This window comes from Ochlerotatus camptorhynchus, unplaced genomic scaffold, assembly GCF_037179485.1.
Source record: "Ochlerotatus camptorhynchus isolate MF236.1 unplaced genomic scaffold, CSIRO-AGI_Acam_v1.1 ptg000044l, whole genome shotgun sequence".
NCBI lineage: Eukaryota > Metazoa > Arthropoda > Insecta > Diptera > Culicidae > Ochlerotatus > Ochlerotatus camptorhynchus.
In genome coordinates this window covers 95078-167166 of record NW_027040535.1, presented here as the reverse complement: position 1 = coordinate 167166, position 72089 = coordinate 95078, and the positions used below count along the sequence as shown (strand labels likewise).

At 39.3% G+C, this 72089-nt stretch overlaps 3 protein-coding genes and 1 pseudogene across 3 annotated transcripts in view; all 4 read right to left on the bottom strand.

The window, feature by feature from the left end:
- LOC135714417 (aldehyde oxidase 1-like) overlaps window positions 1-1581 on the bottom strand; it is a 4867-nt gene extending 3286 nt beyond the window's left edge. Inside the window, exons 1-4 of the mRNA XM_065237771.1 lie at window positions 1437-1581; window positions 690-862; window positions 96-627; window positions 1-36 (exon numbers count right to left, since the gene is read on the bottom strand). The exon at window positions 1-36 is cut by the window's left edge and continues 291 nt beyond it. Coding sequence (XP_065093843.1) covers window positions 1-36; window positions 96-627; window positions 690-862; window positions 1437-1476 — 781 coding nt within the window. The 5' untranslated portion in view covers window positions 1477-1581. The remainder of the gene's footprint in view (window positions 37-95; window positions 628-689; window positions 863-1436) is intronic.
- Window positions 1582-16553: 14972 nt separating this feature from the next.
- Window positions 16554-18790, bottom strand: LOC135714339 (glutamine synthetase 2 cytoplasmic-like). The gene is made up of 5 exons (XM_065237681.1): window positions 18553-18790; window positions 18243-18424; window positions 17165-17697; window positions 16863-17106; window positions 16554-16791 (listed from the first exon to the last, which is right to left on the bottom strand). Exons 1-5 carry the CDS (start codon window positions 18567-18569, stop codon window positions 16643-16645), a joined length of 1125 nt encoding a protein of 374 aa, XP_065093753.1. The 5' UTR covers window positions 18570-18790; the 3' UTR covers window positions 16554-16642.
- Window positions 18791-36216: 17426 nt separating this feature from the next.
- Window positions 36217-41220, bottom strand: LOC135714426 (xanthine dehydrogenase/oxidase-like; annotated as a pseudogene).
- A 2421-nt stretch (window positions 41221-43641) lies between these two features.
- On the bottom strand, window positions 43642-64417 carry LOC135714431 (uncharacterized). The gene is made up of 9 exons (XM_065237797.1): window positions 64144-64417; window positions 48352-48398; window positions 47977-48149; window positions 47383-47917; window positions 47002-47328; window positions 46687-46937; window positions 46165-46626; window positions 44746-46110; window positions 43642-44688 (listed from the first exon to the last, which is right to left on the bottom strand). Exons 1-9 carry the CDS (start codon window positions 64191-64193, stop codon window positions 44029-44031), a joined length of 3870 nt encoding a protein of 1289 aa, XP_065093869.1. The 5' UTR covers window positions 64194-64417; the 3' UTR covers window positions 43642-44028.
- Between the last annotated feature and the right edge of the window lie 7672 nt (window positions 64418-72089).

The following is a 72089-nucleotide window of genomic DNA, read 5'->3' as shown; positions in this document are numbered from 1 at the left end:
TGAATACCTGTAGTTTGTCGCATCTACGGTAGACTCCTGCGAATGATAGTTAAGATTGATGACAAGAAAATTTAAGTTATTTTCGTTCTACGTACCATGAGCAGTGTTGCCAGCTACCAACATGTAAGGCTTCGTTCCGATCTTTTCAAAAATGGCGAACACATCGCTGATGTTGTATACCTTGTGCCATTCCTTGTCTTCAGCGAAACTCATATGAACGCCCTTCTTTTCGTTAACCTTTCCAGCGGCAGAGCATTTGCCGCCGCAAGCACTTCCGGTTTTGGGACAAATCTTGGTCAAATCTTCAATGTCCATGCAAACCTGTTTCAACCTAGGTTCCGCATCATATGCCAGTGACTTGAAGGCGTCCAGAATTGGTCTATAGCCGGTGCATCGGCAAATGTTGCCTCCGAAGGCATTCTCGACCTCGGCCATCGATACCTGACCTTTTTTCGACTCCAACAGGCTGTACATGTTCATGACCATTCCCGGCGAGCAGTATCCGCATTGCGTACCATTGAAGTGTGCCAAGACCTTCTGAGTTGCATGGTAGCCATCTTGTTTGTCACCGATTCCTTCAACGGTTACGATGTCTAGCCCATGGCAGGAAAATACCGGGAACAAGCACTGAAAGCATGTTGGAACGACTAATTGAATTGGACCGATCATAGGTTACGAGGAAATTTTACCGAATTTACAGCCCACGAAGCCTTTTCCTTGGTCACCGGGTGAATTCCGTTTACATTTACAATACAAGCTCCGCATCCTCCCTCCAAGCACATGAACTTCGTGCCGCTCAGGTGGGCATGGTTGCGGATGAACGTGTTGAGTGATGTATCGATGGGTACGGTCTTGGGATCGGCTGTAATTATTTGCGCATCATTATAGGTAGACAGATCATAGTCGGTTTTTTTTTCACAGATTCCGCAATTACTCATCAAAGCTGTATTTTGTCTAGTCACGTTGTCATGTAGGTATATACAATTGAAATGTATGCTATCCACTTCTACTGTTTTGATTGCAATGGACACGCTACTGTCGGAAATTACTTAATCGTCGTTTTTGCTCAACGATATTTGTTGGAATAAACTTCTGCTGATGTGTTTGTTAGTTCCCAGATAAGATAGCGCATTTTTGTAAAGGAAACAATTTACTTACGGGACGCAAACACACCATGCTTGTTCTGTGTAATTACACTATTTTTCAATGATAAACATTCATCAAATGACGATTTCTCACTAAATGTAATGACGTTTCGTATCATTTGATTTCAACTATATAATGATTCGTGTGAAACCGTCACATTTTTATACGAATTTGAAAATAACATTCACAATTTCTAAACTTACTAAGTCTGACTAATTATAAAAAATGACACTGCACTTTTTCAAAATAGGTAATAATTGATTACGTATTTCGCGTATTTCACAACTCACCTGCAAAGCTCTTTCCATTGATGGTAAAAATGGCTTCCATTATTTGCAAATTTCGGCTAGGTACTATCCTTGATTGGAATAGATTAGATTGATAAAATGCTGGTTCAGAGTCGAAACCGTTAACTACTTGATGTTCTCACTACGACTTATCGCGAGCGAGTGTGCAAATTCTAGCCAGTGCCCGCTAATTTAACCGCCGAAATCACGCGTCTACGCGCGGAGCTCAAGTGTCTCATTTGTATTGTTCAGAGCACGGGTGGTGTAAGTGAAGTTTTGAAGGGGAGAGCAACATTTATAAATGACTTGGATGAAGTTTTTGAATTTTGAGATTTCAACAATTGAATAACTTTCTACATATCTAGACCAACAATTGAAATAGGTGGAACAACCAAACGTAAATAGTGGCTTTAAACGCAAATTTCTAGAGAATCAAAACACACCCACGCAAAACTAACAGTGCCAATAAATAAAGGAAGTTTGCACTATCAGATGCTGGTGTTATATAGCGTGGATGTGGTTTGATTCTCGAGAAATTTGCATTTAAAGCCATTGTTTACGTTTGGTTGTTCCTCATATTTCAATTGTTGGTCTTGGTATATCGTTGTATTAAGGCAGTGAGTTTGATATCATTGCTCAGCAGAAGTGTTGATGGACTTATTTCCCTCATGGAATGAGCGCCTCATTTGATAAAGTGATTTTAGATTGATTCACATACTACACTAGTATCTATGTACCTAGCGGTGCAGGCAGAACAGTGTTTGCGATAGCAAATGTAGACAATTCCTAATGTGCGAACAGTATCTGAATGAGTATCTGATTTTTTGTATTGTCATTCTGTAATCGTAATATTATCGATATCATTTAAAGGGTGAAACGAGCAGAAAGTAGTCAACTCAAATTTAGAGAGATTCTGTTCAGCGTGAATTAAAAAAGTATGAAAGTTAGCATGTATGGATTTCATAAAACTGCACGGTTAAAAAAAACATCATGTTCATGTAAAGTGATTTGCTGTTGAATTTGCACTGCTTGCCAAACATTGCAATTCGATGTGCAAATCCTTTGAAAGAGATCATATCGAAGCACGATGAAATCAACAGCAAATCACTTCATTTTAGATTGTACTGCACATCGTTGTTGATGTGCTGTGCTTTGAACTCGAAATGTCAACCATACTCATTTTAACAAACTGTCACTTTAAGTTTAACTAATTTATCTTTGGATTTCATGTTTGCTGAAAATGGGTTTAACCTGCAAGCCGTGTTAGATGTTATTCAGAATATGGTCAAAGATTATGTATCATATTACTACCCAGATCACATGTTACCAAGTGACATTGAACAAAATTTCAAAGCTTATAGTAGAAGCAAGACGACACATTGAGCAATAAATTTGATAAGTTTAACAATAGATAATAATAGATGTAATAGAAATTCTATTATTCACTATTATTGAATACATAATCAATTTCATAAAACTTAGGAGTAAGAGGGGCACAGTGAGCATCCCATACCTCAGCTTGGTCTTCCGGCCGTTCGGAACAAATTGGTTGGTGGTAGGATCAATATCATAATGATATTGAACCTACTACCAGTTGATTTGTTTCATGCAGCTGGAGATCCAGAGCCAAAGTGCGGAATGCTCACTAAGCCCCTCCTGTTCACTATGCCCCTCCTGCCCCTACGCTCTAGAATGCAAATTATTTCGTCTCTTCTTCCTTCCTAAAAGTCAAAAGGGGATAGGGGGAATTGTTGCTGTTATCACTGTTGCTGCTTGATCTGGTTCCTGGTTGCTGCGGATACTGCTGCTGATGCTGTGCTGTTATTGTTGTTGCTGCTGTTGCTACTGATGTTTCCGTGGTTTATACTTTTCTTCACTTGAACCACTTCATAGTAATCAATGGATTGAGATGTTGAAGATATCAATGAAATGTTATTCGAATGCTTACTCATTACTCTATTTAATTGTTGATTCCTGTGGGTTGGGCTGTATGACGCATTCGTGCTGGATTTCACTTCCTTTGGTTTCTCTTGATGTTGGGTAGTGATTCCAACAATGCTCCTGCAAATAGTTGTATTCCTCGTGTTGTGATGAACTGTGCTCTCAGGTCAAATAATTTAAATGTGTGTCATATTAATATCCAAAGTCTTTGTGCGCGTCAATTAAGTAAGTTTAATGAATTCAAAGAGTGCTTTTATAACAGCAAAATTGATATTATTTGTTTGAGCGAAACTTGGCTTACGGCAGATATACCTGATTCCCTTATAGCAATTGATGGTTACAACATTGTTAGAAATTATCGCAATTACAGCCGTGGTGGAGGCGTATGTGTATATTATAGAAGTTTCTTGAAAAGTAAATTACTCTCTGCTTCTGAGATATTCGTAGGAACTGGTAATATGTCTCGCACTGAATTCATGTTTTTAGAGATAATGCATAATACTGCCAAGTTTCAACTGGGAGTTTGTTATAACCCTCCTAGGACAGACTGCTCTGAAATCCTATTTGATAAATTATCTGATCTATCATTGCAGTATCAAAATGTATTACTATTGGGCGATTTCAACACTAACTTTAAAACAACTGATAGCCGATCTGAAAGATTTAAAAGTTGTCTAGATTTTTATGGCTTTAAGTGCATGAATACAATGAACACTCACTTTTTTCAGGAGGCAGTTCGTTAATTGATTTGTTTTTAACAAATAACCAAGAATTTGTTGAAAATTTGAACCAAGTCTCTGCACCTGGATTTTCGAAACATGATATCTTATTTTCATCTATAAAAATTAGCCGAACTGATGATGAATCAATCCGTACATTCCGTTTTCTTTTTTCCTTTATTTAACGTCGGTCTCTGTTCCGCAATCTAGTGCCAATCACCGACGGACATCGATTGCCATCCATTGACGGCAATCGAATGTGTAGGAAGGCAGCTTCCACACCTGCGTAGGATATCGTAGCCATTCACAACACACATGGGGACCAACGGCTTTACTTCCCTTCCGAAGGAAGACGTGACCAGAGATTTTTATGCCACAGAAAAATCCCACCGACCTCGGCTGGGATTGAACCTAGACCCATTGGGGTGTTAGAAAGCAGTCACGCTTACCACTACACCACCGGCGCCGGCTTCCGTACATTCCGTGACTATCGTAATTTGAACGTGTCGTCTCTTATGGCAGCTTTTGATAGGATCAACTGGAATCTTATTTTCAGTATAACTGATGCTGATTTGGCTGTTAAACGAACATTTACTTAACCTGTTCAATAATTTTGTTCCAGTTCGTGTTTCAAAGCCTTTAAAAAACCCTTGGCTTAGCGATGAAATTGCTCGTACAATTCTAGAGAGAAACATTGCTTATCGAATATGGATTTCTAATAGAACTCCTTCTAATCACCACCAATTTAAGCGTGTTCGGAACAGAGTTACTCATTTAATTAATACAGCAAAAGTTGAGTACATATCTGTTAATCTTACTTCCACGAATTCCAGCAAAGACTTATGGAAAAAACTGAAATATATTAACGTGGGTAAACATCCACAACAAATCGAACAGTTTGATAATAGTCACGATGAAATCAATGAATATTTCAGTTCTAATTTTACTATTGACCATGAATTACCCCCTATTCCATTTCTCCTCTTGTAGGGGAACAGTTTAAAGAGACGTTAATAGACGTATCCCTATTCCATTAGAAAATGAACATGGTTTTCAGTTCTCACCAATTTCTGATAATGACATTATTATAGCCGTAAATTCGATAAAATCTAACGCAGTTGGGTTAGATGAAATTCCATTAAAATTTATAAAGATGTTATTTCCCAATATTTGTTCAATTTTATGTCATATATTTAACCTGATTATATCCTCTTTCAAATTCCCACAAGCTTTGAAATCGTCCAAAGTAATTCTGATCAAAAAGAAAGAAAGAAATGTTAATTTGTCTAATTTAAGGCCGATAAGTATTTTATGTGCCTTATCGAAGGTATTTGAAAGAATATTAAAAAACCAAATCCAAAGCCATATTGAAAGATACAATGCACCAGTTTCAATCTGGTTTTCGCCGTGGGCACAGTACAACTTCTGCCTTTCTGAAAGTGCACGATGATTTTCATTCGGTCATTGATAAGAAAGGTGTAGTTTTTTTTATTACTTATCGATTTCTCAAAAGCATTCGATAGAGTGTCACACACAAAGCTTTCAAAAAAGTTATCTTCTCAATTCTCGTTTGCTCGTTCAGCTGTTAGTTTGATTCATTCATACCGTCCAAAGCGAACGCAAGCTCTTTTTGTGAATGGGACGTACTCCAAACAGATTCCTATTATATCTGGCGTACCTACCTCAAGGTTCAATTTAGGGTCCTCTGTTGTTTTCTTGTTTCATCAATGATCTACCATCCGTTTTAAAGCACTGTAAGATTCATATGTTCGCTGATGATGGACAACTTTACTTAGCCTTGGAAGGCGTACCTATGTCAGTTATGTCTGAATTTATAAATTCTGATTTGTACCATATTTATCAATGGTCGAACCCTATTTTTTTGCCAGTGAATGCTTCCAAAACTAAAGTTATGTACCAGGGTGACGTGTAGGGACCAGAAATTGATGTCTGGCGCCATTTTGAATTCCAAGATGGCGGCTTCCGGTTACAAAAAAACTTGGAAATTCTGTCAAATACCCCACAATATGGGTATTTTTGGAATCGGAGTGACGTGTACGGACCGGAAATCGACGTCTGACGCCATTTCGAAATCCAAGATGGCGGCTTCCGGTTACAGGAAAACATCGAAAATCTGTCAAATATCCCACAATATGGGTATTTTTGGAATCGGAGTGTCGTGTAGGGACTGGAAATCAATGTGTGACGCCATTTCGAAATCCAAGATGGCGGCTTCCGGTTACATAAAAACAGAAATATAATGTTAAATATGGGTATCTTAAGAATCGGTGTGACGTGTAAGGACCGGAAATCGATGTCCGACGCCAATTTTGAAATCCAAAATGGCGGCTTCTGGTTACAGGAAAACAAAAAAATACCGTTAAATACACAACAATATGGATATTTTTGGAATCGGGGTGACCTGTGAGAACCGGGAATCCATGTCTGACGCCATTTCGAAATCCAAGATGGTGACATCCGGTTACAGAAACACTGGAAATTACTGTCAAATACTCCACAATATGTGTTTTTTTTTTAATCGGGGTGACTTATTAGGACTGAAAACTCATGTCTGACGCCATTTTATAATTCAATATGGCGACTTCCGGTTACATAAAAACATAAAAATTATGTTATATAACCTACAATATGGGTATCTTAAGAATCGGGGTGATGTGGTAGTATTTGCCAATTTTTCTGCAACCGGAAGCCACCATCTTGGATTTCGAAATGGCGTCAGACATAAATTTCCGGTTCTTACACGTCACTTCAATTCCAAAAATACCCATATTGTTAGGTATATGTCAGAATTTCCAAGCTTTTCTGGTATCGAAAGCCGCCATCTTGGATTTCAAAATGGTGTCAGACATCGATTTCCGGTCCCTAAACGTCACTCTGATTCCAAAAACACCCATATTGTGGGGTATTTGGCAGGATTTCCAAGTTTTTAGGTAACCGGATGTCGCCATCTTGGATTTAAAAATGGCGTCAGACATTGAGTTCTGGTCACACGTTACTCCGATTCCAACAATACCCATATTGTGGGGTATTTGGCAGAATTTCCAAGTTTTTATGTAACCGGAAGTCGCCATCTTGGATTTAAAAATGGTATCAGACATTGATTTCCGATCTCTACACGTCAATGCGATTCCAAAAATACCCATATTGTGGGGTATTAAGCAGAATTTCCATGTTTTTATGTAACCGGAAGTTGCCATCTTGGATTTCTAAATGGTGTCAGACACCGATTTCCGGTCCCCATACGTCACTCCGATTCCAAAAATACCCATATTGTGGGGTATTTGACAGAATTTCCATGTTTCCCAAAATCACAAAAAAAAACTCGTTATTTGGAATTTACTTCGTAAAAAGAAAACTCGTTATTTGGGATTTACTTCGTAAAAAAAAACCTCGTTATTTGGGATTTACTTCGTAAACAGAGGGACGTGAATTGAATACTGCGTAAAAAAAGACTTCGTAAACGGAGGTTTCAGTGTATATTGAAAAGGCGCCCAATCTAGGATTTATCATCCAAAATAACCTTGAATGGGACAGTCACCAGCCAGTGCAGTAATATTTTTGCTGGCTTACAACTTTTAAGGCTTTCATCCAGCATGCTATCTACTCCTGCAAAACTGCAACTATTTAAGTCATTGCTCCTCCCTCATTTCATGTATGGTGATGTATTTCTATTAAATGCATCTGTGCGAGCAATTGATAGACTTAGAATTGCGTTAAATTGTTGTGTTCGATATGTTTACAATTTATCAAGATTTTCTCGAGTTTCACATCTGCAGCATACACTAATAGGCTGTCCTTTCTATGAATTTATAAAATTGCGATCATGCTTAACATTGTTTAATATCATAAATTTCCGTTCCCCTTCATATTTGTTTCAAAAACTTACTTTCCAGAGTAATCGTAATAGAAACTTTGTGATACCGCGATACAATTCTTCACATTACGCCAATACTTTGTTTGTCAGGGTTTTGGGATCAATTGCCTAACGAAATCAAGAATATCAATAGTGTGGGTGAATTTCAGCGGGTGTGTGTTGGATGGTTTAACAGGAGGAATCAACAAAATTAATAGGACTTTGAATCAGGTTAAGAATTGCAAGTAGTATAAGCAAACTGATGAATTCGATGAACTATAACTAAGTGTAGCACCTAAAAAGAAGAATTCCTTACGCTACAATGATTTGTTTCAATAAATAAATAAGTAAATAAATAAATGAAGAATAATCGCTTCTCTCATTTGACTTTATTTGTTGTTGACTTGCCACCTTCGCGAATAATGTTTGGCACGAGCGTTTTTGACATTTGCTTCCAAAAGCAAAACTAATCAAATTCAATGGATGCCAATTCAAATGATAATCATTTTGATTTAAAGGTGTTATACAGCAAATATTTTTCAACGACAAATCACTTTATCTCTAAACGCAAATCACTTGAAAATCAATGATAAATCGCTTCGATTCGTAGTGCTGCATGACAGACTAAGTCAAGTGCAAGAGCATTTGGATTAGATATGACAACTTTTTTTACCGTGTGCCTTTCGTGCGCTTTTTTAAACTCTTTTTGGTTCCAAATTAAAACAATTTGCATTCATGCTATAACCTCAGTAAACTTACCAACCTACTTGTTATGATAAATTTAAGCGTGTTGGTTTACATTGTTTTCATTTTAGCAGTTCAGTATGTTTTATACATATGAGTAATTTTCTGTCAAATGAGCAAACGACTTTGCTCTAGCCCCTTCAATTGATGAAACTTTCAACATGTCTTCAATATGACTCAAGACTAAATTTTTGAAAATGGATTTATGTGTTTTCAAATATTAATTTTTCAAAACATTCTAACTTTAAAACCGTTTATTGTATTGTAAAATTGTATCTGAGAAAAAGTTATAATTGATTAGAATTTAAAGAAAAAAAAAATTACACTTAAAAAGAAATTGTTAAGTTTTTGAAAAAAAAAATTAAAATATAAAATGTGAGTTTCTCTTTCCAAGCATGAGTAGTTCGTTGAAGTTTTAATGTTCTTATTATTTTTTGCACAGTAAACGCATCTTGTCATGAAATTAAAACAAATCAGAATTTTAGAAAATAGTAAATTTTTTCTTCTTTCAAACATCAGCAGTTCTTTGGAGTTTTGTTGTTCGGCGTTCGGCCAAACGGCATTCGGCCAAACAGAATTCGGTAAAACGGCATTCGGCCAAACGGCATTCGAACAAGCGACCCATTCGGAACCCAATTCGGAGAACCCAATGGCATTCGGTCAAACGGCTTTTGACCAAAAGGCATTCGGCCAAATTACAAGGAACAATTTTTTTAACTCTTTATTTGTTCCAAACTCAAAATAAATTACATTTCATTTTAACCTAGGTGCTCCAGTTACTATAGTTACTACAGTAACTTACCAGCCTTAATTGTCATGGTATATATCTAAGTGTTTTTACATTGTTCCTACCTTGGCAATTCAGTATTTTAAACAGGTTTTTTAAACCTGCCTGTCAGTATAACAAACTCAAACGAAATCCTAAAACTAAAAACTAAAACTAAATCTTTTTCCTGGTAGTGCAACAACTAGACCATATTGGCACAGCGTAAAGTATGGCCGATCTAAAAATTTGTTTAAATATTAGAAGTTTATTCGTCAGGCAAAGTTTTGATTTCCTGTTTATAAGAGGATACAAGCATTATATATATTTGTTACATTTGGCTTTAATGCCCCCAATGAGATCTTTAAAGGTTAATTTTTGGTCAAGTACTAATCCAAGATATTTCACTTGGTTTGACCAGAAAATTTGAACTCCGTTCATAGTGACTATGTGACTACTACTAGGTTTCAAAAAGGAAGCTCTAGGCTTATATGGAAATATTATAAGTTGAGTTTTGGAAGCTTTGGGAGAAATCTTACATTTTTGTAAATAAGAAGAGAAAATATCTTAACTTTTCTGCAGTCTGCTGCAAATAACACGAAGACTTCTTCCTTTAGCGGAAATGCCTGTGTCATAAGCGAACAAATATTTGTGGCAACTCTGAGGCAAATCAGGGAGCTCCGAACTGAAAATGTTATGCAAGGCCCAATAATGCTACCCTGAAGAACTTCTGCTCTAACAGGTAGTCGATTAGATTTGGAATTTTGATAATTTACCTGCAGAGTTCTGTCAGTTAAATAATTTTGAACTAATTTCATAATATAGAGTGGAAAATTATTCTTTTCAATTTAGCAATCAAACCTTCATGCCAAACACTGTCGAATGCTTTTTCTATGTCTAGAAGAGCAAATCCAGTTGAGCAGCCTTCAGATTTGTTTGAACGAATTAAATTGGTAACCCGTAAGAGTTGATTAGTAGTTGAATGCCCATGGTGAAATCCAAACTACTCATCTGCAAAAATTGAGTTCGTATTGATTTCAAAAAGTTTACTTATTGACGAAAGCAAACTTATTGGACGGTAGCTAGAAGCTTCAGCTGGATTTTTATCCGGCTTCAAAATTGGAACAACTTTTGCATTTTTCCATTTATCAGGAAAGTATGCCAAATGGATACATCTGTTAAATAATTTTACCAAGAAAGACAAGGTACTCTCGGGAAGATTTTTTGATGAGGATATAGAAAATTCCATCATCAGAGCTTTCATATTATGAAACTGTTTTAGTTATAGACCTTACTTCGTCCAAATCAGTCCCCCAGGAATCATCAAAAATATTTTCTCGTGAGAAAATATTCAGATAATCCCGAGCTACCTGATTCTCAATAGGACTAGTAAAACCCAAACTGAAATTATGGGAACTCTCGAATTGCTTAGCAAGTTTCTGAGCTTTTTCCAAATTTGTGATCAAAATTTTACCACCTTGTTTAAGCGCTGGAATAGGCTTTTGAGGTGTTTTTTTTTCAAAATTTTTGTGGGTTTCCAAAAGGATTTAGAAGTCGGGTCTAATTTAGATACGTTATATTCAAAAGTTTTGTTCCTCAGGGCAGAGAATCGCTTTTTAATTTGTTCTTGCAAATCCCGCCAGATAATTTTCATGGCAGGATCGCGTGTTCTTTGATATTGTCTCCTACGGACATTTTTCAGACGGATCAAGAGCTGAAGATCACTGTCTTTTACAATTGAATCGAATTTAACTTCTCATTTTCGTACTTAGGCAGCTCTTTCTTCGGCTATAGAAGTAGCCAGAGATTCAAGACCATAATCAACATCTTTGGTTTTTTTTTCCTCTGTTCGGGACATAAAACCACTGCGACCAGTAATTTGATCTATTGTAGTATATCCCGTGTCCTTAGTTTAGTGCATGTCGTATTACTCCATCACTATTGAGAAATGATGAAGTATTCGGTTTTGATACAGTTGTCATTCTTGCCTTTATCGCAAGGAATCGATTCTAATTGAAAGGTCCCGCTATTTATACCCTTCGGAGTGTTGAAACACCCTCCAAAGGCACGCCCCTTTGTCAGTCAAAATTGGATTCCTTAGCAAAAAAAACAAGACATGACACCGATAATGACCATGCATCAGAACCCTAGTCTTAACCACTTCAAACTAGGAAACAACGAATAGAAGATTAGGAATCACATAGGTGAAGACTAACTAACTCATTTTTTCCTTGTTTCAAGATCATCCTCGGTCCACGCAACCCGAGGACTTATCACTATCAACAAGGCATAAAAAGTAACAAGGACTAAGATGTGTTCCTTTGATTACTGTAAAATCCTGTTCCCCTAGTTTGAAGTAGTCAGGACTAGGAATCGGTGGTAGATCTTACATCCCGTAACGTACCACGAAAAGGTGATCTACCCACGTTACGGGGCACATCTTTGGTTTAGTTGAAGATGCTAATTTCAAATAACAGACTAGAGTGGTAATTTTTATTTATTTGTATTTATTTGTATTCATTTTTATTTATTTGCCGTCAATCAGTGTAGACCATTTTACAAAAGTTCTGTAGCCTTACATGCTATTTTAATTCATACGTTTTATTTGAAATTGTCAATGAATGTAAATTACTTCAGTGTTCACTCGGCTGTCGACAAAAGCAGGCTACTCTCGATGTGTGCTACGCGATCGTCTGTTTTCTCGGCAGCAACCATTGTGTGGTCCTCCTCATTGTTCTTCATCAGCAGTTCTTTCGGTCGATGCGTCGTCGACTTTGGAAAGCAACCGTTTCGTGATTAGTGTGTGAGTGCTGACCACGTTTTGCGTCCATTGCTGCAATGGACGCGCTCTGACCCTCGTTGGCGTACAACAATTTGCCATACAATGAAACCATTGGAAGCGGCTCCAGTTCTGATGGAGGAGGCTTTTTGGATAGCGGAAGATAAAGTGTTTATTGTGTTGTACCTTTTGACTATAGTTTTAAGATGTATTGTATAGTGACCAAGAATCCTCGGCTCTGTAAAGTTAATTCGGTTGAGCCTTATCAAATAAATTAATAAACAAACAAAAAAGTAAATTACTTATACAAATATCTAAGAAATAAAAATTGTTTTAAACTTAACGAGATGAAATACTAGCAGTTAGTGTTTTCCTTACTGTATCTTTAGACATCGTTAGATCTATACGCTCACAATAATTATTATAAACTCTCATCATTCTATTGATTGGTCCATTTTTACCATAATTCGTTCTGTGAGGTGACAGTTAAAATACATTTCGAGTTCTTAACATGTGTGATGGTACGTACAAATTTAAGCTTGCTAATATTTTTTCTGAATTTACGCGTTGTGAGATAATCTCATTAACAAAGGAAATCATGGAAATTTCTCTTCGTTTCTTAAGTGTTTCAATGTTTATCAACATGCACCGGGCTCATAAGAGAGAAGGGGAAAAGAGGTCCAGCCGAGCAAATAACAAAAACTGTTTTTGAACTGATTCTATACGGTTTATATAAGTTTCATGGTATGGAGCCCAAACCACACTGCAATATTCGAGAATTGATCTCACGTAAGCTATATAAAGTGTTTTGATGGTATATGGGTCTTTAAAATAATAACTTAATATTTTTATGAATCCCAACATATTATTTGCTTTGTGAATTGTGGTATTCACATGATCTACAAATGTCAACTTCGAGTCAAGAATTACTCCTAAGTCCCTAATTTTATCGCACCTTACAACCAGCTGGTTTCCTAGAGTACATGTAAAATCTAGAGTAGTGTGTTTTCTGGAATAAGATATAATATTGCATCTTTTAACATTAATGTCCAGCAGACTTTTAACGCACCAATTGTAGAAAACATCAATTTCATTTTGAAAATGTAGCAAATCAGAATTGTTAAAGATTTCCATGTATAGTTTCATATCGTCAGCATATATGAGCACATTTAAACGATTTAACACAAACTTAACGTCATCCACAAATAAAATAAATTATAAAGGACCTAAATGAGATCCCTGTGGAACTCCCGAGGTAACATTAACTGGCGAAGATATTTTTCCTTTAAAGCGGACCATCTGTGTTCTTTCTGTCAAGTATGATCCAATCCATTTTAAAAGTGTACTTGTGATACCTAAACGTTTTAATTTAAAAAGAAGTAAGGGAATGTCTACTCTGTCAAAGGCCTTACTAAAGTCAGTGTATAAGGTTTCAACGGTATTACCTCTATCCATTGCTTCAATAGAAAAGTTTACAAATTCCAACAGATTAGTAGACGTTGACCGACCTTTAAAAAACCATGTTGATTATTTGAAATGCGATGCTTAACCTGGTTAAATATTTTCTGGTTAACAATTGCTTCAAACATTTTAGGAATGCATGACATAATTGCAATACCTCTATAGTTTTTAATATCTGACCGTTTGCCAGATTTAAATATTGGAACTTATGTTATTCAGTATGCTGTGAAATTCAGGAACATTTGCATTTTTAAAATCATAAACTAATTCAAAATCAACAACGCTTGGGCGTGACCGATGCGAGTCTGTGAACACTGAGTATTCAATAGGAATTGAGCTGGTTACGAACATGGTTAATTTGATGAAGTCCTAAGTGGCTGCTTTTATCAAAGATGAATTGCAAAGTATCGTTTTCACCTACAATCTCTCTTTACCAAACTCCCCCTTTGGAGAGGGATGGTGAGGGATGAATATTATTACAGCATTTAATATTTCCAAAATTCCGAAAATCATTTTTTTATAGCAAGTGAGTGGAAGCAAGCCTGTTGAAGATCTTTGGAAACTTATCTAGATTGTGAGATTAACAGAATGTTTCTAGTGGAAAATGGAGAGAGCTAAAAAAGTAAGAAAACATTAAGTTTTGAAAAATTTCGAAAAATCTTGACATCCGACAAAAGTTTTGAAAAATCAGGTTAAAATTTATTTTTTTCTGGTTTTTCAGATACTGGATTTCGAATGTCATGAGAAAAGAAAATAATAAAGCATTTATGCCGAACCATTTTTTAATAAACCCTAAACTTGAATGATTGTGTCCCTGTTTGTAAATAGATAATAATTGAATTTATTTTTCCAAAAGCATTGGGATTTTTATTTTAAAAGAGTAAGTTTTAGTTTAACCCATTCGATACTTATTTTTCATTTACACGTACTTTATACCGGAAAGAGATTTTTCAATGTTTTAATTTAATCAAAAAATACACATGTTTTTTACTATGCTAAGCCATTAAAACTATCCAACAGCTAAATTCCGGGCATAAATTTCTTCGAAAAGAAAGAAATTTATGCAGAACAATTAGGTATATGTAGTAATTTCTCTCTCTTCGCTGAGATTTATGACCGGTGTCTAGCTGCTGGAGTGCTAATTCTTGACAGTATTGCTATGAGAATGTTCAAACATATCCATAAAATCTATATTCAAGATTCCATCAGATTCAATTAGCTGGAAAACTTTGGAATACTTCCTGAACAACTTACAGTCTTGAAAGAATATTTGAATTTTTAAACATTTGGAGATCCTCAGAAATTGATCTACCTGAAGTCTTGTAAAAATATCCAGAGAACTTTTCTAATATCTTCGTCTATATGGAGATTTTTTTTAAAATATTTCCTGCTGTCTAGGAAGGAAGTCTTAAAGAATATCTGTGACTTATACAACGTTTCCTGAACATCTACAAAACTCTCTTAAGTTTTACAAAATTTCCTCAACTTCTACGAAGTTCCCGGAATTTACTCCATACTTTTTTTCCATTTCTCTTAATTCTACGAAGATCTTTGAACATCTTTGCACTGCTGGAAAAAAAAGAAAGTTCATTGAAATTTAACGTAGTTCCCAAAACCTCCAAGGGAGCTGTTTTGAAGGAAGATCTCAGACAAACTGCAACGAAGTTCCCTAAACTGAGGCGAGGATCTTTGAATTTTTTAGAAGTTTATTGAACTATTTTTAGATCTTCAACAAAATTCCCTGTCCTTTTTCAAAATTTCTTAAAATTATATGACGTTTTACACAGCTCCTCAAAATGCTGCGAAATTTGCAAAACTTCTACAAAGTTTGCTGCATTTCTACGTTTTTCGTTGATTTTCTGCAAAGTTCCACGAATGAAATTTCTCCATGAGGCTTAAAAAATGTGCCCTGAACTTGACGCCTATTTTGCGCCACGAGTGAGGCGATGTGACTCGTTGTCACAAGTGAGGTGACAGTAGTCACTGTGAGTGACGTGACTCTCCATTTGATTTACACGGAGAGTAAATTTTGTCACCTCACTAGTGACAGCGAGTCACCTCACTTCACTCGCGACGCAGAACAAGGGGAATTATATAGAGGTTCCCGATCAATAATGAGCTTCCCTGAAATAAAATATGGTTGCCTTAGTTTCTACGAAGCTCCTCAAACTTCAATAAATTTTCCACTTCTACGCAGTTTTCGGAACTTTTCCAAGCTCCTTGTTCTATGAAGATCTATGAAGTTCCCAGAATTTTTACGATGTTCTCTGAACTTCTTAAAAGTCCTTGAAGTTTTACGAAGTTCCCAGAAATTAAAGGAGAATTCCTGGGCTTATGGCCTGAAGACGTTGATCGTTGATAAATAGTAACATCGAACTTTACAAGCTTGACAAAATACCGGTGAGTCAAAAAATCTAGATAATTCTAGAGAGGGCCACACCCCCATTAGCTACACCAATGATGATAGGAATGGCAACTAACATTCAATGTAATAGTTTTTTGGCTTTCGTGCACCCAACATAAGATCATTACTACCTCGGACTCCACTTTCTTGAGCTAGATTATCTTTCTCACAAACCTTTTTCGATTTCATTCTTCCACTTTATTCTGCCAGAATGTATCGTGAAATTCTAAATTATGGGGTCGAAAAAATGTAACTGTCAGACAAGTGGAAACGGGATCTAAATAGAGGATAAGAAAACTCGACGATGAGATATGTATATGTAAACATCAGGGATTGTGCTCATGTAAAGGAGTGCTGGTATAATAATATTTTAATCATATATTCTCGTAATGCTAAAGTACAAAAAATCACATTTTAAAACTAATAAAAAATAATAATAAACCTTTAATTTAATAACACTTGACAATTTTCTTTACGTTAGCCTTATGAATACATTTACCAATGTTAACGTCAAAATAGTTCCATTATTCGTCCAAGCAAATTGTTCTGAGAATGGCTTCGACAACGCTGTACGGATCACAGTTGGAACTTGGTCGTCGGTCTTCGAAGTAGCCTCTGCCTTCGTCGGCTACGCCACGTGGGATACGAATCGAAGCTCCACGGTTGGCCACTCCTGTTGACCGGGGAGAAAAAGTCGTTCAAAACTCTATATAAAGAAAACAACATTCAACAATTGTAGCATACCGGCATTAAAGTCGTGGATCGAGCTGGTTTCGTGCTTTCCCGTCAGGCGACGCTCGTTGTCCTTGCCCTCGCGTGGATCATAAGCCCGGATATGGCGCTCATGGCATTTGGACAGCTTGACAATGGCCCTTTCGATTTCGACAATTCCACCATTCTCGCGCATGGCCTTAGTTGACACGTTGGTATGCGCACCGGCACCGTTCCAGTCACCAACCATCGGTTTCGGATCAAGCGTGGCGATGATCTACGGTTGATTGCAAAGTTAATCAAAAAAATTGAGAAGCTGAGCTATTGAGACTTACGCCAAACTCCTCAGCGATCCGGTGAAGCAGGAAGCGTGACACCCACAGCTCGTCACCCATCGAGATGCCCTCGCATGGTCCTACTTGGTATTCCCACTGGGCCGGCATGACCTCGGCATTGGTGCCACTAATCTTGATACCGGCATACAGACATGCCCGGTAGTGAGCATCAACGATAGCGCGAGCATACACCTTGTTCGCACCTACTCCGCAGTAGTACGGTCCTTGTGGTCCCGGGAAGCCATTTTTGGGCCATCCCAGGGGCCGCTCGTCAATGTCAAGCAGTGTGTACTCCTGTTCGATTCCGAACCAGGGCTGCTCGGTGGCCACTTGATCGCAAACCTTACGACACGTATGACGTTTGTTGGACTCGGTCGGCGTCCCATCGTACCGGTAGGTTTCGCACATAACCAGAATGTTGTTACCTCGTCGACACGGGTCCTTGAAGGTCGCTACCGGATGTAGGTAGACATCCGAGTTGTGTCCCTCGGCTTGGTAGCACGAGCTTCCATCGTAGTTCCAGATGGGTAGGTCTGAAAGAGACGGACGATTGATTATATAGTAGACTGCAGAACAATTGAACCGATCACTTGTTGCTCGCATAGCTAAGGTGCACCGGGGCAAGTTGGAACGTGTGGGGATAGTGGATCTATACTCATTGTGATTAATTTTAAGTGGCATTGTGCATTAGCGCCAATTAGATATAACCACAGTGATTATTAATTTTCGCAAAGAGATACGCCTTCCATTTCAACTTTCCTCGGTGTACCTTATATTATCCTGCTACTTGCCTTTGATCAAGACGGTGGCATTAGTTTTGTTTGCCAGATCGTTATTTAGGTAAGGTAAGATGGGGTAAGATGCACCCCGGGGACAATATGGCGTTTTGCAAATTTTGAATACATTTTCAATATATTTTCATTCAATACGCAGCATTGCTAGTTCTGACATTGAACTAGCAATGTTTCTTAAAAGATCCTCGAAGAAGAGGTCAAAAACGTATTTTAAACGCCAAAAAGTCATTTTGGCCCGGGCGTGAAACTTACCCCATTTTACCCTGCATTAAATGTTGACTCACCGCTGGGTTTTTCGGGAATGAATTCGAGCGTTCGGTCCTTGCAGCGGAGATTTTCGCCGGTGCCGTCAATCCAGATGTAGGTAGCCTGGATTTTGCCCTCCGGGATCGGCAGGCTCATATACTTGTCCAATAGGGTCTTATTGATCTGGGCATTGGGGGATTCCTCAAGGGTTGTTGGCATGCTGCAGGAGAATTGAGGTATGAATATGGTGCCTAGACTGATTAATACTGTACGTTTGAGTAGGGAAAGGGAAAACAATTTATCTCAATTGTCAACAGCAATCATACCATTTAGATCACTTATACTCACTTGAATGGATGCACCATTTTGACTGTCCACAGTAATCACACAAATGCACTTATTAGGTATTTATCTTTGCTTCAAGCTGTTTTTCCCTGAACACTAATGTGAACTGAATATGATCTATCCAGGAACCGTACGCTTTTATTGTAGGTGACAAAATAAAATGGTGCGAACTTATACCCACTGTGGCGTCTATCCTATCAACGTCTGGAGGGCAACGGTAGGTCATTTAATATTCTTTGAGTTCATTGACTTATCGAATATTGAGATGTGGATAGTTGACTGAAAAACATATTCCGTAACGTGGGCAGATCTCTTCTAAATAGTGCGTTACAGTGTTGAAAGATTTAGAACCCGTTGTTCTAAATCAGTGGTTCCTAACTACTACGTACCCCTTAGCATTGTAACCAGGGGTGCTTCCATTCATTTTCCTTTAATGTTTTTTTTTTTAATTATGAAATCATTATATGTTATAATGGTATTTGACCAGTTTCAGGCCAAAAAGGCCAAAAAAATAGTTTAAGACCCTACCTTCTCCGATTTGCATAATTATGTGCTACACAGTTCGAAAAAGTAGTGTAAATTTCTGTTCGGTATGATGCACATAAATGGAGCGTTACATATTATATATCATGTAAAGTTCTGAGACATTTCATGCAATGTAGCAAATATTGTATACAAAAGCCCATTGTTGTAAACAACATTGTTTACAAGTTGCTTGGTTGCGTGAAATGAAATACAAGTTTACGTTAATGAATGTTTACATCACTATTAAAATTCAGAATTTATATCTGTGTAGGGCAATTATTCACATTTTTGCAAAAAATCGGCCATTTTGCACCTTGATTTTTTTTCCAAATGGCGTCTTTGACATTTTCAATAAATTGTAGTACTAAAACGTCACTTCTGATCGAAATGACGTCTCAAACAAAGTTTTTATGAAAAGTAAAATAATTCTGGGACGAAAAATAAAGTATTTTTTCAGTACACGGCGAATGAGAACGACTCAAATTTGAGTTTAGTTCACTCATAATCGCCAAAAGTGCAGGAACTCAGCGATGAGTAAATTTTCCTCATGTTTTCCCAGGTTTTTCCAGGGAAAAAATCCCGAATTTGAGAAAAATAAAGATTGGATTCACTCAGTCTATTGGTACTACTCCGAGACTGAATAAAATTTTCGTCAATTTCCTCATTTTCCGGCAGATTTTTTAGGTTTTCCACAGGAAACCATGAGACAAATTTAACTCATCGCTGCGTTCCTGCACTTTTGGCGATTATGAGTGAACTAAACTCAAATTTGGGTCGTTCTCATTCGCCGTGTAATTTTGAGTAAAAACTCATAACGGAAATTTCTCAAAAAGTTTATCTTCATGAGTTATAATATTTTTTTTAAAGCTCATGAAAAATGCAAACCTTGTATTTGAATCCATGGACACTTGAATATTGACAAAAATCGTAGAACATTACCTTATCGTCATATTTTTAAACTAGTTAACAAGTTTTTTGTATGTGATGTTTGCACAGATAACGGTTTAGAATGTCTCAAATATTATTTTCTGTGTAGAAATAACATAAAAAAATATGTCAAAGCGTAGCAAAAAATATTTGACCAAAAATTTTTGCTCTACGGTTTTCGGCAACGTTCATGTGCCTATGGTTTTAAATATTCCAAAAGAAAGCATTTTTTACAAGCTTTATTTAAGATAGACTTTTTGAGATATTTCTGTTTATACTACAGAAGGACTTTATTTTTCTCTGCAACTTTGTCCCAGCCGTCATTTTGATCAGAAGTGATTTTTTCGTGTTACAAATTGCTGAAAAATTTCAAACACGCCATTTTGATTTTTTTTTAAATGTGAATGGTTGCCCATAACACAATTATGTAAAATTTTATGTAAATGTGTTTTTTTTTTCAATATTGGGGACATAATACCATTACTTTGATCTATTGTGGTGTATCCTCTTTTTGTTTATGCCATAACGTAGTGGTAAGCCCAGTGATGCAAAATATCATGACACTCACGTGACACTCGTCTTCGCATCAACCGACTATCGCTGACAGATCGTTTTGTCACGCAGTGAGAGTTAGAGCCATGGCAAACAACAATCACCAGTAATTGTCGCTGCTCACAAGCAAAACGTTACACTCGCTGCTGATGATGAAAAGCACAACGAAAACAGTGAAGACTTCTGCAGTACGATCATGAGAAAAAGCGAAACGACAGAAGAAAATGAAAACAATGCCTACGCATTCCAAGTTTGTCTCGGCAGGCGCGACTGTGTGAGTTACAAACAAAGCAGGCAACATGAAACGGAAGCTGTTGGGCTCACTCACCAACACACTCATATAAGCAAGCAAAGCAGCAACTGCTTCAAAACGTGCACAGATGAGTGTCGTTATTGTCGGGAATGACCAGATCGGTGATGGATCACAACAGAAGACGACATTCGTATGGTTTCGTATGGTTTTTTTTTTTTCCTTTGGTTTGTTTTTTCCGTCGATCTTGTTTTCCGTGCTGAGCACCAATGCTACCGACGTGCCAGGAAGGCAGCTCCCACACCTAGACCCTACCTATCGACCCATCAACTCATGAACCGGGGACCAACGGCTTTACTTCCCATCCGAAGGAAGGCGTGATCAGAGATGTTATGCCTCAGAACATCCCGGCGGCGCCGACTGGGATTGAACCCAGGCCTGCTGGGGTGGGAGGTAATCACGCTTACCACTACACTACACCACCGGCGCCGTTGAGAAGACGACATTCACCAGTTGCTTTTTACTTCTTTCGTCAACTTGATGGATGGTCATGGAGAAAGCTTCGACGAGCACATTGATAGGAATGTACAAAGCGTTACTAGCATCAGCTGTTTGGCGATCGTGATTGTGATAGGTCGCAACTCTGGGTAAGCCACTATTGTTTGAGTAACTTCCACTACTGTTCCCTAATAAAAATAACCATAAAAGAGAGCTTAACGACGTGTTCGGGGTATCATCTAAACCATTTGTGAGATAGTTTACCCATACGGGGTACAGTTCGTTTATGGTATTTGTTTATTAGGGTTGTAAGCAATTATCCCAAACAGGTAATACATTCCTTATGAAATTTATTACCTGATTGGGAGCAGCAGCCCAGATTTCCCAAGGACTCATCAGACCCTTATCAAGATATCTGCATCGTTTATGAAATAGTGCAACACAGTCACACAGAAAATCATCAGAGCTTTCACTCTTTAAGTTACAAAAGCGACATTTATCTTCATGAAGTTTGCCAATGAGTTTCAGGTGATATTTACAAGGACAGTGTCCTGTTATCAAACCAGCGTATGTACTCAAATCTTTTTGAAAGATTAAGTAAATTTTGTGTATGCAAAGTGTTCGGCTTTATAAAACGTTTAGATTGCCGAGAATTTAAGGTACTGGTCCAGTTGTACTGTACCTATTAGACTGATGCAAAATTTGAAATTTTCGCTCCTCAGAGCTTAAACGGTTCCAAATTGGGTCCTGCATAGCCTTCAAAAATTTGAACTACTTTAGTAAGAAACTGACTTGGCACAACCCATTTCAAGTGTATATGGGAATTACTATAGGAAAACTTATGTTTTTGTTCATATCTATCTAACCATTCACCACATCACTATGCTTTTAAAAATGATAGCAGTGATTGTAGAAAATTTTCTCAGCTACAACTTTGTTGAAAATCACTTTTCAATCAAATGTAAGGAACAAAAGTTATTAATGATTCGTGTCACTGATGTCTTATGATTATGCTCATTAAACTATTCAGCAGGCAACATTGGTGTTTCTGATGCGAAGAATAGAGCACAAATATCATGGCTACTATGTCACACTGTAGAATACAGTGTTGCCCACAGAACAGCTGCTTGATCATGCCATAAGATTATCAACCTCTTAAACAATTAATAACAATTTAATTTGACATTTGGCTGAAAAGCAACATTGCGCAAAGTTGTAGCTTAGAAAATTTCCCGTAAGAATAGTGATAGAAATTTTCAAAAAAGCGATATGGAAAATGGGTAAAAGACATTGAACAAAATGTTTGGTTTTTCCATAGTAATTTCCATATAAACTTCGAATAGTTTGTGCCAAGTCAGTTTCTTACCAAATGAGTTTAAATTTTGGGAGGCTAATCAGGACCTGATTTGAAACCGTTTGAGCACTGTGGAGCGAAAATTTCAAATTTTGCATCAGTCTAGTACCTATGTTTTTTCTCCAGTTTTTAGCTCCATTTTTAAAGCACAAAAAGAAAGTCCAAAAAACGGTTCAGGATCAATGAATTTCGGATGACTCTATTTTTGCCATTTGATCCGCTTTTTCGTTCCCTTCGATTCCACAATGCCCAGGGACCCAATAAAGGTTAACCGTATTTCGACAGGACAGTTGCTGTAATAGTTTAGTACATTCCCACACCAGTTTTGACGTGTAATTTTTTGATTTCAAAGCATTCAAATGTCCAATAAGATCTCCATCGAAGAAATTCATGGACCGTTTGAGCCTTAGATCACTTTTCACTGCATCCAGTTGAATAAATTGATGAAGAGGAAGGATATTGAGTAAAGCATCTAAGGCTGTAGAGGGAGTACTACGCATTGCTCCAGTTATGGAAATAGTAGCAAGCCTTTGTAGCTTGTTTAGTTTGACTTGTGCCGTTTGTTGCTTAGTTTTCGGTCACCATATAAGTGAGGCGTAGATCCTGGGTTTAATTATGGCCGAGTATATCCAGTGTATCATATTTGACTTCAGACTCCATTTTTTTCCAAACGTTCTTTTGCAGGTCCAAAATGCATTGGTTGCTTTTCCTATTTGTTGATCGATATGTTTGTTCCAGCAGAGTTTACTATCTAAAGTTACTCCTAAAAACTTTACTTCTAGAGATAGTGACAGCTTTACGTCTCCTAGTTTAAGATCTAGATGGACTTTACGTCTTTTAGTAAAAGGTACAATAGTTGTTTTTGTAGGATTGACATTTAATCCCTCATCTTTGGGACACGATAGCACAAACGAAGTGAAAAAATGTGGTTCGTTGTAATAGAATTTTCTTAGAAGCTTGTGCCATCATCCACCAGATGGGATACTATTTTTGTTTTGGTTTTGCACAAAGTTGATTTTGTGTACAATGGTTCTTTGACAGTGTGCAAAGAGTGTATCATTTTGTCATTTTTTTTATGCATTTCAGTTTTGAGTAAAGTGTAAGAGATAGAACCAAAACATTCTAGTACATTTGGTGAAAATTCTAGTTAAATCCAGTAGTAGTGTTAACGGCGCCGGTGGTGTAGTGGTAAGCGTGATTACCTCTCACCCCAGCAGGCCTGGGTTCAATCCCAGTCGGCGCCGCCGGGATGTTCTGAGGCATAACATCTCTGATCACGCCTTCCTCCGGATGGGAAGTAAAGCCGTTGGTCCCCGGTTCATGAGTTGATGGGTCGATAGGTAGGGTCCAGGTGTGGGAGCTGCCTTCCTGGCACGTCGGTAGCATTGGTGCTCAGCACGGAAAACAAGATCGACGGAAAAAACAAACCAAAGGAAAAAAAAAAAAAAAAGTAGTAGTGTTGCCATGTGGTACAATCCAGTAGTAGTGGTGTTGCCATGTGGTACACTGAAAAATTGCAATAGCAGGTTAGTCACCAAAGTTTTCGAGCCGCTCCGTCTGTCACTTCGTTTGTGACGATAGTGTGAATTTTAATGCTTTTTGCATTTTGTCGAAAACAACTTTAACGAATTTTTCACGGACTATAATGACAATGCCATCCACAAACCCAATTATTTCGAATCCTTGATGCTTTAGTTTTAAAAGAAGGTCATCAACACCTAGAGACCACAGAAGGGGAGAAAGAACACCTCCTTGAGGACAGCCTTCTACAGCTGTTACTTTCACTACTGAATCTCCTAGATTAGCTGATATTTCTCTTTTGGATAGCATTTCTACAACCCAGTTGATTACTTTTTTATTAAAACCAAGATTTCTCATGGCGTTTATCATCGACGTGAAAGATGCATTATCAAATGCACCTTCAATATCAAGAAACGTTGCTGGTAGAATGTCCTTAGCCGTAAAGGATTTTTCTATTTTATTAATAAGAGTATGAAGAGCTGTAATTGTTGACTTGCCTGACTGGTAAGCAAATTGTGTCTTACATAATGGTTTATTAAGAAGTATTTCTGATTTAACATATTCATCTATGAGTTTTCCCATTAAATTAAAAAATAGTGAAGACAGGCTTATTGGTCTTAATTATTTTGGTGATGATTTATCTCTTTTGTTCGCCTTTGGTATGAATACCATTCGGTCTTGTCTCCATTTTTTTGGGATGTATCCCAATAAGAAACTAGACTTGAACAATTTAATTAAACAGGAATTATTATAGATTTACAATTTTGAATATGTGCTGGAAAAATTCCATCTGGGCCAGGGGATTTAAATGTACTAAAAGAATCTATCACCCATTCAATTCTAGATTTTGTAAATATTCTAATGGCAAAGTTTTCAGCCTCTTCATTTGACATTTCTAGCCCACATAGTGAGACATTTGTTTCGGTAGATCTATCAAGTTCACCACGATCTGAAGATGTGGCATTTTGCATGCAATCATGATTTTGTAGTTGATCATCAGTAGGAACGGACCCTGGAAAATGGGTTTGCATCATCAGTTCCAGAGTTTCATTTGAGCTTTCAGTAAAATGTCTTTTGAGAGTTCCAAGACCCTTAGAATGATCTTTTGAATGAACTTTTTAAAATCTTGCAGTTTCAGGAGTGTTTTCTATGTTTTCACACATGTGTCTCCAATCTTTCGGCTTGGATCTTCTTATTTCTCTGTTATATTCAGTTAATACCTCTTTATATTGAGACCAGATTGAATGCAATTCTAACAAATGTGTTTGATAAGAACCTGTTATTTTTTCCCTTGATTTGTTTTCCGTCGATCAACTCATGGACCGGGGACCAACGGCTTTACTTCCCTTCCAAAGGAAGGCGTGATCAGAGATTTTATGCCTCAGAAAATCCCGGCGGTGCTGACTGGGATTGAACCCAGGCTCTTTGGGGTGAGAACCAATCACGCTTACTAGCACCTGTTGATATTGTAACCCTCGTCAAGGGTGACAATTATTGAACACCGTTTTAACGTGTTGCCTTTAATTTTATTCAAATAGTTATGTTATGTGTTTTGGTTGTTGGTGTAAAAAATATCGTACAGCATTGTCTCGCGTTTGTAATGAAGTTAGGTCCCGTTTCTCCTCCCGCTGCAAAAGAAGGCTATACATAATCAACATAACAGTCGAGCGCGGTTGCAGGGGAACGGTAGCTGTTTTGAAATTGTTCGATATTTTCTGGAAAGTGATTGTCGAACAGAAAGTTTCGAACCACCCTACTACGAGAACGACGCGTTTTCTGCTCCGTCCGTTTTTACAAAAAAAACGAGTGTTTTGGGCCATTTAAGCGACGCGCGATCGCTGGAGGATCCGCTGAACATGTATGACAGTGGAGTTCCCCCGAAAAATACCGGTCCGTGGTCTGGAAACTGTGAACAGTGAAGTGTGTTGGATCGATGCCACTGAGGGAAGCTATGCGTTAAGGAGTCTTTCGTTTCTTCCCCTAAGGATCCTTGAAACACACGCCCAAGTAACATACACGGCTAACATACACACTAATCCAGCATTTAGTTGTTCGGCATTTTTTTGTACTGGGCTTACACGGTAAAACGAAAGATTTACTGAAAATTCAGTTTAAATCAGGTGAATAACCGACGTTCTGCAAACCACAAACTGAACTTCGGTATCGTTTGATGAAAAATACTGTACACAGAATATTTATTACTGAAAAAGTCGTTAATTTCCAAATTTTCGTGACTATATGCAAAGTCAGTAAAAATAATTACTGTGCACAAAGTAGTCTTTATTTTTTTACCGACTGGTCAGCAAAATAGCCACCTTGTTTTACCGACCACGAATTGTAAAACTCTAACCTGTCAATTTTATTCCCGCCGCCATTTAAGCTTCAGTAAAATCCGGGAGCAAGTGTTTAATCGCACAGTTTTGTTAAAATTTGAATTATATCATCAATTATATCATGACGGAACTGAGAAAGCTTGACAGCGAAACTGAAGAACTATTTCGTTGGTACCAACACTTATTATTTAATCTTTTTGCAGTTCCTTGATCTCCAACAAATTTTGACTAACAAAATGGATGTTTCCATTGTTTGCTTTCACTGTCGACGCGCTATTCCGGGGTACGTCAAGGGATTAAGTCGTCATGTTATTTGGCATATTATAAACGGTGAATTGCACTGCACATTCACTACTTTTAATATAACTGGGTAACACGGTATAATAATGAACCAAATAACTGTCTTCTCAGTTAAATTGCAGCAAAATAAAAAAAAAGAAAATACTGGGTTTTCCAGTATACGCAACTCGAACCAATTACTGAATGAACAGTTATTTTTGACAGATTGACTTTACGGACAGTTCGGTAATGCAAATTATTTCTGTGATGATTACTGGGCGATCCGCAATTCAAAAACCCAGTAAAATTTTACTGACTCCAGTAATCTAAAGTTAGTGTGTAGGGTATGCTAAGCTTTATATTAACAGTATATTGGCCTTATATTGCAAAAAGGTGAATTAGCGGGCTTGTTGGTTACTTGGGTGCGGTGGCAGATAGTTATGCAGGACGAAGCAGGCTGAACTGAAGGAACCACCATTCGCTCACACTGATTAGTCATCCAACACATATGAATAGTTCCCCACAGATTCGCAAATCGTTTCGATAGTTTTAGAATTACTTGTTATTTTACACAGTTGTTTATTATTGTCCAACATGTCATTTTACATATTTGGTTCCCTAGTTTTGCACACGATTAACACTTGAAACGGGATTATGCAAACATGATACACATCAATAGAAAAACATGTATCTCGCGAACGATTTGTTTGATCGAGATGGTGTCTTGAGCAAAGTTGCGGGCAAGTATTGTGCCTTTCAAGAAAAAATATACACTGTAAAAAATAATTTTATTATGTACAAAAAAAAATGAAAATTATTAAAAAAATATAAAATTCCTCAAATTGCCAATTTTATAATTATTTTTTTTTTATATTTATATTGTAGTTTAAATAAAGTGCTACTCACTGAAAATGTGTATTTGCTGGGCAATTCATAAACAAAAAAAAAGTTATGAATTATTGAAAAAAGTACTATTTTACAAAATACTACCTACAGTTATCAATTTTTTTTTTTTTTTTTTATATTATAGTCACTTTAACACTCTTGGGTCATTCGTGACTTGTTCGGGGGTGAGATTTGAACTCGTGACTTTGGCGTGAGAGGTATGGATGTTAACCAGTACGCCGGTGTTATTATTAAAACACATTAAATTTACAACAAAAAAGCTCTTAGTGCTTGAATTGGCTAAAGTTGTTATTTTCGAGATACTCGTAGGTTAAAATTCACTTATCGCATAAGTTGAGCAATTTTCACCTTTTAGAGATGTTATTCGTGAGTGTCCAATCTTGAAAATATTTTAAACAAAAAGCCCAATTAATTTCCTTAAACTTTGCACTTCACGGTTTTGCAATCAGACGCACAAGTCTCTATACAACAAGCGTTGAAAATCAAGCCACTTAATGTCTGGTACCTAATTGCATACTTAGGTACCATCTAATTCTTCATTGATACCTAGCCACTTGGTTAGAATATTTATTTCAGTAACAAAAACTAACATTTAAAGAGCTGCACAAGCATATCTTAAATCAGTTGCTATCTGTGGAAAATAGAAATAATTTGAAGGACAGGGATTCAGTACTATTCTACAAAGTTTCATTTGTGTTGAGGTAAGCTTGTTATTCAATATAAATTGTATATGAATAATACGAAGAGTAGCACTTTATCTAAACTACAATGTAAATAAAAAAAAAAATAAAAAAATAAAATAAGCAAAAGTAGTTTTTTTTTTATAATTTGTTTTTTTTTTTTGTAAGTAATAAAATATATTTTAAAGAGTATATTTTTTTTCTTGAAAGGCACAATACTTGTCCGCCACTTCGCCGAAGACAAGTGTTAAGGGGTTACGCCTACCTGTAAACTTTCAAAAAATCGATTTTTTTATTGTCCTAATCGAAAGTTTCCTCAAAAGATCAAGTTGATCCGATGAAAATTGTGAAAGTTATGCGACGTACAAAAATATTCACTTATAGTGGACTAAACCCAACTTGAAACTTTAAACGCGATTATCTCGGAATCATATTTTCAAAACCAGTGCCGTCCGATTCGTTTTGATTTTTGTTCAGTACTATTTTGTGCAGTCCACGATCGTTCGGATTTCGTCTATCATTTAATTTAGATTTTTTACAGCCGATCAAAGACAAATTTTAGGGATCAAAAATCGGCACTTCAACTTTGCAAGGCCGCCATTTTGTCAAAAAATTAAAAAAAAAAACCGGACGATCAAGGACTAGTTTAACACATGCTTAACGATTTGACATGGTTTTTTTTTATTTCAGATGATTACATCACAAACCGCAGTTGGCACCGCAAAAAGCGTTTTTTAGAACATCGTCCACAGGGAGCAGCCGTGCGGGGCACCAGGACCTCGTTTTTACAGCATCGACTGATAAATGTACCATTTAATGTGTGTTCAATATACGGCAGAAAACCGATTTTCAATATGTTGCGTCGTTTTCGAGAAAAAAAATCCAAACTTTCGCTTTTTTTCGGTCTTGCAGGTAGGCGAACCAAATATGTAAAATGGCATGTTGAACAATAACAAACAACTGGGCAAAGTTTCAACATAATCGGAGAAGGTCGATCAAAATATTAAAAAAAAATCGTCATTTGAAATGGAACTGCTGATATGATGATAACAAATATATTATATTAACAATATGATCCACTCTTCCGCTTAGCTGGCGAACCAAATTTTTAGTGATGAAAGCACCTCTGTGGCCAAAAAGGCTACCAATGTATTTGTTTATCGTCACGAGGGAAAAACCAAATGAAAATTTGTTTAATATTTCAAATGAATGTATTTCAGCATATTATTTTATTTGATGACAAAAGTAACATGTTGGACAAATTTTAAAGTAATATACACAATGTAATTAATAAAAATAATGTGACTCTTACTTTTGTAATAAGTGCTATATTCTGGCTTTTTTTTAACGCTAGATGGTGCGTGAAGCATTATTTTGCGGGTCGCCATTGCAATATTTGGAAAATGCATGAATGGATCATATTGTTAATATGATATATTTGATGATACTCCATTGTGCATTCTTAAACAATTTATTGGATAGGCTTCCTTAAAAAAAATGTTGCTTTATTCACCTAATGATTTACATTTTAACAAACTTAACCCGATCCAATATTTTTTGCAAAATCCCCACTCATCCTGAGGTAGCCGTCCTCCGCTTGGAGTTCCAACAATGCCTCGCAGTTGTAATCGCTGTCGTACTGTTTTATCACAGACGATCAGACGTATTTTTTTAAATACAGTTTCCTTAAATATGTCGTCACGGAACTCACTAACGACATCTCGTGAGCTAAGCGGCGCCGGTAATGTAGTGGTAAGCGTGATTACCTGTCACCCCAGCAGGCCTGGGTTCAATCCTAGTCGGCGCCGCCAGGATGTTCTGAGGCATAACATCTCTGATCACCTTCGGGATTTAATCCTAAGGGAAGTAAAGCCGTTGGTCCCCGATTCAAGAGTTGGTGGGTTGATAGGTTGGGTCCAGGTGTGGGAGCTGCCTCCCTGGCATCGGTAGCATTGATGCTCAGCACGGAAAACAAGATCGACGGAAAACAAATCAAGGAAAAAAAAATCTCGCGTGCTATTCGTGGAAAAAACTTGCACACGTTGCATACTAGTTTAACAGAATGTATATAAACGTTATATCCAATGTCAGGGTATTCGTGAAACCAATAATACTTAAATTGAACGTTAAATGCGTGTACGACGATTGAGGAGAAAGAGTTACGTCTCTTTGTCTGTTGTCTAATTATCAACGCCTCGAAAATAGAACCACTCGTGGTTGATGCGCGTTTTCAGAATTCTGGAGATCCAACGGAGTTGAGCTTTGGAACCGTCTTCTACCAGGACTACATTCAGTGTTTTGTTGGTGTTATCAGTTTGTTTATTCTGTTGGATTTTCCGTGCTGCAGCAGTGAATTTAGGCTGGATAAATCAATTCATCACGCTTCGTTTTCTTACACATTCACAAAAAATCAATCTCAAAAGTCACTAAAAATGCAGGGTTGCCAAACTCATGGGATACTTGATTGGCACGCTTCGGCACAGCTTTTGACACAGCTTTTGACACAGCTTTTATTTGGCTCCAGCTTCCTCGGCAAGGTCGTGTCACATGTTCTCATTTACGTTTTTGTCAGCTGGTCCGAGTTCAGATCCGCGGGGATCCTGTCCACAGGGAGTGCTTCATCGAAAAGATCCTTGTCGAAAGCATTCGTCTTCCACTTCCAGTCACAAGTTCTCATCCTCCGTACTGCCACTGTTTTCCCTTGGCCGATGCCATATCGGATCACCTGCTGGTCGCTATGCGTATACCCTTCGCACACTCTCCAATTCATGTTTGCCACCAGTGACGGACTGCAGAAAGTGACGTCGATAATGGATTCCTGGCCATCTCTGCGAAAAGTGCTGCTGGTGCCTTCGGTGGACAGCCGTACTTGCCAGCTTTGCCAGAGCTTCCAGCAGACTGTGTTTTCTTGCATTGGAACATCTGCTTCCCCACTCCACTGCCCACTGAAGCCTCCCGTCATATGATCTTTCTGTCCTCTTTGTTGCAGAGCATGACCTCGGTTGCTTCGTGCAGCCTCTTGCAATGTGACGCTTCTCTCCGAATTCCCTGCACAGATCAGATCTGTCAGGGCTATTGCAGTTTCTCGCCTAGTGACTGAAACCCATGCACTTTAAGCATCGCTCCAGTTGCTTGGTAACCAGAGGAGTGACTTTCAGCGAGCACACTGTCCACCAAACCTTTACCTTGCCCGTCTCCAATAGCATGTTCGCTGCAACTATCGAAAGCTGTATCACCGCTGTATACATGCCACCGTACGACTTCCTCGTCCGGAATAACATCGGGACATCTCCCAGATCACAGTGCACCTTCAACGCACTTCGCAGCCTCTCTTCTGTAGTGATCTCGTCCAAATCCCTGCACTCGACCACTGTCTCCTGGGATAGAGCTCTTACCCTTCGCTTTAGCCCCTTCGCCAAGAGACATTTCGACGAGCTCCATGAAGGCTGAGTTCTTCATCGAAGGATCTTTCTTCAGCTCAAAGAGCATGTTGCCTTTCTGGGTGCGCCTGGCTTTCACCACGTTATCTCCCAGTTCTTGCAACTCCGGATCCTTTCGAGGTTTTGTTTTTTGCTTCGACGATCAGGGCATCGCTCCCGACAAGGCCTGGGTTTCTCCTCCTTCTGTTCTTCTTTTCTCTTCACTTATTTTTCGTTCCGGTTTCCCGCTTTTCCTTCGGCTTCTTTATGGTACGCCATCCTTCCTTGTAATTATTGAGTTTTAACAACTCGTCTTCCTCTTCTGGCGTTTTCCTTTTCCTCTTCTCCGAGCGTGGATTTTGGGGTCCTTTCGGCGTCTCCTGCGCACTTAGATTTTTTCGCCGAGATGGGCACCACCGAGCAGCCCGGCATTTTATTTTGCTGGATCTCAGTGAAAAACTTGCTGAGATTCAGCTAACAAACGGGAATTTTGCCGAGACCTCAGCTAACAAACATATTTTTTGCTGAATTTCCAGCAAAATAAAATGCCGAGCTGATAACTTGGCTCTGTAAAGTTTATTCGATTGAGCCTGTACAAATAAAGTAATTAAAAAAAATGCTGGGCTGCTCGGTGGTGCCCATCTCGGCAAAAAAATCTAAGTGTGTGTGCTTCAGTTGTTGCTTTCTCCTTGTCCTCGATCAGTGCCCTTTCGCCAGTCTCGGCTCTCGTCCTCAACGCATCCTGTTCACGTTCGGCAACAATCATGGCGGATTTGAAACCATTTCCTTTATTGCCTTGTGGACGTTGCTTTTATGCTTGACGAAGTCATGGAGTTCATTAATCCTCCTCCTGACCTCCTTCATTTATGTAGGTCTTTCGAAGCTGCAGTCCTTCTTGAGGTGTGCTGCTGCTGGTGATCACTGTCTGGCGTCTTGCTGTCGTCCTTCATATTTATTTTTATTTTTTTTCTTTTTCATTATTTTTGTTTTTTGCTCCGTTTTTCTCCACTCGTTGTATGTAGTCACCTATCGGGGGAGAGGTAGCTCATCGATTCTTCCGGTTCGCCTCCTAGCATCGTGCTATAAGGTACCAGGCGATAACCAGGGTAGTTGATCGATAGCTCGATGACGTCATTTCGTTGGCGTCTGCAATGGGAAATTCTCATAGCAGGCTTTGACGATGGGACGTTGTCGAGTTGTTGAATAGCAACTATCGTGGTAACTCACCGATTACCTGTCGATCTGCCAAATTTGGAAAGACGTCTGCATTGATTTGTCTCATATAATAATATTCCGCCCACTATATCACAAGAAATTGCGAGTAGCTGAGTGGAATGGAGATAAGTTAAGCATTGGGTACAGGACCAAGTCTCCCCTGGGTGGTGCCAAAAGATGAGCACAATAGAATCATCAAGTTGCCATAAGGCACGGAATGAGACTATTGCATGGCTGGGTAGTAAAAGTCTTCCATTCGTTACACGGCGAGTGAGAGCGACTCAGGTTTGAGTTTGGTTCACTCATGGTCGCCGGGAGTGCGGGAACTCGGCGATGAGTTAATTTACCTCATGTTTTCCCAGGTTTTTCCAGGATTTTCCAGGGAAAAATTCCCGAATTTGAGAAAAGTAAAGATTGGATTCACTCAGTCTATTGGTACTACTCCGAGACTGAATAAAATTTTCGTCAATTTCCTCATTTTCCGGCAGATTTTTTAGGTTTTCCACAGGAAACCATAAGGCAAATTTTACTCATCGCTGAGTTCCTGCACTTTTGGCGATTGTGAGTGAGCTGGGCTCAAGTTTGAGTCGTTCTCATTCGCCGTGTAGTCATTTCAGGTGGATTAGAACAGTTTTAGGTTTAAGGTGGGCGTTGGCCAGATTTGGATTTTTCAGATGTAATCCTGGATAGGACCCTGTCATTGAACGTCGCGTGAAAGTGGAACTTAACGAAGGCCTAAGTACTTTTTCGTAGTTTTTAGTTTTCGGATTTGAAAGATCGTCGGTTACAGTGGCCTGCTTACTGAGCAGAAAAACGCGGTCCCAGGTCCTTACATATCAAAGAGATTTATGGTAAAATCGCATGTGTATCGTGTATTTTGCGAAACTCGTTGTTGTCGTTGGTTCCGGGTTTGAATGGATACACAAATTTGAGCAACGGTATTATGTGATATGAGGGGCTCGGTGGCCTTAGAGCAACCGTTTTTGCTTACTGAGCAGAAAATCATGAGTCTAATCTCAGGCCCATCCACATTCAAGATTCGTCAATCGTTTTATTTGTTAATATGACTACATGGTAATAACAGCAACTCGGTGATTAAAAAGGTGCTCGTCTGCCTAGTGGCAAACGTTTTTGCTTACTGAGCAGAAGACCGTGGGTTTAGTCCCAAGCTCCTTCGCGTTATATGATCGTTAGGACATTAATTCAGCTTATCGTTTACCAAAACGAAGCCTGCTGCAAACCCAACCCTCTTATCCAACATCCCAGTGATTCCTCGTGGAAGTGCAGAGGTGTTCTCGGCTTCCATCAAAGCGAGTGTCATGTCAACACAATCCTTCCCATTCCTTTCTTGACCTGTGTTCGGGCGCGGCCGTCGCTGGTATTGCCTAATTTAAGATCACCAGTTTTTACACATTGAGGATGATTGCTAGTCCCAAGCATCGTCTATTGGTTCTCTGTGTAATTACAGCTGATCTGGCAGTAACAGAGTAGCAACCGTGGGCGGTCAATCAAGCTCAAGCTCAAGCTCAAGCACTCGTTGTATGTAGTCACCTATCGTGATCCCATGGTTATCTCTGCAAGCCATGCTAGGGTTGACACGGTCCTTCATGGGGCCGTGTTCAGAGCCAGATCGGCGTAAGTCAGGAATGTTACATCTGAGCCTGCTACCACAAACGAAGTGACAGACGACTAACTGGCGAAGAAATCCATTAAAATAATGTGGTTCACTGTAATAGAACTTTCTTGGAAGCTTGTGCCATCATCCACTAGATGGGTTAGTTTTTTTGTTTTGATTTGAACAAAGTTTATTTTGTGTACAATGATTCTTTGACAGTGTGCAAAGAGTGTATCATTTTGTCATTTTTTTATGCATTTCAGTTTTTAGTAGAGTGAAAGAGATAGAACCAAAGAATTCTAGTACGTTTGGTGAAAATGCTAGTTCAATCCAGTAGTAGTGTTACCATGCACAAGCCAGTAGTAGTGGTGTTGCCATGTGGTACACTGAAAAATTGAAATAGCAGGTTAGTCACCAAAGTTTTCGAGCCGCTCCGTCTGTCACTTCGTTAGTGCTACTACTCACCAACCACCAATTGGTGAAGAGTTTTGAACGTATCCGGACGCCTGCCAAGGTTTTACCGGGATGGGGCAGCCGCATCATTAGCCCACTCGCCATTTCAAGAAGGTGTCACCCTTCTTTACTCAGGGAGCAGAATAGCAACTGTCAGGCCTGTAGCGTGGTATACAATCCATTGTGCCGTGTTGTGTCTATTATTTCATGCCATGTCCAGTATACCGTAATCAGGATCTTACTGGCTTTGATCCATATGTGCTGGTTGGCACTCCTGTGAGTTGACGAAGCATTTCCTATCTCGCCGTGCTATGGTTAACGCGCCAGTTTTCGCGTTGTACCCCCTCAATTTGTTATTGTCTGTAGGAAAATGTAGCCCAGGCTACACTCCAGTGTGTATGAGTGTGTAGATATGACAAGAACACACAAATCAATCTATATATTTGATATTTTACTAACACTTTTAATACTGACCTGATCCTACGTTTATTCAGTATATTTTTTTCAATAGGGGGACCGTAGAACGTTTTTGAGAGGTTTTACACCCCTTCCTGTCCCTTATTTTTTTAGATATTTTAATGGACCGTAGACACTCGCCAACCCACGGCATTCCACCCCAACCCCAAATGTATCTACTTGGTTAATTAACAGCCCCTTGATACAATTCATGACTTTCAAATGTATCGAAGAACACTCAACAAGTTAATTGCTATAAACAGATTTTATGACTATATATATTTTTAATTATTTTAGGTGTGTGTTCTATAAAAAAATGTGACCGTAGATTTTAATTTAAATGTCGTTAAAACAATTCTTTTTTTTTCCTTGATTTGTTTTCCGTGGATTTTGTTTTCCGTGCTGAGCACAAACGCTACCGACGCCAGGAAGGCAGCTCCCACACCTGGACCCTACCTATCGATCCATTAACTCATGAACCGGGGACCAACGGACCAAAGGCGTGATCAGATATGATAGGCCTCAGAACATCCCGGCGGTGCTGACTGGGATTGAACCCAGGCCTGCTGGGGTGAGAGGTAATACATCACCGGCGCCGCTGTAAAAACAATTCTTAGACTACATCAAAGTGCTTCAGAAAAAATCCTGTGTTTATTATGTATGTGAAATAATTCGGGCGTTTTTATTTTTAAATCTAAAAACAATTGTCTTAACTGAGTTTGTACTGTTCAATAGAATTCCCAGCCAATAAATGTATCAATTCAGGCGTTGTGGGTGCTCCCAATGAAACCCATTTGTCGCCAGCAGGATCGGCATCGGTCCTTGCCGATATCAGCGCATGCCGGATTGCGAACAGAACCACAACGCTCATAACGGAAGCTGGCTCTCCGGTGATTTTCGATCTTAGGACACCCACCGGATTCGGGCTGTTCTGTAGGAAGCGAATCCTAAAATCGATTGGAATGTCCTTCGCTCCCGGTGGTTTGTAGTTCCATGAACGGTTGGTTAGCAGTTCGCCGTTGGTCGGATCGAAAATAATCTTTTCTGTTAGAAAGTATCCCAATCCCATGATGAAGGCACCCTCGATTTGACCAACATCTATTCCAGGGCTCAAGCTCTCTCCAGTGTCCTCCAAGATGTCCACTCGGGTAATCTGTAGGTTTCCGGTGAGAACGTCGATTTCAACTTCAGCGCAACTTATTCCCCAAACTATGTACGGTTGAAGTTCTGACTCTTTGTACATGTAGGTAGCGCTGAGATCTATATTCTCACGATGAGCTTGCCCAATTATAAACTTCCATGAAGCATCCTCGCTCTTCTCTCGGATGGGATGAATTCGTGTGAGCAGAATTTCACATGCCTTTTTAATTGCCTATGTTAAAAATCATATGTAGGTATTTAAAAGATTTAATCAACCTGCGCACATACTAGTATATACTTACATAACCGACTGCTTCACTGGTGTAACTAGCCTGGGTACAAACTGCATTTGGTGATATCAGATTATTGGTCGGTTTTATGACGATCATCTCCAGCGGAATTCCTAGCACGTGAGCTGCCACTTGGGCGGCTTTCGTGTTCAACCCCTGGCCCATTTCGATTCCTCCGTGAGCAATGGAAACCGTCCCGTCACCGTGATAGATGGAAACCAATGCGTGCAGTGCTCCCAAATAGCACATTTGATATCGCATAGGAACGATGGCAATTCCTCGCTTTCGCCAACGGTTTTGCTGATTGAAGCGATTCACTTCTGCCTTTCGATCGTCATACTGAACGTCTTGGCGAAATTGTGGTAGCAACTCTATCATCTTTGAACCATCGGCCATGTTTGACATGCGGACGTCCAATGGATCCAACCCTGTTGCATGAGCCACGTGCTCCATGATTGTTTCGATCATGGCAGTTGCTTCGACTGATGCCGGTGCCCTAAGCCAAGTGTTGCTCGCTATATCCGTACGAGCGTTCAATGGCTCTATTTTGAAGCCTTCATTAGCGTAGCAATTGTGATAGTAATCGTTTATGTAGAAAGGTGTCTCGTTGTACGACGACCCGGAATCGTGAATGAATTTGTTATAGAGCTTCTGTATTCGGCCTTCCTTTGAGAAGCTTACTTCGTATTTGGAATGGCATCCGTAGCGTTTTCCTATGGCCGCCATATTTGATTCAAGAGTCATAATTAACCGAACGGGTCGTTTCGTTAGATGTGCTGCTAGGGCACAAGCACATGCTACGAATATTGATCGGCTGGCTTTGCCTCCGTACGATCCTCCCAAGCGACGAACGTGGATGTTTAGACGATTTTCCGGGATGTTGAGCATTTGGGATATAGCGATCTGGACTAGATCGACCCACTGAGTAGATGGGTAAATGTCCATTTCGTTTTCGACAGGAATACATATGCAAGTTTGAGTTTCCATATAGTAATGGTACTGAAGACCTAGGTCGATTTGACCCGAAACTTTCATTGGACCATGCGAAGAATGCTCGAAATTTCGACCGATGTATCCATGATCAGTTCCAATGATGCGGTCATTTCGATTATGATCAATGATTTTGCTGACGGTAGAAAGGACGGGGTCATTAGATAACTCATAGGTTATCTTGACTAGTTTACTGGCGCGATTGGCCAGTTCAAAGGATTCGGCAACAATAACTCCAACCGGATGTCCATGGTATAAGACCTTACCGCTGCAGAATATCTCTTCCTTTTCTGGACAAATGTTCTTAAACGGCATTACTTCGTTTTCACCGGGAATGTCCTTAGCAGAGTAAAAGGCTAGAACTCCAGGGATCTTCAAAACCTCACTAGTATCGATCTGCAATATTTTGGCATTGACTTCAGTTGCCAGTACAAGCGCAGCATACAGTTCGTTTGGCATGGCAGGGATATCGTTGATGAATTGGGAATTTCCAGAAGTCTGTGCAAGTCCTTCGATCTTGGGAATGTTCTTGGTCAAAGGCCAATTCTGGGGAATAGTATCGAACTGTTGAGATCCGGTAGACGCTGGTCGATCTAAAACTGTGCCTCCCGATACAAATTCTGGTTTAATTGTGATGCATTTTTCAGCAGCTATGTTCAGGATGAATTTGTAGAATAGTGAAAGTGCCAAGCTTTTGCGAAACACCGGGGATGCGTCCGGTAGAATCCAATCAGGGGTGAGTTCGTCCGACAGAATTCGCAGAGCGTTTTGAATGGTGTCGTTGTGGAAGATATTTTTACCAGTCAGATAGGTTTCCGTTGCTTTAGCATGAGTGAACTGAGTGAAAAAATGCTTTAAGTAGCGTAACTTCGGTTTGGTCTTCAAATACTTACATTTGGGTGTATTCCTCCGAAGCAAATTTTTGCAAATTGCAAAGTGGGTTGACTAATGTTAAACTTGAACAGGAAGGCACTGTTGACGTAGGCATGAGCATTCTGGGCCCTCGGCATAATCTTGAAGGAACGGAATACGTGGGTCTTTGGATTAAAAGGAGGTATGGTGATGCTCAGAATCAACTTTTTATTCATATCCATGTTGATAAACTTTGAAGGAGTGACGATTTTGGTCTCATCAATGGAATCTGCTGTAATAAACCGGATTGGTTAAGGTTTAACACTTGTAAATTGAAGAACATTTACATACCGATTATCAATGTTGCTCCAACAGCCTCCAGAATCAGGTATAAATCGGATGGAAACTCCTTGTGCTGGTTCTTGATACTTAGATTTCCGGCAATCGTTCCGGTATTCCGCACGGGAACGTTGGCAATCAGGTCGATGTGCTTGACAAGTTCCGTACAATGCGCAAAGTTAGGGTTCTTGCTGGCAGCGTTGGACAGAATACTCATCAATTCAGTTAACGATACGTTAGCTCCGACCACGATGGAAAATGAACAGGTGGGCAGGAACTCACAGTCTCCCAGTGTTGGTGAGTTCTTTGCCGTTAATGTTCACGAAAAGTTCACTATTTTGCTATACAGAAATTCAAAACAAAAATTTTATCTGCGGATTTGAACAGTTTTTGACCTGTTTCATACTACCGGAAGGTGTATGCTGGTCACAAATGCCGTGCCAAACTGATTTCCTACTCAATTAATCAATCTTTGATGTGAAATTCGCTAATAAACACGAGGCGCATTTCGTATAGCAAACATGCCATAATAAAATGGGCATGGTTCATTTAAGTAAACAAACTAACACTTCTTCCGACTGTTACACCTATGTATTAGCCGTCTCGAGCTCCGACGATCAAATTGCTTCCAAGTGAGTGCGAACGAAGTTCCTCGATGGAACTGATGTCAACGAACACCTGTAGTTTGTCGCATCTACGGTAGACTCCTGCGAATGATCGTTTAGATAGATAAGAAAATTTAAGTTATTTTCGTTCTACGTACCATGAGCTGTGTTGCCAGCAACCAACATGTAAGGCTTCGTTCCGATCTTTTCAAAAATGGCGAACACATCGCTAATGTTGTATACTTTGTGCCATTCCTTGTCTTCAGCGAAACTCATATGAACGCCCTTCTTTTCGTTAACATTTCCAGCGGCAGAGCATTTCCCGGCGCAAGCACCTCCGGTTTTGGGACAAATCTTGGTCAGATCTTCAATGTCCATGCAAACCTGTTTCAGCCTAGGTTCCGCATCATATGCCAGTGACTTGAAGGCGTCCAGAATTGGTCTATAGCCGGTGCATCGGCAAATGTTGCCTCCGAAGGCATTCTCGACCTCGGCCATCGATACCTGACCTTTTTTCGACTCCAACAGGCTGTACATGTTCATGACCATTCCCGGCGAGCAGTATCCGCATTGCGTACCATTGAAGTGCGCCAGAACTTTCTGCGTTGCATGATAGCCCATTTGCTCATCTCCGATTCCTTCAACGGTAACGATATCCAGCCCATGACATGCGAACACGGGAAACAAACACTGCAAAATCAAAAATATCTCGAATCATTTTGAACCAATTTTATCAAGTCTCTTCCTCTCTTTTACTGAATTCACTGCATACGAAACGGTTTCACCACTCACTGGATGAAAGCTTGACACATTCACCATGCATGCTCCGCATCCACGATGGAAAATGAACAGGTGGGCAGGAACTCACAGTCTCCCAGTGTTGGTGAGTTCTTTGCCGTTAATGTTCACGAAAAGTTCACTATTTTGCTATACAGAAATTCAAAACAAAAATTTTATCTGCGGATTTGAACAGTTTTTGACCTGTTTCATACTACCGGAAGGTGTATGCTGGTCACAAATGCCGTGCCAAACTGATTTCCTACTCAATTAATCAATCTTTGATGTGAAATTCGCTAATAAACACGAGGCGCATTTCGTATAGCAAACATGCCATAATAAAATGGGCATGGTTCATTTAAGTAAACAAACTAACACTTCTTCCGACTGTTACACCTATGTATTAGCCGTCTCGCTCCGCATCCTCCCTCCAGGCACATGAATTTGGTACCACGGAGATGGGCATGGTTGCGAATGAACGTGTTGAGTGAAGTATCGATGGGAACGGTGGATGGAGTCACTGAAATGATAGCGTTTATATATTTTGTTTTGAGTCACTCCTTTCACCTGCTTACAGAAAAACTCCTTTCCATTGATTCGGAACGTGATTGTCATGTTTACTTTCCGTTGAGTTAAGATTTATCAAACAGTAGGCTGATTAACTTATGTAACCAGTTAATAACACTCCACGATGTGATGCTCTGGCCAGATTCGGCCTACTGTAACAAACTCTTGCTGCTAACTGGTTGGTTCATGCGGTGTACGCTTACAAGTAGTTGTTTTTCAATCACCGCATTTAAGAGAGAAAAAATACAGAGCAACGGAGAGCTATTCAACATGTGGCCGGTATCCGTCTAGAGAAAAACAAAAAAAAAATCGTATCGAGGAGAATGATGTGATTTTCAGAAACTGCTCGTGGATATTCTGCCTTTCTGTGTGCAGTAGGGGGGGAATTAAGTCCCCCTAGGAAAATGTTAGATTCTCTACCTAAAAGATATACGAGATCTGAAATCTGATTTCCGATTAATCTGTAATCCGATTTTGTCAGCCCCTTCACGCATCAAACTTTTCAGTAGTAATGATTTATCGTAAATAAAAGCTATTTATCCAAATTAATAACGGTAGCTGTTAGAGTCAACATTCCTCTATCATCGAACGGGGAATTCTAATCTACAAATCAACACAAGTACCTATAATTCAAAAACTTTTATTACGGAAACTAACGGAATGATATTTTTATTCGACGAATATTTTATTGTTATACTCTCATTATCTGCTTTCCTCTTTCTACTTTCCTACCTAAATGTGCGGATTTTGTAGTAGTTTCTGGCTATTTCTAGAATGCGCTTCACCCATTAATCCTAACGCATGCATGCGGACATTTCAAGAGCCACATGTGAAAAGGGCATATAAGCTTTTTGTAAACAAACCTTTGTAAGCCCTTGTTGCGGCCCAGAACTTATAGTACTAACATTAAAGCACTAAATTACGAGCAAATTATACACACAAAATGAATTACAAATTAACTTAAAAATACCCACCACCCAGAACACCGCTTCTACACTTCTACATCTATATAGGGTAAATTATGGCTTCGGCACCAATTGACTGTTTTCGGCAACCGAAATTGAAACGTTAATTTCACTGTATTTTCCCATCAAAACTCTTCGCTGATTTCGAGTTGCCGATAATACGCAGTTCAAATGGAAAGGGTGCCGAAGAAAAAGAGACTGCCGACAATAGTCTCACTCACCTGAGAAGTTTGGAGCGTTGTAAAAACATGTTCAACCCGTTTTGATCAATTCTGTCGATTGGAATTGGTAGAACAGGAAGCAGCAGATAAATGTCAACAAACAAACCTGTCATGTATGTGTGTGACGCTGAGAAATCGCTAATAGAAGTTCGGACGCTGCTTAGATTGACGAGAATACGTAAATTCCCCTACATCCCAAATGGATTACCCTCCACCTCACACTGAACACGGCAAATAAATCAGTTACCTAAAGACCCAAGCGCAATGACGGCGGAAGCGGAACGGCAACGGCAGCGGAAAAGCCCGATCTGAGTAAGCCTGCTTGTCGGATTGAAAACTAGTTAGATCCAAATCGATTTCGGTTAGGCATCTTGATGTCATTAGTGACAACCGTCAAACTTTCCGTCTCCGTTCCGCTTCCACCCACATTGCGTTTGGGCCTTAAGAACTACAAAGCAACACAGGTCAGTTTTTGCACTCTCGTCCGAAAACTATCTCGGTTCGCGCCAGTCCGCCCAGTGATTGAAACCACAATTTCGCCGTTGTTCACAAGTTCGCCTTTGTCGTCGTGCCGGCCAGATTTCGGCATTCAAGCAAGAACAGCCCTTTTCTCGCCATTTTAGGATTACCCACGCAAACAAACACCATCATCAGGTAGGGGAATCTTCCTCCTTCTAGCTGGGTTTGCTAGTTTCTGTGAGTGAGCTACCAGTTGCCACGAATCGTTGATTGAAGTGATTGTTTACAAAATCAGATACGTCGATTTGAATAGTTACGTTTGAAATGCTTAAAAGATTTCTTCCAAAGCACCAACAATATAACGAAGGGAAGTGACTTCGTCGTGATAGCTTGCATTCACTCTATGTGTCATCGCAAAACTTCGTTGAATTGATCGAATTTTCGGTTGCTCTGTGGTAGAAAACAATTTTACAAGCCGTTGTTCACAAGTTCGCCTTTGTCGTCGTGCCGGCCAGATTTCGGCATTCAAGCAAGAACAGCCCTTTTCTCGCCATTTTAGGATTACCCACGCAAACAAACACCATCATCAGGTAGGGGAATCTTCCTCCTTCTAGCTGGGTTTGCTAGTTTCTGTGAGTGAGCTACCAGTTGCCACGAATCGTTGATTGAAGTGATTGTTTACAAAATCAGATACGTCGATTTGAATAGTTACGTTTGAAATGCTTAAAAGATTTCTTCCAAAGCACCAACAATATAACGAAGGGAAGTGACTTCGTCGTGATAGCTTGCATTCACTCTATGTGTCATCGCAAAACTTCGTTGAATTGATCGAATTTTCGGTTGCTCTGTGGTAGAAAACAATTTTACAAGATGTACTGGTGCTGCCTGGTTCGTAAATTCAGAAGATTCTTTCAGGAGTTCAAAAATGCAACGGCATATCACACCTTGATCTTATATTTATTCAGTATGATCAATTCTCGATTCCTTTTTCGAAGGGACGTATCAGCTTTTGTACACAATGCAGTTGATCGCCGATTTGGCGTAACTGGTAGCTCACCCCCGCATACTAACACTATCATCAGATAGGGGAAATTTTCCCCTACCTGATAGTGGTGTTAGTTTGCGTGGGCGAGCTACCAGTTACGCTAAATCAACGATGAAATGCCTTGTTTACAAAAGCTGATACGTCCCGTCGAAAAAGTAATCGAGAATAACTACACTTAACGGTCTAAAATACCAGCACCAATCGAATATCCTAGCTCTAGAAAAAAACAAAAACCCCAGTTGGCGCTCAGTTCAACATGTACTGTCCCATATTGTTTCCAGCGAGCAAATACACCTGATCAGGAGTAGTTGGCGTTCCCAGCGGAATCCAACTGCCCGGTAGACCGGCATCCGCCCTGGCAGATCGGAGAGCATATCGCAATGCAAAGAGCACCACAATGGTCATATTCAGGGCCGGTTCCCCGGTGGCCTTCGATCGCAAAACTCCAGCCGGATTGGCACTGTTGTGCAGGAAGTTGACCCGAAAATCAATCGGAATATCCTTGGCACCGGGTGGTTTGTAAGTCCATGTGCGGTTCGTTAAGAGCGCACCGGATTCGCTATCGTAGACCAAGGCCTCGGTCAGATAGTAACCAATACCCATCACGAATGCACCTTCAATTTGTCCCACGTCGATTCCAGGGCTCATGCTTTCACCCGTGTCTTCTAGAATGTCCACCCGTGACACTTGTACGTTCCCGGTAAGAATGTCCACTTCTACCTCGGCACAGCTCAGACCCCAGATGTAGTAGCCTTTGAGATCTTCCGCCTTGTACTGAGCTTCCGCACATAGGTCGATATTTTTCACATAGGACAGCTTGGCGATCATCTCCCATGGAGCACCTGGGTTTTCATCCCGGACGGGTTTCATTCGCTGCAGTAACATGTCACATGCTTTCTTGACGGCCTAGACATACAGAAGATCTACAATTATTTGCTCTAAATTAACTATTCAAGAACTTACGTAGCAAACAGCTTCGCTCGTCATGCTACCGCCCGTAACGATAGCATTCGGTGACGTCAAACTAGTGGACGGTTTAACGCTGACCTTCTCCAATGGAATTCCCAAGGCGTACGCTGTCACTTGGGCTACTTTTGTGTTCATACCCTGCCCCATCTCGATGCCACCATGAGTAACCGACACCGTGCCATCACCGGCATAGATCGACACAATTGCGTTCAGCTGTCCGAAGTAGTCCAACCAATACTGCATCGGTACGATGGCAATTCCTCGCTTCTTCCAGCGATTACTAGCGTTGAACTCGTCGATAGCTCGCTTGCGATCGTCATACTTTACATCACTTCGGAACTGTGGCATTAGCGTTTTCATCTTATTGTCCGCCGTCATGTTTGCCATACGAACTTCCAGGGGATCTTTCCCGGTCTCGTAAGCAATATGTTCCATGATGTTCTCGATCATGGCAACGCCTTCAGTTGTTCCTGGGGCTCGACACCAGGTGTTGCTTGGTGCATCGGTCTTCACTGCTTTTCCAACGATCTTCCACGTCTTCGCATCGTAGCAATTTTTGAAGAACTCAGTAGTTGCGCTCTGTGCCGATTCGTTCAACGAAGCACCGTAGTCCTGCACGTAGGTGTTGTTCATTTTCGTTATCTTACCGTTCGTCTCGACGTCTACGTCGTAATCGCTGATGCAACCGTACCGTTTACCAATCGCCGACATATTGGTTTCAATGGTCAGGACAAACCGTACAGTTCTTTGCAGAAGGTGAGCGGCCAGAGCGCAGGCGCAGGCTATTTGTGTCCCACGGGAAATCTTGGCACCGTACGCTCCACCCAAACGGCGAACGTACATGTTGAGGCTATTTAGGGGGACTTTTATGGATTCTGCGATCGCGACTTGTGTCAGGTCCATCCACTGGGTGGAAGAATACACATCCATACCGTCCTCTATGGGGACGCAAACGCAGGTTTGCGTTTCCATTGTGAAGTGGTACTGACCGGCAATCTCGAAACGTCCCTTTACTGTCTTCGTAGCCGTGGCTGCTTGAGCTACTCTGTATCCTTTGCCTTTATTGTCAAACGACATGTCGTAGAAGCGATCTCGAGCATCGACATCCATCACCGATTTCAAAGTAGGATAGAGTGGACGGTTGCTGGTCTTTTCATAGGTTATGATCACGGCTTTGGCCGCCTTTTGGGCTTGGTTGAACGTTTCAGCAACTACGATACCAGCCGGTTGACTATGGAATAGAACTTCTCCGCTGCAGAAGATCTCCTCGACGTCTTCGTTTCCCAGTCCAGCCGGCATGAAATTGTTGGTACCGGGGATGTCTTTTGCCGAATAGAAGGCTACTACACCGGGCATTTTCTGCAAAGGAAAAATGATTAAATTTTGCGTTAAAAACTTCAGTGCAGAACTTACCAACGCATCGGAAGCATCCATCTTGGCGATCCGGGAGTGAGCTTGCGTAGCCAGTACAAACGCAGCGTACAGCTCTCCCGGTTGCGGCGCTAGATCATTGGCGTACTTTGCTTCACCAGCCGTCTGATTCAGGGCTTCAATCTTGGGGACGTTCTTCGTGAGCGGCCAGTTTTTCTCTATGGTATCGAAAGTTTGTTTGCCGGATGAAAGAGGTCGCTCCATAACGGTTCCACCGGATTTGTACTGCGGCTTCATGCTATATTGGCCTTCTGGGACTACGGCAAGGATGAACTTGTAAAACAGGGAAATGGCGAGATTCTTGCGGTATTCCATAGAGGCATCCGGAAGGACCCAGTCCGGATCTAGCTCGGCTGCCAGGGAACCGATCGCAGACTGTACGGTGTCGTTGTTGAACAGATTCTTTCCTACCAACATTTTTTCGGTGTTCGTAGCATGGGTGAACTGAAATCGAATGAATGGCATTAGAAGTGCTTAAGTGTTTTGAAGAAAAAGCAGGATTACATTGGGATTGATTCCACCGAAACAGATCCGAGCCAACTCCAAGCTGTCGTTGCCAGCCTTTGTCTTTACCAGGAATGCCCCGTTGACGTATGCGTGAGCATTTTGGGCCCGTGGCATGATCTTGAACGATCGGAAGAAGTGAACCGCTGGATCCAGTGCCGGAAGAATCACATTTTTGATCACTTTCTTCTTCATGTCCATCTGGACGAAATTCAATGGGCTGACAGTGGTCGTTTTGCCGCCGGATTCGACTGGAATTTATTAACTTATTTCAATAAACGAATATTTGTGGAAAATCAACCCCCAATTTCCTACCAATTGTCAGCATAGCGCAAACTGCTTCCAAAATTAGATAGGTATCGGAAGGAAACTCGTGGTGCTGGTTTTTGATACAGAGATTTCCAGCAATCGTTCCTGAATTACGCACCGGGACGTTTGCAATCAGATCAATGTGCTTCACCAGCTCCTTGCAGTACCCAAACTTGTCATTCTTATTAGCTGCATCCGTTAAAATATCCATGAATTCCGTAAGCGACACATTTCCCCCGACGACCAACTCGTTTCCCAGCGAATGAGCATGCAGTTCATCAACCGAGTTGACGTCGATGAAAACCTGAAGATGTTCACTGCGACGGTAAACTCCTAAAATTGAGTTTGATTATATCGTCAATCGCAATCCATTTCAGAATTACATACCATGAGCAGTGTTCCCAGCGACAAGCATGTACGGCTTTTCACCAATTTGTTCGAAAATGGCAAAAACTTCATTCATATTGTTCACCTTGTGCCATTCGCTTCCATTTTCGAATACCATCCGAACCGGCTGTCTCGCCAGCAGTTTCGGTCCACCCGAGGAACACTTGCCGGCACATTCCGTGCCCGTCTTTGGACAAACCTTCGGCAGGTCTTCAATGTCCTGGCAAGCCTTGACCAGCTTCTCGTCCGCATCAACCGCCAGTGACTTGAAGGCGTCCAGAATCGGTCGATAGCCGGTACAACGACAGATGTTTCCACCAAAGGAATTCTCAATTTCCTGCATTGAAACTTGACCTTTCTTGGACTCGAGCAAGCTGTACATGTTCATCACCATTCCCGGCGAGCAGTACCCACACTGGGTTCCGTTGAAATGTGCCAAACGCTGCTGCGCAGGATGGTAGCCATCCTTTTTCCCACCGATACCCTCGATAGTCAGGATGTCCAACCCATGGCAGGCGAAGACCGGGAAGAGGCACTACAATGCATTGCTGTATTACAAATCTAGTTGGAATTGACGTAGTGATGTTAGCTCACCGAGTTGACAGCCCACGAAGCCTTCTCCTTGGTGACCGGATGGACACCGTTCACGTTGACGACACATGCTCCGCAGCCACCCTCCAGGCACATGAACTTGGTGCCACTGAGGTGCGCATGGTTGCGAATGAAGGTATTGAGGGAGGTGTCAATCGGTACCGTTTTTGCGTCGGCTAGTGAGAAGACGTTCATGTATAATATTACAAAGAAAATTGTAACGCTAAGGGTGCTAAGGGTACTTCATCTATTCACTTGCAATGACTCACTGATTAGATTACTAGTTAACTAGCAGACACGCAATCGTTGCGGTATTATGAATGTTTAGAGCTCGTTTACTCGGAGAGGTTAGTTGATATTTTGACTTGTAATGCTTACCAGAATATGACTTTCCGTTGATGGTGAACGTGGCTTCTTCCAGGGGACTGCAAATAGTAAATATTGAGTTTATTTGTTATTCAAAGTCGGTACTTGGAATTTTCTGCTGTTTGCATTTCAACGTGAGTATTCAGTATTGTAGTCAGGGGGCGAGCGCGTTTTTGTTTGAATTGCAGCGATGAGGTCAGGGCATCAAATCGGTCTTTGTACGTACATCCCTGTATACTTCGTTTTACGCCAGTCGTAATTTAACTCGTGAGAACATAATTTGGTGTGTACATGTTGGGTGTAGCTGTTTGATTGTATTGTTTTCAACGAGTATGTTGGAAAAGGGCTGCATATGACGAAGTAGTGCAAACCCCTTCTGAAACCGAAAGATGCTCTTAGTCCTTCTGTAGAAACTGACAGCATGCAACGAACGTGATGCGATTTTTTAATTTGCTGCTGTGAGCTTCACACCACACTCAGTATGATTCAGCCATCTCCGAGTTAGTTATAGCGAATTCGTTTATTATTCAGTTCCAACCTGGATCGGGTATCAAGATTGGGTCTGCTTGTTTTCTGACAAACGTCAGTTTGATCGTTTGTTTTTAAAACCCAGCTCAGGTTGAGGTTCGCACTGACAAAAAGTTCGGTTTCGCACTGGGTTGGAACTGGTTCCAACCCCGATAATAAACGAATTCGCACACATACATTTTCAAATCTCGTTGAGGGGAGTCGATTGGTATATGACACTTAACCATCCACGCCTTAGATCTAACATTTAGTTTTCAATTTCAATTCATTTATAGCCTTTCGATATTGGGAATGTCATCGAATTTCGATTTTTATTACCGTTGGCAGAGTGCAATACAATCGTTATTAAAGCATTTGCGAAGTTTTAAATTGAAAAGATAAATGGTAGATGACAAAACAACAGTAACGGAAATAGTAGAACTAGAAAGAACACACAATTGCAAAAGAAACAATATTATATAATAAAAATATTAAATGAAAATGAAAATCCCCAGCATTTATCAAAGAAGTTAAAAAATCTTGGTAAATGAGCGGAACATTTTTTATTTTTTTTTTAATATTCACGTAATAAAATTTAAGAAAATATCGAACGAGTTTTTGAAAAATGGAAAAATTATCAAATAAATCATTTGATTTCCTGTTCCCGAAAGCTACTTATAGCTCGGAGTGAACATGTTAAATCTCAATATACATTCGACCTAATGACCACTTTGTCTATTAGCCATCCGACGACTGACTTGTGATCAGTGTTGGGAAAATATAAAAAAAAAAAATTGAATCTAGAAGTTTGGGGCAGTATCCAACTCCCCCGCACTAGTGAAATCGGTAGCAGAACTTCAACGAACCGTATACAACGGTCATACAATCCGATATTCCGACGGTTCCGCAGCTCGTGGGCGTGTCGGTTTAGGAATTACAGACTCTCAAATGTCTGTATGCCACCGGCTACCGGACCAGTCTTTTCGGCAGAGGCTGTCGCTGCTTTCATCGCTGCCACTACACCATCCAGCAGACCAATCGCGGTTTTCACGGATTCAGCCAGTGTAGTGGAGGCCCTCGCATCGGACATTTCCAAGCATCCCTGGATCCAGGGTAATCAGAAATACGCACCCAACAACACCGCTTTTATTTGGATCCCTGGAAACAGTGGTACACATCTGTGGGAATGGCTGATCACCTGGCGGCTTCCGGAAGAGTACATCCAGGAAGTCTCAGCCAAGGATTTGAAACACTGGGTTTCAAAGGTGATCTAGGAATCCTGGTCAGCCGATTGGCTTCGCTCAAGGGATTCCGAATGATCAAGCACCGTATCCAGATCGTGATGTTCGCCTAAGAACGGGGCACACCAACATTTCCCATAACTTTACTGCGAACGGCCCTTTCCGCAGCATGTGCGACATCTGCCATGTCCTGCACACGGTAGAGCACATCATATGACTCTGCCAACTGGAAAGCATCTAACACTTGTATATTGAACCCGATCAGATTCTGCACAACCCCACAAAGACCAACCTTAGCTTCTCACCTGACAACGAACATGAACGACCGACAAAACTTGACCCACATTCTCTTTCTCTTAAGCTGTGTTTAGACTAGGCAAGTCAAATGCCACTAGTTTACAGCATTTTTGAACTCGGTAAGGTGATGATCATTTCCAATGCAAAATCCTATGCTGAATTCAATGCCGTGGTCAGAAAAAATTAAAGTAGAGCCATTTTTGAGATATACAAAAATTTTGATTTTTTTAATTTTGGACAAAAGTACGATTACTAAAATGTCAATATCTTTGGAACTAGTGCACCAATTTTAAATATTTTTTTATGAAAATGAAGCTAAATAAATTTGCTATCGTTTACTAGAATATTATGTCTTAATTAAAAATTTAATTTTGAAGTCATTTTAAAATTTACAGCATTTTTTTTAATTTTTCCTGCGAATTTTCCATAAAACTCTTGTTTTAATCAACATTTTTAATGGGATAAAAAGATTCAAAAAATCATTCCATAATTTATTCTTAAGGTCCATTCTTTTCTCTACATATCAATTTGATTAAGGCATATCAGGATTTAAAACCGAGTTGATACAAAAGAAATTTATTTAGGTTTTATTAAAAATGATTGAGAATCGAATGACTTTGTCTTCGATGTTTTGAACTTGTTTCTCGAATCAGAAACCAACAATAGTCACCCATCATTGCTTCATCCCAAAACCCTTGGTAACGACGTTCCATCATCTTCATTTGTTGGTGAAAACGTTCGCCGTGCTCATCACTCTCGTCACCAAGATTTTCCGGGAAAAAATCCATGTGAGAATGTAGGAAATGTATCTTCAAAGACATATTCACACCTGTGTTCAGTGAAATAAAAGGATTTGAAATTAATTATATGTAACAAACACAATATTTTTGATTTATACCTATTTTCTCATAATTTTTGAGCAATTCATCGACGGCTTCCTCATAATCTGGGCTTCTGAAATTTCCTAAAAAGGTTGTGACAACACGCTGGAACGATTTCCACGCTTCTTCCTCATCTGGTGTCAAAACTGTATTGAATGCGGAATCATTGAGCAGTTTTTTGATCTGTGGGCCAACAAATACACCTTCCTTTATCTTTGCGTCAGATAAATTTGGAAATACGGATTTCAAGTACTGGAATGACGGCCCTTCTTTTTGCAACGCTTTGACGAAATTTTTGAATAGCCCAAGTTTTATATGTAGTGGTGGAAGTATTATGCGTTCTTTTACCACAAGAAGATCATTTTTAACGTTGTCTTTACCAATTGTGAAATTATCCCGTTTTGGTAAATCTTTTCGGACGTACTGTTCCTTACGAGCTCGACTGTCCCATTTACACAAAAAACACATATATTTTGTGTATCCCTGTTGCAATCCAGTCAACATGGCAACCACTTTAAGATCGGAACAAATTTTCCAATTGTGTTGATTGTAATTTATCAAATTGAGCAATAGAGCCATTGATTCATACGTTTCCTTCATATTAACGGCATGAGCTAATGGAATAGAAGGTTTCTCATTCCCTTGATGCAGTAAAACGGCTTTCAAGCTCAACTTGCTGCTATCGATGAATAAACGCCATTCAGCTGGATCATATGGCTCACCAAACTCTTCAAACAAGCCGTTTACGTCATGGCAAAAACATGCCTTGTCCTTTGTAGAATAATATTTGTCAAATTTCTTGTGACGATTCCTGTGACAAGAAATTTTGACCTCCTTGCTCAGCATGTTGTGTTCTTTTAAGCGTGATGCCAGCAATTCGGATTTCTCCTTCGATAAGTCGAGATCTCGCACCAAATCATTAAATTCGGATTGTGTAAACAGTTTTGGGTTTCTTTCCAATTCCACCTCGAAGTCTTCCTCGCATTCCTCCTTGAATTCCTCCTCACTTTTTGTAACGGTCGATTCAACAGAGGGCGCTCGTTTCCGCTTTGGATAAACAGGATACGGGACCGAACTTGAATGTGGAACAGGTTTTGTCATAGAAGCCTTGTGGATACTCAACTGTTTTGTGACGTCCTTGTTGCTTAACTTTTGTCAATCAGAAATAACAATCCGTTGCATGACAAAACGGTCGACGCCATATGGTGGGCATGTCAAAGGACAAATAGCGACTGACAGATAACAAATAAGTGAGTTAGTAAGTAAGACATTAACACTTGTCTAAAATAGATGAAGTAAGATAATGTCGATCAGGAAAGAACAAAGCACTACCATGCTGTACATAAATTGTTTATATGAAAGTTATTCAAAAAATCAATTTACCTTGCGCCTGACATCCACCTAGCCAAGCACGTTTTGCACGAACTACATAATACTTTTGGAATCCACGGTTCGTCAAAGTCTCCAGGATCAATTTTAAAATAACGCCTGTATGCAGTTTGCAACGAAGCAGTGAAATTGACCGATTTTGTAAATATATAGTTGCCACACGTGTAACAAAACTTTTGAGGATCATTTTTACACTTGAATTCACGTTTTGTCGTATACATCGTTAAGCAATGTTAAAGAAAGAAAGCTGTCAAATTGAGTTGGTTGCGTTAGGTTCTCGTCGATATAATACACTAGCGTAAATTATATTGTTGAAAATATCCCATTTAATTTTGCGTGACAGCTGGTAGTGTTAGTGAAATTCACCGTATGCGTACACGTCCGCAGAAAGGCTTACTGGTAGTGGTGCATGAACACAGGAGTGGAACTTTGGATCAGAAAGTGGCTCCACTTGTCATTTGCGAACACTAGCGCACCTAGCGGTAGAAGGCATCTTCTGCCTGCAGTTGAGATAGGCAGCATGCTATAATAATGTGAGTGCACATAGAAAGCCCGTGTGGAACGCTACCACAACACATCGCTTGTTGAGCAGAAAACCGAACACTTTTTGATTCACCGATTTGTTTGCACTTCTCCTTCTGTTCTGTGGCATGAACCTAGGAGCGGGACAACGGCCAATCTTGGAACATTCAATTTCCATGATTTTACAAAAATTTCATAACTTCGACAATTTTCAACCGATTTCATCCACTAAAGGCTCATTTTCTCCAGTTTTTAATGGACTTTAAGAATACATTATGGAATGATTTTTTGAATCTTTTTATCCCATTAAAAATGTTGATTAAAACAAGATTTTTATGGAAAATTCGGAGGAAAAAAAATGCTGTAAATTTTTAAATGACTTCAAAATTAAATTTTTAATTAAGACATAATATTCTAGTGAACGAGCTTCACTTTCATAAAAAAAGATTTAAAATTGGAGCACTAGTTTCAAAGATATTGACATTTTAGTAATCGTACTTTTGTCCAAAATTAAAAAAATCAAAATTTTTGTATATCTCAAAAATGGCTCTACTTTAATTTTTTCTGACCACGGCATTGAATTCAGCGTAGGATTTTGCATTAGAAACGTTCGTCAACCACTAAAGTTCACACTTTTTATCTTGTTTTGTAAACTAGTGTGATCAACTCAGTTGAATTCAATTTGCTTGAAAAGTTGAGCCTGGTTCAACTTTTTTCATTTCAAGTGAGTTGATCAAGTCATTAGAGTTGCATGGTTTACACGTGCAATTCGTGTTCAAGTCATTTGAATTCAACTGACTTGCCCTGTCTAAACCTAGCTTTATGGATAACGCCAACGACAACAACAACCGGGCGACAGTCATGACAGCAACAACGACAGAAACTACTCTGATAAAACTAAAACTATGATTTTAGGGAGGGTTCCCTTTTAGGGCTCCCACCTTCTAAACTCTGTTATTAGGTGAACAGTAAACAGAGATAGCAAACTATACTTTCTCTTCCTAAGAAAACAATGTGCAACGGAATCATTTTTGTGTCGAGTCAACTCTTAGCTTGATTTTTGCACGTTGTGAATAATCTCGCAATATCAAAGGAGCTGGTAAAATCAATGTCTATCATGATATTTTGTTCCAATATCAGGCGTGATATTGAGAGCGTATAAGAACGAAAAAATATAAATTGCCAATCGTTGCTAAGATGGACTACTTTGTTCACTCCACTGTAAAACCCGTGGCTCGTGCCATGCTACATTTAAAAAAAATACTGTTAGTATTTTCTGCACCATGACCTATTGTAAACTAACAACAGTCAGTGCATCTCATCTGATTCGCCGGGACGGGACTCTTCTTAATGTTTTTGATGAATGCCCGTCGAAAATTGGTGGTGACGGCGACTCTGTAGCTCTTTACTCCTATGATAAAATCCATAAGCAAACGTCAGACTGTGCGTGAAACATGGCGGACTTTGTACTATCCTTTCACTCCACCGAAAAGTCCCATAAGAAAATGTCTATATTTGCTGAAAGAGCAAATTTTTCGACGGTGCCGTCAACGCCAATTAGTACATGGTGTTTGGCGGAGTTGACCAATGAGGCCAGAATTGCAGAATGATTTTTCAATTTTAATTTTAATTTGATTCGGAGTTTCTACCGCAGTTTAGCACCTTGTACATATGTTTTGCTTAACCCAATAAACGCAACCATAAACAAACAAGAATATCCATCGCTTAAAGCACGCCTTGGACCCTATTTTCCAAACTTACTTTCGCAAATCTAAACAATTAACAACGCCATTGACGTCAACATTGATTTCGGCATCACTGGCAGTCGGATTGATGTGATCCCTCTGTCCTTTTTATTCCACGATTGCTACTGTCAAATCGACCAATCAGCAACTGGCTTGGATTTGACACAAAATTGGCTCGAAATCGCTACCCGCTTGTCAAGTCCCGTCTCAGCTGATTCGGAGCGAAAACACCAGCGACTTGTGGTTTCGTCCAGAATAATTTATATTCGGGCCTCACGCCACCAAAGTTATACCAACAATCAATACGAATCTAACGATTTTAAATTGGCTCACAACTTAACTAGCCTATTGGTCCCAAGCAAATCGACTAACGTACCCCATTATAGTATAAATTCCAGTACACTATCTTTTTTTATTCGCTATGAAATGAAGAGCTTTTGAGTGGGTTGGTTTATTTCCTTTAAATTTCGTTATAATCAAAGAAAAAAAAATACACGTAGTTTTTCTCAAGAATCTATAGAAAAAAACTGATTTTCTTGAATAATTGTTGCCAATATTTTTAGAAAAATAAAAACGTGCTAATTTTTTTTTGAGCGCTAAACTTCCCCTTAAATAGGGTTAATGGCTCTAATATTGAACTATGGATCTAAGATTGGGCCCATCGTTAACAATCTGCTATTTATCAATTTTATCTAGATGAACGCGTCATTGGGACGGTTTTAATGGATATTTTTGGTCGCTATTGAATTTATGTATGGGCCCAAATTAAGGGCATTTAGGCCGACATTACATCCATTCCCCTATATTAAAATATTAAACCTAAACCACTATCAAAATCAACATCCGGATTCCAATCCAGCATATCCAGAAATTACGAGCTATCTTCTTGCAGGGAGAGCTCTAAGTCCACACTGGGTACTCGACGCATCAATTACATGACCGTAGATCTTCTTTCAAAATTTATTATGTATACAGAGGTGCCAAACTCATTGGATATTGACGCCTTGATTGGCATACTTTGACCTACTTCGGCACGTTCGAAATAGCGCTTGACACAGCTAAATCACTGGGCACAAATTAAGATGTGCGGAATTGAAAAGACCTGATCAAATGGGCAAATTCATTCGTAAAATATTCCTTGATATCCTGGAATACTTCCTGATCCGTCACGATCAACATATCCAACTGAAATTTAATTTCTGGTAGAACTTACTACCAAATTTAAAAAAAATATTCCATTTCTATGAATATTTCAATTAAATCGAATGATTAGAGAAAACCCGATCAAATGATTAGATATCTTTCAAAAAATATTCCTTGATATCCCTTGAAAACTTCCTGACCGGTCACTAGTAAGTTCTACCAGAAAGTGAATTTCAGATAGGTGCGTTGTTCGTGACGCACCAGGAAGTGTTCCAGGGGCTTCATGGAATATTTTCTGGTGAATATCTGATCATTTTATCAGGTTTTCTCCAATGTTCGTTCTATTTAAGTGAAATAACTTAAAAAAATAATATTGTTTTTTAATTTAACTTCTAGTCATTTCGTGATAGTGTTTTTGATGTATAAAAACACTGCATTAGTAAAAGCGTCATACCGTAGACCACCGCTAATATGAACGACACTTCATTCATATTAACGGGGTTTATTTTTAATATGATCTTCTAGTAATCCTATGAGCATCAGAAAGGCGTGATTCTTGTAGCCTTATCTGCTGTTTTGTTTTGATTCTGCGTTCCGTTTCACAATTTTCTATTTTGCTTTACTCCATTCTCCGTTTAAAACAGTTTTAGATTCCAAGGCGTGCAGATTAGCGGGTTTAAACTAAAAAGTGTTCAGATTAAAAACGGTCCGATAATTACCGGGGGTCCACGGTCCTGTAAAACTGCCATGTCTCCCCCGATTGACTCCTGTCAGTACTACTCGGTGCTATTGAGATTTTCACGTCCGGTTGTATTGGTGCTATATATGAGAGCGTGTTAGTGAAAATCCGAGGAAAATACATAAAAATCTCAGTCAAACTCATTTTGACAGCTCTAATTTCATACATTTTTTTATGTTAGCTAGAGGAAAATAATAAACAACTTTACACGGTGATGCACCCGCTAGTGTGCGTGCGTTAAACGTCACTAATCTCTATACGAGAGTAACTACCGCGCAGCAGACTGGCAACCCCATATCAATCCTATACGTAAAGGGTGATACGGTCAAAATTTGGTCAAGGGAAAACGCGTGTAAATCGGTGAAATCGTTTATTTAAAAAATCAAATTAAATTTCTTTTTCAAGTTCAATTAGTATAAAATTCAGGAAAAATATTCAGTTAGGCTTCCGCTTTTCCAAATCCGAATTGCCGGGCCTTACGCTTGACCCCTGCCATCAGATTTTGTACAGCCACCTTGTCCACCTTCTTCGCCGCAGAAAGCCAGTTTGCCTTGAACTGCTGCTCGCCCTTAGCAGTTTTTTTTTGGTCTTCTTTAGGTTCCGCTTGACAATAGCCCAGTATTTCTCAATTGGGCGGAGCTCTGGCGTGTTGGGAGGGTTCTTGTCCTTGGGAACCACCTGCACGTTGTTGGCGGCGTACCACTCCATGGCCTTTTTACCGTAATGGCAAGATGCCAAATCCGGCCAAAACAGTACGGAACAACCGTGTTTCTTCAGGAAAGGCAGCAGACGTTTATTCAAACACTTTTTCACGTAAATTTCTTGGTTGACAGTCCCGGAAGCTATGAAAATGCTGCTTTTTGAGCCACAGGTACAGATGGCTTGCCAAACCAGATATTTCTTTGCGAACTTTGACAGTTTCATGTGCTTGAAAACATCTGATACCTTTCCCCTTCCTTTTGCCGTATAAAACTCCTGTCCCGGAAGCTGCTTGTAGTCGACTTTGACGTAGGTTTCGTCGTCCATTACCACGCAGTCAAACTTCGTCAGCATCGTCGTGTACAGCTTCCGGGATCGCGCTTTGGCCGTCGTATTTTGTTTATCATCGCGATTTGGAGTCACTACCTTCTTGTAAGTCGATAGTCCAGCTCGTTTTTTGGCTCGATGCACGGTTGTAGACGATACACCCAGCTTATTTGCGGCATCTCGGAGAGAGAGGTTAGGGTTTCGCTTGAAACTACCGGCAACTCTCTTTGTCGTCTCAGCGGCTTCCGGTTTTCGATTTCCCCCCGATCCAGACTTCCTGGCTGTCGACAAACGTTCCCCAAACACTTTAATTACATTTGTAACGGTTGATTTGGCAACTTTTAGCGATTTTGCCAACTTTGCGTGCGAGTAGCTCGGATTTTCGCGATGCGCGAGCAAAATTTTGATACGCTGCTCTTCTTGCTTGGACGGCATTTTGACAACTGAAGAGTGAATTCCAAAATCAAAATAGGAGCAACATTCTACACACACACACCTTCAAAATGAGGGGTGTTCAGGTTTTTTAAATGCAAAATTGAAAGAAATACGTCAAGTTGATATTGACCAAATTTTGACCGTATCACCCTTGCCTACTAGATCATGGGCCTTATTTAAATACGGCCCGCCAGACGTATACATGAAGGAAAGGAACGCAAAATCGTGTTGTAAGCAGAATGACAAGAGCAGATGAAAGCATCAAAAATATGGCCGCCAGCCAGACCCCTGCTACCGCGTGTAGTCCAACTACTTTCACAATTCGGTCCAGTTTCTTTAACTTTAAATATAAGACAGTAATAATGTATAACAAAAATGATAACTCGGCTCTGTAAAGTTTATTCGATTGAGCCTGTACAAATAAAGTAATTATTAAAAAAAAACTACTGTCACCAATAGGTATGAAATCACTCTCTCCTTTGTCTCTTTATCTTTCCAAATATGATGATGACGATGATGGTCCCACCTCTTACCCCTACAAAGGTTTGAGCTGGACGATTTACCTTTAAGATAATTAAATATGACATTTTAACCAGGTTAGCAAACAAAATCGAAATTGTTATAGTTACGGATATAAATTCCCTCTAGAGTTTACAGTTGCTTCATAGCGATATAAATGTGGAAAAGCTCAGGCATCCACCTCTTGGTTCGCCTTTTTGTTCACCTAAAATATTCATAAGTATTACAAGCAATCAAGAGTTAATGAACAGTCAACAAAGCATCCTATTACACTAGCAACCCTGCAATCTGATGCTATTATAATTTTCAGCAATGTCAGGAATGCTCACGAACCCCCGACATTTGCCAAAAAACTTACTACTAACTCAAGGTATCTTCCAAATAAGCTTCAAAATTGCATTTTTTTTTATCAAATGTTAAATTCAATGCTCTATATCCGTAAGACACGCGCGAGGCTTAAACCTTTGTCGACTTTTTTTTAAATCTATTACTATTAAATCAAATATTAAAAATCCATCATCACCATCGTGGCGAACGAAAATAGTTTTAGCAGTGCTACAATAATTATAAAAAAGTCATTATGACAGCTATCCATATAAAATAATTCGTAAGTGATAACTTCGTCAAGATTCATAATTTGTCTCATAAACGTTTGAAATGCAATGTCTCTTAAATTCAGCTAATGTTGTTGCACGTTTGATGTGTCTAGACATCGAATTGAAAACATTTATTCCTTTAAAAAATAATGAATTCTGTGAAGCACAAGTCAAGAAATGTGGTGTTCTTATTTCATCCGCGTTTCTAGTATCTATGATAGTCACTTCTTCTTTCAATTCGATCACACAAATATCGAGGCAGCAAACCGTTAACTACTTTAAAAATGAACACCATAGTCAAATATACAATTCTTTGCTTCACCGACAACCATTGTAAGGCGTCTAGCATCAAAGTTGAGGAAGTGAACCTATTACATCTCAAAATCAAACGCATTATTTTATTCTGCAAACGCTGTAATCTCGATATTTGTGTTGCATTGGCCTGAAATTAAATGGAAGGGCAAAAGTCAAGATAAGGAGAGATGATTGATTTGTATAGCTGTATTTTACTGGCAATAGTTAAATCGTTTTTCAGTCGGCATAGAATTCCATAATTCTTGGCAATTTTCTTGATGACATTGTCAATGTGAGAGTTGAACTTAAGTGTGTCATCAATAATCACGCCAAGATATTTAATCTCCCGAACGCTAATAGTCTCATCATCAATTACAACAGAGACGTTCTCATTTACTCGATTCCGCGAAATTACCATAAATGTAGTTTTACTTGTATTCAATTTCAACTGCTTAGAGAACACAAATTTTCATTCAAGTGTAAAACGGCATCATCTAATTCCTTAGCTGCAATGAATAACATAGTATCATAGAGGTAACTCTAAGACCACTGGGTCCCGAAGAAAATCATTATTATTTTTGGCTCACTCAGTACCAGAACAACGGTCCCAAGCAGTCCCAAGCTATTTCACTCACCCCTGCATGTTCTGCATGAATCCACACACCCCTGATGTTATCTGTCAAACTTTCATAGCGAATCAAAACAAACATAGTGTAGTAATAGAATTTCAACTAGAATAGGGTACGTTAATCGTTTGCTTGGGACCAATAGGCTACTAAAGTGGTGAGCCAATTTAAAATCGTTAGTTTCGTATTGATTGTTGATAGTATCTGCAAAAAGATGAATGTCACAAAATCGTAAAACACGTCGCAAGTCATTAATATACATAATAAATAACAGGGGCCCTAATACACTTCCTTGGGGCACGTCAAGCTTATTCTCCACGGGACTGGACACAGAATCAATAAAAACAGTCCGTTGAGTTCTGTCAGACAAATAGCAAATAACCGTTCAAACCGGACTGTTAATGATCAATTGAAAGATGCAACACAAATATTTACTCCGAGAAAATAAACAACTTTTGAAACATAAACATCCATATGCCTTATATGCAGTACTCGTAATTCCAAAGCGCTTGATTGATCTTAACAATAAGGGCCTAGAAATTGTTTCAAAAGCGCGTTTAAGATCCAAAAAAACAGCAACAATCGTATCTTTACACTCCAAGTTATTTTTCCACTTCGCTAATTCCAAATTCAACGCGGTTCCACAAGAATGACCTTCCCGATATCCCGATTGTTCTGGTATCAACAAACTATTAATATTTAAATACTCCAGTAGCTAACCTTAAACAACAAGTTCTAAAAATTTCTCTAATGTGTGCGATGGGACGAAACTCTTCGGCTTTAATCGTTCCAGTAACTTTTTGAATAGGAACCACTAGAAATTCCTTCCAAATTTGTGGCACATGTCCAGTTTGCAATGATTCATTAATAAGGTCCAGCAAGATGTGGCCAATGACACGAAATCAATCTTGAAGAACTCTAGCATTAACATTGTCAACTCCAGCCAATTTTCCTAATGAAACAAATAACCCTAAGTTCATCTATTGTAATTGGGTGAAAAGCTTCAAATCTACAACTACTATTAACTGGCTGTTTTATTTCGTCAGGTTCATCGGCCAATTCAATTGATTGATTAATTAATGCAAGTCCTCCCCTACTCTATGGTGATGTCGATTTGCCAGGGAGTGCCATGACTTTCGATGAGTCATCGAGAGAAGTCATTGTTTACAAAAGCTGTTACGCCCTAATTCCAGCTCTATCTAGAATTATTTCTGCACACAGATATGAACATCCGACGGGTACGAGGATCGCAAAACAGTTGAAAATGGCGAAAACCACCGTCTGTGCAGTGCTGAAACGTTTCAAGGAACGTTTATCTGTTTCCCGGAAGGTGCAATTAAGGCGTCGAAGCGGTGGATCGGAAACTGCGTCAGAGCGTAATGAAGGCTTTCAAAGTGAATCCAGGACTTTCGGACGTGGGTGTGGCCAACAAACTGTTCGCAGTATCGGGCTATTAAGCAACCGAACCGGATCGTAAAGCAAAACATTACGACCAAAACGCGGGCCCGAAAGCTCTATGACCAGGTGTTGACCAAATTAAACGGATGCCGTATGACGTTTGTCAAATTGGACTTCAAACAGCTTCCGGGACAGAAGTTTTATGTTGCCAGGGGTCACGGAGATGTTCGCAAGAAATATATAGATTTGTTTTTTTGGACAAGTTTGCCGGTAAGCTGATGATCTGGCAGGGAATCTGCAGCTGTGGCCAGAAGACTCCGATTTTCATCACATTCAACAACATGAATGGACAGTTATGCATTAACGAATGCCTGAAAAAAAATGTATTACCGTTCATAAGGTCCAGGTCCCGGCAGATTCTGCGAGTTACCACTACAGTAAGTATGCGCAACAGTGGTATCGCAATAATGGAGTAGACGTCATTAAGAAAGGGATGAACCCAGCAAACTGTCCGGATTTCCGCTCAATCAAAATGTATTGGGGTATCATCAAAGCTAAACTGAAGAAGAATGGAAAATTTACTAAGGATGCTATTTCGATGGCCAGATAAAAGCAGTCGGTGAGATTGACCAGCAGCTTGTACAGAAGTTGATGGCACGTATTAAGCCCAAAGTTGGACTTTTCATTCTAGAGGAATAAAAATCGCCAAATCCACATTGTATCTTTAAGCTACAAAAAAAAAACATAACATTTTCTTCTAATATCATTTTTTTTCTAAGCCAAGCCGATTCTGAGATACATCCGATTGAAAGTGTACCGATTCTTAATTGGCACGGCTTTGCAAATTGAAAAGGTATTCCAAAAAGCAACGATGTATTTCTGTTTATTCGGTTTATTCAAAAGAAAATATTTTAAATGTCGGCTTCAGCACCCATTGACTGTTTTTGGCAACCAAAGTTTATACGGCAATTAACTATATTTTCTAGTGGCATCGGTTGTGTAGTGGTATGCGTGATTACCTCTCACCCCAGCAGGCTTGGTTTAAATCCCAGTGGGCGCCGCCGGGATGCTCTGAGGCATAACATCTCTGATAACATCTTCGGAAGAGAAGTAAAGCCGTTGGTCCCCGGTTCATGAATTTTTGATGGATCGATAGGTAGGGTTCAGGTGTGGGTGCCTCCCTGGCGTTGGTAGCATTGGTGCTCTACGCGGAAACAACATCAACAGAAAACAAATCAAGAAGGAACAAAATAAACTGAATTTTCTTACCAAAACACTTAGCTGAATGTATTCAATCGAATCCTAAAGGCCGGCGCACAATAGATACGTTTTCAGGTTTTTTGACAGTTAGCCCATGCATTATCTGTCAAATAATCCGAAAACGTATCTATTGTGCGCCGGCCTTAAGTCTTTCAACTTCAATCTGATTAGGCTTTTACGACCGGAAAACTCAATTAGTCACACTAACCTGAGAAGTTTGGAGCGTTGTAAAAGTGTTCTATAACAGTTTTGAATAATTCTATCGATTTGAATGAATAAAACAGCAGGCAGCAGATGCATGTTAACAAACAAACACTGCATATGTGTGCGTTGCGACGAAAAAAAGCCCATAAATCGACGAGAATTCGTTAATTACCCTATACAAACTGTTTATTCTCTCATTAAAACGTGTTTTCTTGCGTTGCCTCATTTTCTGCTTGAAATGCACACTCAAGATTGTTTGACGAATATAAGTTTGCTAACAAAGAATTAACTAAAGATCGTCATCTAATCGAAACATTGCTTTTTTTAAGATTGCTTTTTTAAAGGATTTATAGTGTCCAATGAGGTAAGACAAAATTCTGGTTCACAGTTCTGTTGTAATCTGTAACTACACTAATATGCATAATATACTATTTAGTTTCCTTTCATCAATTCGGAACAGGCGGTGCAGTGTTTAGCAATCATACGTCTCACGTCAAAGTCACGTTCAAATGTCATTCTCGGACAAGTCACGAGTGACCCAGACTGTTAATGATCAATAGAAAGATGGAACACAAATATTTACACCGAAAAAATAATCAACTTTTGAAACATAAACATCAATATTTTCGTGGTTGATTAACGCTTTTATTTCAAATGCGGTGGAAGTTGTTTATTTATAGAATATCATATTTACCATTTATATCATCACATTTAATATCGTTAAATAATCTTCTTTCTTTTGCCTAAATAATCGCAAATACAAATAACAAACCGGATTGAGCGGCTACACCATGGCAATGATTTATCTTCCATTTTTGCATGTTTGCCGTACCCCCTTCATGACACGCAGCTGATTCAAACACAAAACTAGTTTCCTCTTCTTACTTCAAGTCAACCAGCAGCACTCATCTCACAGGTTCAGTCCACAATTGTAGACTGGTATTGAAGGTTAACTTTATTTCGGTTTTCTACAACTTCTTACCTGCCACTCTCCGCCTCACCCCAAATGTAGGAACTCAGCGATGAAAGCATTGCTTGCGCCACACTTTTAGCAGATCTTAAGCTTAGATTTTTTTTTCTAGTCTGCGATAGGTTCCCGAGGTCAACTGAAACGCACTGCAATGCACTTTTTACAGTTTCTAAACAAGAGACAGAACGACACAACAAACCGATTGAAAAATAAAGAAAAACGATAATGATCACACGCGATTAGCGATTTCCTACAGCAGTTTAAAATTTGCGTCCTCTCACTACGACTTGTCGCGAGCGATTGGCAAAACCTCCGATCGCTGGAAGCCGGCACTGGCTTCACAGCGCATCTTGAAGGACCGGCAATTGAAAGTGAGGTGTGTGTAGGGCTTAGGAAGGCAGGTGGCAAACTCCAAAACAGGGGAATTGTTTGCATTGAACGGTGTGCGATATTAATTCAACTATAATAACGAGATAATTTTCAGCTTTGTTGTGTTGTGAGGACATTGCAACATGCACTCTAGGGTAAAATGCCCGATATGGTTTTTCAAAGGTTTTCCGTTCTCAATTCGTGAATTTGACAAGCAGGCTTTTTCAGTACTTCAACTAGATATTCTGCACATTCCTACGACAAAGTCTAAAGTTCTAGGAAATCTACGAAAATCTCCGGAATTTTGGACTTTGTCACCGATGGTAAGAGAGATTACATCCTCACCCCCAACCTCACTGGATTCAATCCCAGCCGAGGTTGTTGGTATTTTTTTGATGGCGTGATGTTTGTTTAGGGTAGATATCCGGTGATGCGCAACTCTATAACGAGGATTCTAATGTAATGATATATTTCGAATGCAAATGATACGACTACCACTAAAGCTGTTGTTAAATTTGTCGTTTCTAATCAATGATATATACTGCAGTAAGAGGCGTGGGTGGTTAAATGTTTTCCTCTTTGATTACATGCATTGGCCGACTTGTAATGGTTAGTTCGGTGATGACGGATGGTTGTCAACGGGGTTTTCTATAGCAGTGGAAATGGTATACAAATAGTAACTTTAAAAGAACACTTTGTAGGTCGTGTTTGTTCCAGGAAGGGAAGTAAGTCGTTGAAGTATATTTTGTTGTTTTACAAATATTCATTTGGAACTAGTAGAATGGGCCCGGTGATGCACAGTGGTGCCACGAATATCAAAGCGCACGTTGTATTATTTGCGCTGAAATGGTTGCTTGTAGAAGTTTGATGTTTTCAGGAATGATTTTTGGTATGCCAAACTCTACCTTATGGTATATACAATTCAGTAATTAATCCCCATACAAATGTGATGGAAAATTATTTTTTAGGACAAAATGGATTAGGATAACGGCAACTTGCTATTTTATCAATAATTGATAAATTATTTACACTTTTTGTTCAAGCATAACTCAACTTTCAATTAGCGTCTTCAGTGTTCACTCGGCTGTCGACAAAAGTAGGCCACTCTCGATGTGTGCTACGCGATCGTCTGTTTTCTCGGCAGCAACCATTGTGTGGTCCTCCTCATTGTTCTTCATCAGCAGTTCTTTCGGTCGATGCGTCGTCGACTTTGGAAAGCAACCGTTTCGTGATGAGTGTGTGAGTGCTGACCACGTTTTGCGTCCATTGCTGCAATGGACGCGCTCTGACCCTCGTTGGCGTACAACAATTTGCCATACAATGAAACCACTGGAAGCGGCTCCAGTGCTGATGGAGGAGGCTTTTTGGATAGCGGAAGATAAAGTGTTTATTGTGTTGTACCTTTTGACTATAGTTTTAAGATCTATTGTATAGTGACCAAGAATCCTCGGCTCTGTAAAGTTAATTCGGTTGAGCCTTTTCAAATAAATTAGTAAAAAAAAAATAGCGTCTTTCGTGATGTTTCGCCACCTACATTTTGAAGTGGGAACTGCTAGAGAAATAGTTGTAAAATTTTCTCAGTATCACAGATGATTTTCGGGGGAAATCGCTCCATAAAGAACAACTAATGGAACTTTTGCTTCAATCGCGTAAGTCACTCTGCCACATTGTATTATAGGGTGTCCCAGAAAGTATAAGCACAGTTTATTATTGGAATAGCACAACGTTATGTTGATGAACTCAAATTTGTATTCCATATATATGTTCTCTATGCAATTGTATGAAAATAATCCGCAGTTCCTTTAATCGTATGCCAAGGGGCAAACTTTTGATCTGACGCTGCCCATGCGCTTCATTAGTTGTAGAAAAGCTGAAATCTATGTCTACACTTAAAAATCTGAAAAGAAATGCACATATTATACACATTAAGGTTATTTTACCGAAATCTCAAAAGCTGAACGTTCGGTAAACAGTCGGTGCCTTTTTACAGATTTCCTGTAATTTTTCAACGAATATTTTTGAAAAATCACAGAAAATCTGTGAAAAATCACCGAACTGTTTACCGAACGTTCAGCTGTTGAAATTTCGGTAAAATCTATTACAATGAATTCCGTTTCCTATCATCCTCTGTTTAGTTTCAAAATTTTACACGGTGAGGTATACGAGTGCAATCTTAAAATGCTTTTATTTTGAAAATGGAGCATTTTATTAAAATCTGGTTAATGCTACGCTAGTAGAAAACTTAAGGACTACTTAAAAGACATATAATATAGAAAAAATAATTTATTTTCAGATTTTTATGTGTAGACATAGATTTCAGCTTTTCTACAACTGTAGTAGCAACCAGATTTAAATAAAATGCTCCATTTGCAAAATAAAAGCATTTTAAGATTGCACTCGCATACCTCACCGTGTAAAATTTTGAAACCATCATCACTCTCATAGTTCTTCTATTCTCCACGAGTGCCAACTTTGATTTGCCAATATATTTCAACTATTTCTGATCAGAAATTTTTCCTCTAGCTAATCTTTACATATTAAAATATTGATAATTCTAGATAAACATTTCACAAGGTCCTATCTGAATTGATCGATTCTCTTCATCGACTTTATCTTTCGTCAATAGTTCAGCTGCAAAACCTTTCCCTGTTGTATTTGACGTTTTGGACGCTACACTGATAAATTGAACTATTCCCATTTTGCTTGAAATTTAATCAATTTGACATTAAGCTCAGTTTAATCATATCGAATGATTAAAAATTAATCCTCTCTATCAAAAAAATAAGCATCTGATAGTAATCCCAGTTTAATCATGGTTGATTAGATTGTAAATTATCTTTTTTTGAATAAAATTTAATCATTTTTGATTATATTTTAATAAATTTTGATTGAATTTCAATCTTTTTTGATTATATATCAGTATTGCAAAAGAATAAAATTTAATACTGGAAAAATTATTTCGATTTTAATCATGCATGACTACTGCCGATGTAATCATGGCTGGGACTCAATAAGGTGAAGCGGGAAACTGCATACTTTTTAAGCTTTTTTGATTTGATTTATCTTTGAGTGTAGATAAGAACCTCCTCTATTGGCAAATCAAAGTTGGCACTCGTGGAGAATAGAAGAACTATGAAAGTGATGTTGGTTTTAAAAGTTTTCCACGGCGAGGTATACGAGTGCAATCTTAAAATGCTTTTATTTTGCAAATGGAGCATTTTATTTAAATCTGGTTAATGCTACGTTAGTAGAAAACTTAAGGACTATTCAATAGACATATAATATAGAAAAAATCATTTCTGTTCAGATTTTTAGGTGTACACATAGATTTCAGCTTTTCTACAACTGTAGCAGCAACCAGATTTAAATAAACTGCTCCATTTGCAAAATAAAAGCATTTTAAGATTGCACTCGTATACCTCGCCGTGGAAAACTTTTAAAACCAACATCACTTTCATAGTTCTTCTATTCTCCACGAGTGCCAACTTTGATTTGCCAATCAAACTATGTGGTAGAATTAGCGCGAAATCTGTTTGCATAGCAGTGGTTATGAAAAGAGAAAGTCGATGAAGAGAATCTATCAAAGCAGATCGCACCATTTGAAATGTTCATCGAGAATTGTCACAAGCACGACATGAGCAGCTCTCATAATGAGAAAACGAACATTCTTCGGCGACACGGTCGTTTGAGAGCCATGTCATATGATATTTTAGTTTGGTACTATATTTTAATAGCTTGTGTTGCAAGAGTCAGAAGGAAAGGCAACAGATTATCACAGATAATAAGACGACTACTGTGACCACTTACAGAGCTGCTGCGGAGCACTTTTTTGTAGTTTTTAATTATACTATGAAAACTTATTGCAAGCATCATAAGGATTAAGTGCACCGGAGACGCCAAGACACACTTTTTAATAAGTGAGAACGCGTTTATTTATCTAGTCTACAAATAGGAATCGGGTTTTTCAAACGTGTGCAGCTTGTTCTAGGTCAGTACTTCATTGACCGATTCATGAGTCTTCATGTTATCAGTAAGTCATTCTCTTCTAGAAACACTTTCGCATTATATTTTTTCACTTATCAATTCACCCTTTTCTTGCCTTTACTGCTCACACTAGGTTTGCTTTTAACAACCCGTTTGTAACCGGCTTTAATCACTGTGATTGGAAGCTCAAGCAATATTGCAACAACTGTCAGAATGGAAAGATAATCATCGAGATTGTGATACTGTACGAAGCTTAGGTCCCGGTGATTTGAGATGCTCTGCACCGTCATGGTGGAGGACGCAATTAACCCAGTACTTTACCATATCCATCGGCGGCAGTGGCTGATCACGCAAGCGTTTTGATTTCATGTATCTGGAGACTGAAGGTAAAGGTCTGTGTTCATGGCGGTTCTGGAAGAATCAACATCTTAGGTGTTATTATCGAGTACTTCATTCAAAGCATCGCTGATGGGTTTCTGAGATGGGTTGAGATCTATGAATTCGACGGCAACGCCCCACCCGAATCTCGCTACTTGAGCCATATGCATTTGCTGATCGCCAAAAATGGGAATCCCAAAAATGGGTTGGCTGTGATGCACAGCAAAAAATAAATTTTAATATTATTGCGGATGTCACACCTGATTAAACTCCTGTGCTAAAAATAAGTACACAGTCATATTTTTGCACTGGTCATAAAAGTTAAATATGTAGCTTCTTAGACTCTGAACCATTTGGCCAATTTTTTTTAACTTTTGGTTAAATTTTGACAGATGGAAAGTTATCGATTAACCCTGCTATCCGAGCGTGGTTATTTCTGACAGACAAAAGGTTAAATTTTGAAAACCGTGGCTGAGTTCTGCTCGGAAACCGATCGATCGGTAACACAGGGATTTTCGAACATAAGAAATAACTTTCGAAATGTCACTTTTAACCACGAGTTTAATTTAACTCGGCAAATGGTTCACAGCTTTAATGCTTTCTAGAGCTTTAATTCAACAGTGTAGCTTGCTAGTAATGTCCTAAAGCTGTTACTGCCAGGCTTCCGGAAATCTCACGCGTACACAAATGCGACAGCGAACTGTGAGACGGACCGTCGCATGACTCTCAAATCCATGGTGTGCTACATTATTGTACAAAAGAGAGACCAGAACGATGCGCGCGACAAGCTACACGCTCTCAACAAATTCGAGCGTTTCAATTTTTGTTTGTCTCATCGCATTGCTCTCTCAATGCGACGCATGTATTCAATCACATGCGACTGTTTCATTGAAACATCTCAATGCGCTCTCTCAGGGCGCCATCGCCGTGCGCTGTTTCGCATGCTTTGACTCTCGCGGTCCCATCATAAGTGATGTTGTCGGGTGACGAGATAAGGGACTGCAAGGGTTTGTTCACAGAAGATTTGTGTGCCCTTTTCATATGTATCTTTTGAAATGGGGTGAAGTTTTTAGATGGTTCCAGAAATATCTTCTAGTATAGATTCAAGCAGACTCAACACATGGTTCCAGAGATATACTGGAATCACCGTAAGATCATCACTCATAATCCTAGGAAGACGCAATGGCTTGTCGAAAGGATGCCAAAGGAAGGTAAAGGAAGGCTACGTGAGCGGTGGATGGCAACCTTACGGTAGTTGGGATACCGTTAACATGTTAGCACCCAAATAATACCGGAATATCTGTGGAACTATGTGTCCTTCAACAAGTCCTTATGCGGAAATCTTCTAAAATACATTTTTTGGAAGCCTCTGAAGCTTTCAGCCCATTTGGTGGAAAAATAAACAAGTTATTGCGCATTTGCACCAAATTAAACTCAGAATCCCTCAGAATACTTTTACTCAGACCAGTAAAAATATAAATGGACGATTTTGAATGTAAAACAGCACTATACTATACAAGATCATATGGTCGGCCTTAAGGTTCAATTTACTTTGATGGTTTTTGGAAAATTTCAAAAGCAGTTTTTTCCGACGCCTTATTTCAGATTGCAAAAAGCTCGCACTATTCGATCCCTTTTGATATTTTACACAAAATGACGCGAGCTTTTTGCAATCTAAAATAATGCGTCGAATAAAACTGCATTTGAATTTAAAAAAAAATGCATCGAAGTAAATTGAACCTTAAGTCAGAAGGGACTAAGTAGCAAAATAAAAACAAAAAATGAGTTAATGATATCATAAGATCAAGAATTCCCTCAGCTACATTTCAATTTTTCAGCCAGATTTGAAAAATTAGAGTAGCACGAGAAAACGGTCAAATGATTTTTCCCATTACATAAGACACAATATTGAACAGCCAACTTTAAATTCATTTTTCTCAAAATCAAATAAAAAATTCACATTTCGGTCTGACTTGAGCGATCATATCAACACGCTAGTAATGATAGAACTCTGAAGATTAATATTTTTATTTGTCTGGCTTGAGTGAACACTATTTTAAGAGATTATTTTCAACGCAGGAGTGTACTTTGCTGCAAAAACGTTGGTGGTGACTTATCATTGCATACACACAAGTCTGCACTTAAAAATTAACCAAGTTTAACATGTTGTAAATGTGTTCTGTCAGATCAATTAAGTTGAAATTTTTGACACAAAACTTGCTTTTCCATTGACCTTTGTCCGCTATGCACAAATTTTATTTTTATTGTCACCTTCCAGCAGGTGCTTCGAAAAATTTGGTATTTCTTGCACGTGAAATTCAACATATTTGTAGTTTTGCGTCAAAATTTCAGTCCAATTGATCATAACAGAACACATTTATAACATGTTAAACTTGGCTAGTTTGTATGAAAACGACCTTTGTCCGATCAACTTTGCACCACAGTGTACGTAGGTACGAAATGCTGGATTAAGGTTAAAGTAATAAATTTAGGAACAATTTGTGTCATATCTGTATTACGGATTGTTGCTAAGCTTCTTGCTTCAGGAATTGTATTGAATACCTGTCAATCAACAAAACTTACTACGGCAGCGACAGAATTCTTCAGATGTGTTAGCGCTCACAGGATGGTTCATATCAGCCACCATGATGCTGAATTGAAACAATCAATTTGCGACAACAGATTTCTAAATAGTCCTAGTGTTAGTACCGTGGACCCTCGGTGAAATAAAAAAAAAGCATATTAACGAGCAAATAAACCACAACTTGATTGTACATTTCGCTTACTAAAGCCACATCTCTTACTTCGTTCGTTATGAATGGGCTATTTTTCAAGTTAATCCTTTAATCAACGAAAATTACCGCTAGGAAAACTTTGTTGGTCATAACCATCTGACACCTCTTCTCCTTGTTCGATAAGAGTGTAGTAGCTAGGTCGCTTTCCATCGTTTTCAAAACAACACAACACTTTTCCCACATCAAGAACACGAGTTGGTCTTCCAGTTGAGTTTGTTATTTCGATGTCGCATTGAAACGTCGCTTAGCGACGTCTCATTGCGAAAAGCGCATGAGCTTCGGCTCACGCGACGTCGCATGATACTCGTTCTCATGAAACGCATACATCCGGAAATGTGCTGTGCTTACAAAACAGTGCGACACACAGACATTATGAGAATGTGAGATGCGACAAAACTGAAGAGAGAGAAACAGAGTGCTACAAATCTCTTG

Excerpts from the sequence above, each read along its gene's own strand:
- LOC135714339 (XM_065237681.1), bottom strand. Across the intron at positions 17,698-18,242 it reads CATTCCCGAAAAACCCAGCG|ACCTACCCATCTGGAACTAC; the intron begins GTGAGTCAACAT and ends CGTCTCTTTCAG. Across the intron at positions 17,107-17,164 it reads GGATCGCTGAGGAGTTTGGC|ATCATCGCCACGCTTGATCC; the intron begins GTAAGTCTCAAT and ends AATCAACCGTAG.
- LOC135714431 (XM_065237797.1), bottom strand. The coding sequence starts at position 64,193 with ATGCTTTCATCGCTGAGTTCCTACATTTGGGGTGAGGCGGAGAGTGGC. Across the intron at positions 47,329-47,382 it reads CGCTGGGAACACTGCTCATG|GAGTTTACCGTCGCAGTGAA; the intron begins GTATGTAATTCT and ends ACTCAATTTTAG. Across the intron at positions 46,111-46,164 it reads TGGATGCTTCCGATGCGTTG|AAAATGCCCGGTGTAGTAGC; the intron begins GTAAGTTCTGCA and ends TTTCCTTTGCAG.